Genomic DNA, 72089 nt, shown 5'->3' with positions numbered 1-72089 from the left:
TGTATTGAGTATTGCAGTCATTTGCACTGTTAGCTTTTAGAGTGCCTCATTGGGTAAGTAGTAATGTGAACAGCTTTAAAGCTTGCATGTAACTTCAAAGGTCTTCTAAACCTCAGCTGAATGGATTTGGTAGGCAATTTGGATACATTTGGTTACTATTCTGTTTGCTTACTTTCCATCCATTTTTTCCAAAAGCCGTGTTCCTATATGGGAAAAGAGACTGCTGTTGCCTAAAGTGTGCACCAAAATGCTCAGAGAAGCTATTAAGTTATCCTGGTTGCATCGAATTATCATTTAGTTTTATGACATCATATTTAAATTACTCCAATCTAAACCCAATAATGAAATTCCTGATGCCATTTCAGCGATATGCACCTTGTCTAGGAAATATAGTACATATTGGTCAAAGAAATGAAAAGAATGTAGGATGTATTCACGGAATCAAAATTTCACGTTGTTTTCGCATGTTGTAAAGGCACAGGAAAGGCAGATAAGCATTTTCTTTATCATGCATTCATCTCCTCTAACTCTTCCTTCCCACTTCTATTTTTGCCTATTGGCATATCTAACTTAGCTTCGATGAGGCCATAATTAAGTGTAATCTTGTTGTTGGTTTAAAAAGAAACCTGTATATCACAGTAATGCTGTGTTCACTGGGCTTTTAGTGTTACCATCTCAGCACAGACGCGTGACCCGAAACTACAGGCAATGGTTCACGTCTTTCTATGTGATATTGAGAAAATATATTTGTGTGCCTATAAGCTTATAGGTGAATGCATAAGCTGCTTGGTTCAGCAGTATTTTCTGAACTTGTAACCCTTACCTCTTAGCTGACCCACAGGAGGGAGTATGACTTTATAATTGCATGGACTCTAGACACATTTGAGAATTTATGCCCCGGTGGGAAGAACAGTAGGGAAGTAAGATTCAGTAATTCAGGCACAGGATGATAATTGACTGTATCAGAAGAATATCAGGTACCACATTAAAGTTCACATACACACCATGTTATCAGCCAGATTGTTTTTAATGCATAAGACAGTCCTAGTGAGAAAGCTGGATTCAGAAAAAAAACCATTTATATATATATATTTTAACACATTTAGCACTATGACTATGGACATCATTTTAAAGGCCTATTTCTGTATTTTTAGAACCAAATCTTTAAAATGTTATATTGTATATACATTCTAAAAGATAACTGTAAATTAACTAATGTTTTCGTAGAAATCAAATTTAAATGGAAACAAAGAATGCAGCAGAATTTTCAAAGAAATGATTCATAAGCCAAAACTTACCAAGAACATTATTAAAAGAGTAAGAGTTTTCCCCTAATATATTTACTACATATATCCATATATCCTTTAGTAACAGAAGTAAACTTCTTTAAAAATATTATATTCAAAAGTCATCCTTTGGACTAGTGAAAAAAATGCTCAATATTATTTTTGATGAGAATCGTGAGTTAAAAAACATTACCATTTAGTAACATAGTTTTTTTAGATTTTAATATGTAAATATATTCTCTTTAAACATGTCTACAATATGTATGTACTAGGCCTTTTATCTCACCATAAAAATGAATGTGTTTCAAAACAGATTTGTCATAAGGTTTTCATACATGACCAATTTTCACAATAAATGACATCTGTGAGCCAGATGGAATGAACAAAAAAGCCCCTTTACTTCCTGTGTTGCGCAAGAGGAAATAATACTGATCATTTTGACCTCAAAACAACCACAGTTTCATTGTCTGAAGATTACATCGTTTTTCACATTTGCTCCTAGAACAAAATGATTTCCACATTAACAGCTTTTTCAATACAATTTATCTTGTTCTTGAAGGATTAATGCTTTTTTTAAAAGTACATATTGAAAGTTAGAAAATTTCCATACTAACATGATAATAAACTATCTGGGCTTCCACGACAAACCTAGTTCCCTTACCACTATTTTATTATAACACTGGTAAATGACATAAAGATAAAGTAAATTTTAGGTCAAATTTTGAATTAAGTATTGATATTTTCATACAGTAGTTAAATTCAAAGCTTTAGAATTTATTCTTCAGAGTATCTAAAATTATGTAAGTCATACTAGAAAAACAAAATATAGAAATCTTCAATTTTCAGAACACTTCATTTGGTAAAATAAATTTCATGTAAATAACTTGACTAATACCTTTAGTATTTCATTTTGGTTGTCTTGTTCTAGACATAAACAAAGCAAACAGACAGTTGATATAAGAATGCATTTACTGGAGACATTGCAAAAGAAAGCAACAGTTAAGGACAGGAAGACAAAGACTTTGTAATACTAAAGAAGAAACATTAAAAAATTCCTTACACTTGTAAATGGAGAAAATGTATGAGAAAACAAATTTTTATGGGTTATGTGGCTCTTTGGATATGTCTTTATTTTTAGCACTTAATGCATAATGTAGAATATTTGCAAGTCACCATTTCCCATTAGACTGGAGTCTGCTAAGGTAGGGATAATGCTTCATTCATTTACGTGTTCTAAGTATTTAACAGACTGTTTGAAACTTAATATGGAGACAATGAAAATTTGATAAATGAATGAACTCCTTTTATCAGTTTTATCAATAGACACCTGTCAATATTACTTTGTGCTATTATTGAAAAATTAAATAAATTTCAAATAACAGAAATAATTTTGTCAAAAATATACTTAGTTGATGTTTGTCTTAACTAATCTATTAATTCTCAAAACAATAAAGAATTATTATTAAATGTTTTACTTTCATTTATAAACAAAATTACAATGGAATTGGTCTGGTTCTCCCACAATTCTTTGGTATTTTATTTATACATGTGTTAACTTCTTTTAACTGAATAAATTTTTCAATATATTATTAATGATATCAATATATGTACAAATACTATTATATAATCAATAGTCTTTGGGGTGAAGAAAAAATATGGGGGCTATATAATTAATCATGTTGCAGACTTTACAGAGATAAAATGGCATGTTGCTAAAACTTAGTTTAGTCATTTGGTCAGACTAAACTTTGATTTTCTTTGATTTGAAAGATAATAGAAATTGCTGTGTTATTAAAAGGAAGAATGTTAATGTCTTTACTGAGTACTTAAGTCATTCTCAATTTTGTTGAACAATATCAAATTAATAAAATAGAATTTTCAGAGGCCTTGTGCAAACATCCATTACTGACCATCACCATAAATTCCAAGTGGTCTCAAGTTGTGCAATAGTGTATATATATGTGCATGTTTGTGTGTGTGTGTGTGTATGTGGTAATATATATGTATGCAAGTATCTATCATCTACCTATCATCTATCACCTATCTATCTATCTATCCATCTATCCATCTATGCTATTCATTTTGATAGTACTTACAGCCATAACTATACACTGTTTTTCTTCATATGGACTTAAAGAAGACTACAGAAACTCTAAACAACTTAATCTGACATGAGATATCAAATTGTCAATATTTTTCACTAACTTGTTACTTTTTTCTCACTGGTTTCATAGAGAAAAAGAAACATATTCCAACAATGCTTGACACATTGCTTACTTTTTTTATAAAATTATAATTATAAATAATTATGTATAAACACACATACATATATACCAAGGATATATTATCACCACTAGACAAAAATGAGAAGCAATAAAATAAAAGAAATTGCTTATATCCAGAAATGTACCCATAACCTCATGTTTTTCAGATCTATTCTATCCTGATCAGTATGTTTGTCTAATGGTTAAACAAAAAAACTAACAAAATGCATAGTGGAATTAAAATAGATATATTAGATGTAAAATTTAGCAATATGAATCCCTAGGACAGTATTATTTATAATTATTACAGGATACTTGGAGCACAAAATATAGGTGTGATTAAACTGAAAAACAATCTATGGTTCCACATCTTGAAGGACAGGCACTAGGTGGCCTTAAAGTTTTAAAGATTCCCTTTAAATCACAGAGTTGTTATAATATCTGTCCTGGAATTGCTGCCAGTCTTTTATTTTCAAGGTATAATCACTACTCTTCGTAACAGGTCTTCCAATACCTGGCCATAAATGAAGACCATCCACACAGCATCAAACTATAGAGGCTGCATATATTTTGACTGCTTATCCTTTTGTTTTTCCTTTTTACTACTTTTTGTGTTGGTTCGGCTTTTCAGTAGAGTTACACCATGGTATTCTGGCAAAACAGCACGGACTCTCTGTCTGACTCACACAGCATGATTGTTTCCAGAAGGGTAGAGATGTGATTTCATTTCCTCTTTTTTCCCCCCCTTTCTTTTGTTACAACTATATGGTGGAGTGAGTCTGGGATGCATATGATATTCCTAAAGAAATTGAACAACAACAAAAAAGCACATGCTGAGGAAGACAGAAGACAGTTATAGATGATAAGGTGTCACTTTTCTATCTGCTTTAAAAATGTTATTTATCCAATTCATTGTGTGGTGGTCCTGAGAGTGTACTGAATATTTGTATTGAGATTTCAATAAATTCCCTTGTCCCCAAATTAACTCCAATTTGTGAAGAAGGATGTGATAAGTCTATACATTTACACAAATTTTTCGTACCATATTAAAATATTTGTAATATTAGTTCTCAATTATTAAAGTTCCCAGTACAGGTTCACAGGGCCTTACATACAGACATATAGCAATTTCTAATATGAAGGGTTCATACTTGAACAATCAGAACAATGCAACAATTGACCTTTTTGCAAATATTTAAACATAAATGAGTAATAGACTTAGGATAGCCATATGGTTTTAATTTCTTCAAATTACCCTCTGCTTGTTCAAACATGTAAATCAGGGATCAGGAACTGGCAAACTTTTTTTCTTAAAGGGCCAGAAAGTAAATTTTTCAGGCTCGTGGGCATTAAGGTCTTGTTCATATCTACTTCTATCTTCCTTTGCAGTGTGAAAGCCACTACAGTCACTATGTAAATAAAGAGGTATGGCTATGTCCTAATAAAACTTTATTTACAAAAACAGGATACCCACTGTAGTTTGCTAATCCCTGATACATATAACTGTTCAGTATTATTGGGAACACAGAAATTTATATGATTATTTATATGCACCACATCTTCTTTATCCATTCATCTGTTGATGGACATTTAGATTGTTTCCATGTCCTGGCTATTGTGAAGAGCGCTGCTATGAACATAGGGGTACATGTATCTTTTTAAATTAGAGTTTTGTCTAGACATGTGCCTAGGACTAGGATTGCTGGATCATATGGTAATTCTATATTTAGTTTTCTGAGGAACCTCCATACTGTTTTCCACAAAACGGCTGCACCAACTTACATTCCCACCTACAGTGTAGAAGCGTTCCCTTTTCTCCACACCCTTTCCAGCATTTGTTATCTGTAGACTTTTTAATGATGGCCATTCTGACTGGTGTGAGGTGGTACCTCATTTTAGTTTGATTTGCATTTCTCTAATAATTAGCGATGTTGAGCATCTTTTCATGTGCCTATTGGCCATCTGTATTTCTTCTGTGGAGAAATGTCTATTTAGGTCTTCTGCCCATGTTTTGATTGGGTTGTTTGTCTTTTTGTTGTTGAGTTGTATGAGCTGTTTGTATATTTTGGAAATTAAGCCCTTGTCGGTCAAATTGTTGGCAAATATTTTCTCCCATTCTGTGGGTTGTCTTTTCATTTTGTTTATGGTTTCTTTTGCTGTGCAAAAGCTTGTAAGTTTGATTAGGTCCCGTTTGTTTATTTTTGTTTTTATTTCTATTGCCTCAGGAAACTGACTAAGAAAACATTGGTACAATTTATGTCAGAGAATGTTTTGCCTATGATCTCCTCTAGGAGTTTTATGGGGTCATGTCTTATGTTTAAGTCTTTAAGCCACTTTGAGTTTATTTTTGTGTATGGTGAGAGTGTGTGGAATACAATGGACTACCACTCAGACAAAATAAGAACGAAATAATGCCATTTGCAGCAACATGGATGCAACTAGAGATTATCATACTAAGTGAAGGAAGTCAGAAAGAGAAAGTCAGAAAGACAAAAACAAATATCATGTGATTTCACTTATATGTGGAATCTAAAATACTACACAAATGAACCTATCTATGAAATAGAAACAGAATCCTGGACATAGAGAACAGACTGGTGGTTGCCAAGAGGGAGGGGGGTGGGGGAGGGATGAAGTAGGAGGTTGGGGTTAGCAGATGTAAGCTTTTATATATAGAATGGATAAACAACAAGATCCTACTGTATAGTACAGAGAACTATATTCAATACCTTATGATAAATCATAATGACAAAATGTAAAAAAAGAATATATACATATGTATAACTGAATCACTTTGCTGTACAGCAGAAATTAACACAACATTGTAAGTCAACTATATTTCAATAAAGATATTGATACAAAAGAAACTGATATGATTATTGACTTTAAAAATTTCTTTATGAAAATTAAAAAAGTTTTAAAAGATAGGTGAAAGAGTGTGAGGTAAGTTAAGACATGATTCTGATCTGGAGTCAAAATAATCAGAAAGCCAATATTTAAACAATGAAAGTTTGTGTCCATGTACCCTCAAGTAAGCAAATGTTGTTCCTGGTAAAATTCCGGTTTTAAGTCTGTAATTTATTAGAACAATATATTTTATTTACTACGTAGTTGTTTGAAATGGCCTCAGAAACCAAAAATAAGGAATCAAGAAGATAATCAACCACAAGCTTAAAATATTCGTTTCTCAAATGTAATTGGCTTTATGTAAATTGGAAGAGGAGATTGCTCTGGTAAATGTTCCTTTCTGCAATTGTTTGGTGCAAGGCTATGTATATATGTATATATCAAATTAGATCAATCAGATCAAACTTGTACGAATAATATTAAATCTCCTGTATTCTAATTAATATTTTGTCTGCATGTCCTATCAATAATAGAGGTATGTTAAAATTTCCCACTTTGATTTTAGAAATGTCTGTTTCTCCTACTAGTTCTATAAATTTTTGCTTTATATATTTTGAGGCTAGGTTACTAGGTACACACAAATTTGGAATTGTTATATATTCTTGGTGGACCGTCTCTTTCATTATCATGAAATACCACTCTTAAAACTTGGGGTTCACAGTGTTTCTTCCATCTGTTACTTAAATTCCATTGATAATAGAGAATTCTCTTAACACTTCAAATATTGATTCTGTACAATTGAGTTTCTCATATCCTTCCAGGACTGCAAATTAAATGTGTAGTGTTAACAGAAATAAGCAATAAACCAATCTATAATACGAACAGAAAAGCGTCTTATTTTGCCCAAACTGAGGACTATAGCCTGGGAGACACAGATTCAAGAAGCATTTGAATTCTGCCTGACTACAAAATGGGGGAGGCTTATAAAGGCAAAAAACACAAAATTATGTAAATTGTTTGTTAAGGATTATAACTGGAGCTGGCAAGAATTAAGGGTGCTTATTAAGCGAGGATTGGTTGGGGTCTGAAATGACTGCATAGTTACAAGGGGAGACCTTGAGACTATAAGGCTGCAGCCGGCAGCTAGCAGATATCGTTTTGAGAAAGGCTGGTGGTGTCCTTGAGTGTGATACAGTTCAGAAAATTCAAGTTCTCAGTAATACAGGAACATACCTGAAACCAGGTCCACAATGGCCAACCAGCTCCATTTGAATGCCTAAACCACAGTCACTCCATTTTGACTTTTAAAATGCATTCTTTTCTTTAATGGTTAAAGCAGATGGAGAAGGCATGTTTAATAGACCATAAACAGGCTGTTTTGGTTAGCCTAAAGTTTTAGTTAAATCACGTATAAGCCAGAATGTCTTCTCCATAGCTCAATATATGAAAATTTCTTCTATCAGTATTATACTTGTTAGTAAATACATGTCTTTTACTGTGTGTTTTTGATGTTTTTTTCATACATGCCGCCCTTCAGTCTCTATTCTTTAGTCTGTGTGCTATCTGTTGAATTATTAATTCCAGTTTTAGTATGCGATTCTTCAGTTCTAGAACTTCTGTATGATATATTTATAAATTCTAGTTCTCTGATGAAATTTCCTGGTTGTCATTTAATAATTTGAACATTTTAATCACAATTATTTTAAAGCCTCCTTCAAACAACTCCAATATATGGCTCTCTTGTGCCTCTGTTTCTATTGTCTAATTTTTATCTTGATTATTGTCAGCTATTGCATACTTTTATGCTAGGTTAATTTTGCTCAAATGCCAGATGGTGTAAATAAAAAAATTTAGACTTAATTTGATGCTCAGTATAATTTATATTCCTCCTGAGGACATGTGGTTTCATTTCTGGCAGATAGTTTAATTAAGAGCAGAAAAATTTAATCTAATAAATGACTAAGATGCTTTAAAACTGAGATTCAGTACCTGGAAGGAATTTTATTTCCTGTTAGCCCTACTTCCAGGGTGTGCATCTTTGGGGTTCTCAGATCTCAGAGGGAGAGCTGACCTGAAATAAGTTCCTTTGCTATAGCTGGAGAGGAACCTTAGACTCCTCTGTTCACTGAACTTTGGTCTATGTCACCCAGAGACGAAGAAACGCCATTTTGGCATTACAGTCATTTAAAATCCTTTCCAACACTTGGCAACGTTAAGTCTTTTTAATTTTCCCCATTACAGTTTGTGTGAAGTGGTATCTTATTGTGTTTGAACTCTGGATTTCCCTGGTAGTTAGTGATATAGTACATCTTCTCGTGTACTTATTGATCATTAGCATCCTTTGGTGAAGTGCCTGTTGAACTCTTTGCCTGTAGCACTGTTGATTTCGTATTATTGAGGTATGAGTGTTCTTTATATAATCTGAACACAAGTCTTTTATGAGAAATATATATTGCAAATATTAATTTGCATTCTGTAACTTGATTTTTTTTTTTTTTAGTTTTCATAATGGTGCTCTTTAAAGAGGTAAAGCTTTTAATTTTGAGAAAATTCTGTTCATTTTATACAGGCTCATGCTTTTGGTGTCCTGTTTAAGAAACCTTTCTCTACTCCAAAATGTTACACATTTTCTATGAAGTTTTCTTCTAGAAGTTCTACATTATTAACTTTCACATTTAGATCCATGATCCATTTTAATTTGATTTTTGTGTATTGTGTGAGATACGTGTTGATGTTTACTTTCTTCTTATACAGATATAGATATTTAGTTGTTCCAGCACTGTATGTTGGAAGACTTTTTCTCCCTCACTGAATTGCTTAGAACTTTTATTTAAAAGCAAGGAGGCTAGATGTATATTTTCTGACTCTATTCTATTCCATTGATCCATATGTTTATGCTTTCACTAATATCATCCTTTTGATTACTCTAGTTTCATGTCTTGAAATCAGATAATGTACATTCTCCAAATTAGTTCTTGTTTTGAAAATTACTTTTGTTACCCTAAATTGGTTTCAATCCTATATAAATGCTCAATCCTGCTTCCTTTCCTCTGCCACAGTTGTTGATTCTGAGTCTTTCCTCATTAACTCAAAGATTCAGAACCTTTTTCCCAGGCACCTTGACCTGCAACACTTATATTTTATATATGGTAAATTTGAGGCTCTTTAAGAATGATTGGAGATTAATGTCACAATATAGTACATGGCACAAATGTTGTTATATCCATGCATTTTTAACTGAGAGCCTCCTTGGCTATTAAACATTATTTGTTTAAAGGAAAAGAAATCTTAAACTCCTTATTGTTGATAAATAAGCACTGCATGATCTTTCCCCTTCCTACGTCTCCCGTCTCACATCCATCTACTCTCTTCCTTATTCTTTATGCTCCAGTCTTACTGGCTTTCTTTCAGTTACTGGAATTGAATAAATTCCCACAGAGGGCCCTTGCACATTGTGTTTTTCTCTGCCTGGGGTGTTCATCCCTCCAATCTTCTCATGGTTGATTCCTACTTATACTTCAAATTTCAGTTTAAATATTCTTTCCTGAACACAGTGTAGATGCTCTGTTATTATCCATCACAAAGCTTGTGTGTTTCTTTTACAATTTATATTTTTTAAATTATTTTACTATTTTGATGTTCTCCTGTACAAGGGAAGATGGTGTCTACCTTGTTCCGTTGTTTCTGAATCTGTAGTGATTTTCAGAACATCTTAAAGATAGTTGTGTTAACGCATGTTGAATTAAATAAAAACGTTTGATATCTTATGGAATCACTTTACCTCTCCCACTTTCTTTTAAGACAAACATTTTTCTAAGTTTATTTAGTTTTCTCAGCCTTCTTTGTACTTTACCTCTGAAATGGGATATGACACTATTGAGTCCATAGTTTCTAGTATTACTGTTTACCCAGTAAGTTTATCATTTTCCTCACTCTTTTGTTCTGTGATCCCTTAAATGTGGGTATCCCCTAAAATTTTATTCTTTGTCACATCCATGGATTTTTAGCTGTTGCTGATGCCTAGCCTTCTCAAACCCAGTGTTTTAGTCCACTTGGGCAGCTATAACAAAATACCATATATTGGGTGCTTAAACAATAGGCATTTATCTCTCACATTTCTAGAGGCTGGGAAGTCCTATATTCTAGTCCCAGCAGATTCAGTTCTTGGTGAGGGCCCTCTTCCTGGCTTGCAGACGGCTGCCTTCTAGCTATATCTCTTATGACAGAGAGAAGAAGCTCTGGTGTCTCTTCACCTACTTGTAAGGCCACTAATCCCATCATGGGGGTTCTACCCTCGTGACCTCATATAAACCTAATTACCTCCCAAAGGCCCCCACCTCCTAATTTGATTACATTAGGGGTTAGGGCTTCAATGTATGAATTTTGCGTGGACACAAATATTCAGTGTGTAATTTCCAGTTTCAAGGTCTTATTTCCACCTGCCATCTGGACATCTCTACCAGGGCCTGACATACAATTAAAATTCAATGTGATTATAAACCAAATCTTGTACTTTTTATATTTTCATTTTTAATCTCCAGCATTCCAGGATCCAGGGTAGCTGACATAAACTAGTAGCTGACACACAGTAGATTCGGTTACTGATTATTAAAACATGGATAAAATTATTTAAGGACGAATCAGCTCCTTCTCTTTCCTCCTCCACTTCTCTGCATGTCACTGGTTCACTTGGTTACAAACTTTTGGGTCAACTTTGTCTTTTTTTGTGTTTCTCTTTCTACACAATGTCCACTTAAGCAATATTTTGCTAAACTCTACATTTAACTTGAAAAGTGCTTTGCACAGTTAGAAATTTCTTTTCAATGTTGACTCCTCCTTATTTCAGACTAATCCAAGTCTATTTTAATAAATCTTTTTCTTCCTTCATACTACTCTCAACTCAGACACATCCTACATCATTGTGAGACTAGATGCAGTACAGCTCATATCAACATAGTCCCCGATTCACAATTGAGCAAGAGCTCTCAGCTGCCCTTCAGAGAATTAGGGCAACCGTTTGTCCTCCCATGTACCTCCTCCATCTCCAGTAGATTCCAGCAAATAACTTCCTCTTTCAATGTACATGCCTTCTGTTTTTCATATCTGAACTTTTGATCATGTTATTCCTTCTTTTGGAACATATTTCTTTTCTTTTCATATAAAAGTCTTGAAATTCCACCCATCACTGAAGGTTGTACTCAAAATACTCCACCACCTGGAGTCTGTTTTTTTGATACTCACAAACCTTAGAGGTGCATTTTGCTCTAATTGATCCTCCAGCATTTTGCTCATGTCTTGCTAATGGCACTAAGCACATACAAGGCTTAGTGTGCTCATTTAGCAAAGTTAAAAATGAAAATGTATTTCCTTTCCCATCCTTATTAAATCTTTTGAGGGCAAAGACTGAGACTAGTTCACCTTTTAAACTGACACATGCCACACAAACAGAAGCTCAATGCCAGGGACACTCCATGTGGTACTTGGTTGGTTGATGAAAATAGATGTATAAATAGACAATTTCTATTAAGTTGATTTGATTTTTTTCTTCAACCAATCAGATTTCTCCAAGCTTTGAAGAACTATATAGATAAAATTAACCCAGGAAATATCTACTCTGGGCAACTGAGGAATTTTTAATATGTGGATAAAACAAGAAAGTATTGCCTTAGTTATAGGTTTAAAAATGTTACTTCCATACAATATTATACAAAGACTCAAAACTACTTTTAGCAGAAGCACAATGACACTAGTCTACAGCCTATGAAATTCACCCGCCTTCAAACGACATAAGCTTCAAACAGATAAAGGGGAGGAGCATAAGATAACATTGCCAACATAGGGTTGCCTGATTTGTTTCTTGAGAGGAAGTAAATTTTTTGCCCATCATTTAACACATCACTAGGCTTGCCTATTCTTTTCTATACCTTTATTTACAATGTATCTGTTTAACTTTACCCTGTGGTTACTCCCCTGTCATGATTATTCACTGTCTAATCTGTTTTATTAAAAACAAACTCCATTCCCAATGACGTTTACTACCACTGAGCTTCTTAGTTTGACCATTTACACGTTTGGAAGACAATACAATGTCACACTCATGTACATAACATCCCTACATGGTGATGTCAAATATATTACCTATTAACCACAGATTTCTTCATGTATCTGGCCAACTGAACAATCTCCTTAAACAATACTTTACAACATGAAATAACACGTCGTAAGGAAATATTTCGTACTGAATATCTCAACAAGCCAACTTCCCTACTAAAGAAAGACCTCCCACAAATTAATTTAAAACACGTTTCCACATATAAAATGGCATTTCTTAAATAGATTAAAAATTTAAGAAAGCATGCAAAAATCTGTTTCATTAGAAACTGTCAAAAAGCAAATTTGATCATAGATTAAACTGACATTTATTGAATACTTGTTATGCGGTGATTACTATGCCGTGGATAATTTATTAAACAAAACAACAATGTTCCCGCCCTCGTGCATAGCACATTTGGTGAGCAGAAGAGAGAATTTTTAAAAATTAAATACTTGCAGAAGTTTGTAGCAACAAACTATAACACATGCTGTGGAATACAGCAAGCTGAGCCAGTTACAACGCGACATGAAATTCCCCAGGAGCACCAAAACGGATCACCTGCGTTACAAATTCCTCCCTATGCCTACAGTACAGAGCATGGTGACGCCGTCTGTCGCCTGTTGGTCCCTTGATGTAAGGATGTAGAATGCTCTATAGTTCATACTTCAACAGAACCCTTATTGTTTGCCTTTAGGGCACCCTCTTTGGGGACGAAACCCTCTAACCCTGCAAAGACCAGAGTTGTGTAGAGTGGAAGCAGAGCCCCTCCGTGGGTCTTTGGGAAAGATGGTGGATGAATCAGGGCTCCTCAGGGACACAGAACCAATAGGGTGTGAGCACATATACAGAGAGATTTATTTTAAAGACCTGGCTCACCTGATTCTGGAGGCTCGGCGAGTCCACAATCTCACGAGGTAGGCTAGCAGGCTGGAGACATACCCTGGGAAGAGTTGCTTTTTGCGTCCAAAGGGAGTTTGCTGCAGAATTCCTCCTTGCTCGGGGGGAACTCTTTTGTTTTTAAGGCCTTCAACTGATGGAATGAGGCCCATCCCCATCATGGAGGGTAAAAGAGGATAATCCACTCGAGGTCCATGAATGTAAAGGTTAATCTCACCTACAGACGCCGCGGGAGCGGGCGGCGTTCCTGCAGTCCCCGGCCTGAGGGCCATGGCGCCGGCCGCGCTCCTCCGCGAAGTGACCCCGGCGCTGTGCAAGGCCCGGGGCGCCCTGGCGCTGGAGGAGCTGCGGCGCCACCTGCGGGCAGGCGCCTGCGGGGACTTGCTGGCTGCGCAGCTGCCGGGGCGCCGGGGCTTCGCGCTGGGAGGCGGGGCGGGAGGCCGGCGAGCGAGCGCGTGCGGAAGGCCGCCCGGATGCAGCTCCTGCGCAGCCGCGCGCACCGGGACCGGAAGGCGAGCTGTGCGGGGCTCTGCGCGCCGCTGCACCTCTGCAAGTTCGTGGTCCAGGACGAGTGCAAGTTCCTGAGGGACCGGACGGACGGTAGGAACGGTTATAGAATTAATTTTAAGAAAAAAGAAAAAGAAAAACACCTTTGCAGAGATATCCTGAATAATGTTCGACAACATACCTGGACACTGTGGTGCAGCCAAGTTGACACGTGAAATTAACCACCACAGGTGGTAATTGGGCTGCTCCTGGTTTTACTACTTAGTTCCTGGGCCCACGTATTCTTCCCATTGAAGATAGAGCACCACCTCAAGATCTCTAATTTATTGCATATGCTGTATTTTAGGTCACTGGGTGTCACTGTCAACTCAGACCGGTGCTCGGTGATCCAGGAAATGTTTGGCTATCCCACTTTTCCCTGTGTACTCATCAGAATAAATGGCTGTAGGTCCTTCTGGGGAAGGACTGGGGCGATCATTGCCAGAGTATGGCAGAGTACTTCCTTTCAGACACCTGGCCACTTCTTCAGTTGGTGAGTTCTGGATCTGAAAATTGGTTCAAGTTTGAGAACGGAGCGAGTAATTATGACTTCCCAGTGGGACAATGCTCTCAGCCTCCTTTCCCTCCATTTTGGCCTTTTTCAGATTGTAAAATTTGACCAACACCCTTATTAGCCACTAGTCTGTTGGCCGCTAGGGATGCCGTTGTCTGTGAGCTACCTCCAAGCGCCCTGCCAGTCAACGTTTTGTCTGCTCCTCCAATCTTGTTGTTTATGTGATACTTTTGGCCTCTTGATTTCCAGCAGTGAAATACCGCCACCTGACCTCTATTACTTCACGGCACATCATTATTATGAATGTTAAAGAGGCAGTTCTGTGACCGCAGGGGAGGGCCTGGACTGAATTTTTTGTGTGGCACTGGTTCCCCTCTCGCCGGCACGTTCCTGATGGCCTTGAAACCATATTTTTGGAGCTTCGCATAGAGCATAACCTGGTGATTTTTTTGGCCTCACATAATCTATCCATTCCAGCACACCCTCTTTACCTGGTCCCGTTATTCCTTTCTCTGCCATCATTCACAGCAGCTTAAGCCTTTCCACTTTGTTCAGAATTGGTCAGAGCCCTTTTTTTAGGCCTGTCATAGTCACTCTAGTGGTGAGTAGAATGTCCCAGTCCCTGGGGTCCTTGCTAGGCTGATAAATCCCTGCAATCCTAGAATGTTCCCTGAGGTCAAAGAAATATTGCTTATCCAGTCATATATATTAGTCCCTTTGATCAAGTTCCCTGAAAATCCAATCCTAAGGGCAGTCTTCTGGCTCATGTTACTGGCATGTAAGTAATTGTTATGTTTCCTTCTAGGTATAATTCCTTTCCTTCCTTCTCAGCTGAGCGTTTCCCCAGCCCAGCTCTCCTGGGATTTAACCCTTGTAATTGGCTTAGTAGCCAAGAGAGGGATTTGAGGGCAACTCCGGAGAGAAGCCCTGTAATCTTGCAGGGGTTGGGCCTCTTCGGCATCTTCCAGCAAGACAGCTAACTCTTACTAAGAAGTAGTCAGCTGTGTGAACTCTAACGGTTTGACACACAAATGTCTGTAGAGACAGTTCCTTCACAGGAGTCCATTCAGAAGTCCTCATTCCAGGTTTTAGGGTCCCAATCCAGGCCCTGATTTTTTGCATGGCATACCCACCTTAATGGAGCATTTAAAGATGTCTGTAACTCTGCAGCTCTAATTATTGGAGTTGGATGCTCAGCTGTGTCCCCTCTTCCACTGCAGGATAAGGGGCTATCTGGAAACTTCCATAGAGGCCCTCTGGCTCTCAAACATAGTCTTTAAGTCCTGAACTTAACATTATGCTTCTGCAGGACAGTAATTCGACTTTGCAGTAATAAGCTCCAATGCCATCTAAGCAGTGTTGCCCTGATATTTTTCAAATGCCTGAATTATGAAATCTGTAAAGGAATTTCTCTCCACCGGGATAGTTTCCCAGGTCACGTCTGGTGAAATCATTAGTGATGAGAGTATACCACGTGCCAGGGATTACCGGTGCCCTGCATTCTTCAAAATAGCATCCTCTTTGCCTGCCAGTCAGTGAGTGACCTAGTCCCTGATCCCATTTTACTGCCTGCTTTCTGGCACCCCTTGCATTAGTTTGGGTTCTCTGAGAAAACAGATGTTAAACAGATTTACAAATGCAAGTCATTGTTTGTGGAAAATCATCTGTGAGGAAAGTGGGGAGTCAGAAGACGTCGGTAGAGTACTCAGACCTTGATGTAGGTCTGATTCCTATGAAGGAAAGGAGAAAGCAAAGAAAATTGTGTAGGAAAAGGCTTAGACTGTAGTGCGGTTCTAAGAAAGTTGCCTCAAGGCAGATGGGGAGACTTCAAGCCAAGCACATGGGAAGACTGCTTGTCTCCCAGGAACAGGCCTGCCTTAGTATTTTAGCTACACTCAGTCCCTGGCTACGGGAAGTGTGACTTGGGCACAAATGGCAGTGTTGGGTTTCAGAGCACAGCAGCTGGGACCATCTGTCAGTTTCACTCCCTGTAGTCAAAGATTGGGGAGGAGCATTTTCTTGACTGCTAGAGTCCAAAATGCTTTTCTCCTCTTTGGAAGGAAGATAAACCCTTTGGAAGGCACATGTTGAAAATGGCAGAAACTCTGTCAGCCTGAGTTCCTGAGTGAGTGCATGGAGGATGGCACCTCCCACTGCCATTATGTGAGAAAGAAACTTCTGTTGCGTTCGAGCAATCTACATTTTAGAGTCTGTTTGTAATAGAAGTTCATTTATTTTAGGTGATGCTTCTTCTCAGCCTGCAATTCTCTTTTGTAGTTGCAGTTATGTGCTTTTGCTGACATCTAACAAGTTCTGACCCATATTTTTCACTGCCCCCAGTGGTGCCCACTTACTAATCTCTACAATATGTTTTTCTGATCTAAAAAACAATGACCTAATAAATAAATAAATAAATAAATAAAAAATAAAAAACAGTGACCTATCTTCACCCAGAGACTGTCTCTTGCACCAGCAGGAATCGTATCTTTGAGATGGAGCTTATCTAACGTTCAAAGTCTAATTCTGCCCAGTGCTTTGGTGTCCTACCCTAATTGCTCATTAGATTTCTCTTTTTTCCTACCCTACTTCAACGCTACTTGTGTATTTCTGAATACTGTGTATTTGCCTGGTTCTTTTTTTTTTTTTTTTTTTTTCTCTTAAAGAAAGAAGGGAAGGGACAGGAGTCAGCATAGGTGAATTTTTTTTTTTAATTTACTTTATTTATGGCTGTGTCGGGTCTTCATTTCTGCGCGAGGGCCTTCCCCAGTTGTGGCAAGCGGGGGCCACTCTTCATCGCGGTGCGCGGGCCTCTCACTGTCGCGGCCTCTCTTGTTGCGGAGCACAGGCTCCAGACGCGCAGGCTCAGTAATTGTGGCTCACGGGCCCAGTCGCTCCGCGGCATGTGGGATCTTCCCAGACCAGGGCTCGAACCCGTGTGCCCTGCATTGGCAGGCAGACCCCCAACCACCGCGCCACCAGGGAAGCCCTGCCTGGTTCTTAAAGCGCTTTATCTTGACTTAATTGAAATTTCCACTTATTACTTGAGTCTTGCCTGTTGGCTGTTGTCACTTTTCCTTGCCTAAATTAGGTGTTAATGTTCTCCCTGGTTCCTTACCTCATGTCTTCTCTGAAATACTGTATTGGTTTCATATCTGGAAATTTTGAATCCTCTACTTCTGTGCTCTCTTAGTTTATGACCCCTTGGTTCTGGACTATCTTCCATGTACCTGGTCCATGGTTTTAATAGGGATCCGTTTGTTGTTTTCTGTTCCTGGTTCTGATTTCCAACTCTGTTTGCACAGCCTTTCATTACAGAAGACCTCACTTTAACAAAGCTGTTTTTCTCTCTGGAGTACCTTCCGATATCCCACTCCCAGGCTGATCTGTCCTTTAACAAACAACACAAAGCAGATGACTTTCATAGCTCCAGTGATTTCTTCCATTCCTGGCTTATTATTTTATGACTATTTTGTTTAATTGGCCATATATTGTATCTTTAAATATTTTTGCTACACGTTGCTAATTGGTTATTTTTATAGCCATTAAACTTTCTGAGAGTTAACATTTTTGCAGCTAATATAAAAGATTTGAACAGAAACTAAAAATACATATATGTATATAATTTTAAACTCCCCCTTTAATTTTTATAGAGCGTAAAAATATTTAATGTTCTAGAAAACAAACTTGCGGTTACCAAAGGGGAAAGGTGGTTGGGGAGGGATAAGTTAGGAGTTTGGGATTAGCAGATACACAAAACTATATATAAAATAGATAAACAATGAGGTCCTACTGTATATAGCACAGGGAACTATATTCAATTTCCTATAATAAACCATAATGGAAAAGAATATGAAAAATAATATATATGTATATCTGAATCACTTTCCTGTATACCAGAACCTAACACAATATTGCAAATCAACTATACTTCAATTAAAAGAAATTAAAAAAAAAAACCTCCTTCTTTACAGATATTGTTCTGAGGACTAAAAAAATAAAATAAAAATAAAAAATAAAGTTAATGTCCTAACATGTATTTTTCAAAACTCCCAGTTTGGAGACAGGAATTGTTCAGATTGATTTTCTAAATATCCCCATATTGTTCATTTTTATTTTAACTTCACGCAGTGTGGCGCTAATTCATATAAAATATTGCTGATTAATATAGCACAATTATTCTAAGCAAAGAGAGCACTTTTGATTAGTCTTTCAAACCACCATGGTTTTCATCTATCCTCTTACTATGTCAGTGGAAACGATTAAAACACAATTTTGAAGCCATCTGTAGAGTCAAAATAACATTTGCCTACTCAGATGCTAAAGTAGTATAGGGAATACCCTGTACTTTTTTCTCCTGTTACCTTGTAAAACCCTAGCCATGTGTACTATCAAACTCACGCTCTAATTTTCAGAGTTAAAACAAAAATCAACATTAGTTTATTCTGGCACACTATATGTATTGACCTCTGTGCAATCATTCACTCCAGTTGTGAAATATTGTAAGATAATATGTGGCATAAAGAGCACAGCAATGAAGTTAGCTCTCCAAACTCAGTCCCAATGTTTATAAACGCGAGTAATAAAAGTTACAGTATAGAATAGCTTTGGAGATGAGACCCGATAGCATATGTAAATACTCAGTACTGGAGAAGAACATTTGTAAGGCTACTAAGTACTAAATAAATGGTTTTTATTTAGCTGTTTTGAGGAGGAGGAGGAAGAGAAGATGGACGCAGCAAAAGGGGAAAAGGGGAAAGGGAAGAGGAAAGAGGAAATAGGAGAAAGGCACAAAAAGCCTCCAGAGACCTGGATATTCACTGCTCTGCAATCCTTACAAAGTTTATTATGAATGCTATAGTGAGTTATTTTGAATACATCCAGAAAGGGGTTTTTTTTTTTCAGGAATTGTTAAACATGTTAAAGAATTTGAGAAAATTGGTATCATTTCAATCAACAGAAACTTTAGATGTTAGACTATTATATAGTATAGGGTTTCTTTTCTTTCTTTCTTTTTTTTTTTTTTTTTAATTTGCCACAGACCTGGTTGTATCCCTTTCTGGCTCTATAGCCTTGGGCAGATCATTTAGATTCTTTATAAAGTGATAATTAATACCTCTCTCCAATTTAACTATCTTAAGGTTTAGATGTTCTTCACAAGGTTTTTTTCATTTAAATTAAGCTTTCACTTAAACTTTCTTTAAATTAACTTCCTTGACCAAATTAAGCTTTAAATATTTTCATCAAGCTATTGTAGATTGTCAAAGTACAATTCAAATGATTTTAGTTCCACTATTTCTTTCTTTCTCCCCTCTCTGCTGCTTTCTTTCTCCCTTTTTGTTTTCTTTATGTTCTCCCCTCTCTTTCCTCTTCTTTCTCAAATATGCATTCAGTAAAGTTGGTTTCTGTTTCTTTTCAATTTCAGTATCTTCAGTACCAGCCTTTGAGTATGTATAATTATTTATGAATGAGTATAACTGAGTGTAGAATTCAGCAGTTTATTTCTGAACCTGTTGTAAAGTAATAATGTAATAATTTCAAAATATTTACAAAAAGTCTTTGTTTACATTGTTTTATATGTTCAGTGAACAGTTGAAAGAGAGCCCTACCTTATCCCTTTATTTCTCTTAAAATACAAAAGCTGTCATTTTAAAGCATTACTGAAAATAAAGTAGAACAAAAGCTAATTCTAAGAGAAGAATTGAAAACAACACAAAACAAAAAACAATCCAAACCACCTTCCAAATGCCTTTCACCACACTCTGCAAGGTACTGAAATAGACTTTTCTATTCCTGTCACATCCAGTTGCAGGATTTACCAGAAGTGGACCTTGTTCCAGTTAGATGAAGTAAGATTATACTGAAAGCTGCTGATCTGTTTTCAGAAGAATTGTTACAATCCTTGGGAGAAATTGCTTAGAGTAATAGAATTTTAGCAGAAATGAATCTGTTACTAGCTGGGAAAAATTGTTACAGCCACAGAGACTTAAAATGCCAAACTTGCAGTTTTGATTATGGTCTATGAAATTAGGACATAGGAGAAGGGAAATACATTGAAAGAAAGTTTTATTATTATTTTTTAACAGAAACTTATACCCCTGTGAATTGTACCATCTCTTTTTTTCAGAAAATAGTTATTTTTAACCCTGGCAATGAACTTCACTTGCATGTCACTTCACAGTAATACCTTCCCCTTCCCTAGCTAATCCAAATGATGAAAGGAAGACAGACACATGGACCATTTTCTTTGATGAAATCTTTATCCTGAGAAACTAAATTTAAAAATTGATCTTTGGTTAAAAACACTAAATTGATCGGGTCTCAATTCAGAATAACTGACTGAGACCAATCACCAACTTAAAAGTCACTCTAGATCACTTATAATTTAGGAATTTATTTTTAAACTAAATCAGTTATAGTTTAAGTTATATATTCAGGTGAAACTGCTGTAGGCAAGAAAAATTTGGAGAACCAAAGGTAGCATTTGACCGTAAATGAGGAAGTGTGTCATTTACACACTAAAGCCAACAAAAAACATTAGGGAAAATAATGAGAAGTTGAAGTTCATGTTCACAGTTTCATATTAAAAAGTGCACAATTTTTTTTCATGTTTATAACTGTATTAGTCCATTCAGGCTGCTATAACAAAATACTACAGGCTAGGTAGCTTATAAACAGCAGAAATTTACTTCTCAAAGTTCTGGAGACTGGAAGTCTGAGATCAGAATGCCAGAATAGTCAAGTGAGGGCCCTCTTACGTGTTGCAGACTTCTCATTGTGATCTCGCATGGTGGAAGGGGCTAGGAAGTTCTGTAGTGTCTCTTATAAGGGTATTAATCCCATGCATGAGGGCTCTACCTTCATGGCCTAACCATCTACCAAAGGCCCCATCTCTTATTAACATCATATTGGGCATTTCAATGTACACATTTGAAGGGACACATCAGACCATAGTGATAACAGTGGGACAAAATGAACCACAAAATAATATAATTTTTTTGTAGATTTCAAGTGTAAACTCAGTCTAATCATCTCACTAAATTCTGTCCTTGCTGCTTGCTACTAAAGATGTCAACTAAGCAAAATCAAATCATAAGAAACGATTAGTAATTTCTAAAATTGAAGGTTTTTCAAACAACAAAAGATTGCTGAGGATCCAAAGTTGATCACCAGGCCTGTGATGTAGGAAACTTGTCTCTTCATTCCCACCCTTTCCATTGTGACCACTGTTTAACATGCCCTATTATTACATTGGAAACTGATTGTTTCTCCAGCCCCTAACTGGTACATTTTTGGCACAATTATTTTAGATTAACCAAAAATACATAATTTAGAAATACTGTACTCCAGGTTTTTTCCTTCTTTATCTGTTTTATTTTCCCTGAGTTCCTAGCTACATGATTTCCAAAATTGCTTTTACCATTTATTGCTGCAAATTCTAAATTATATGCATATTAGCAAGATCATAGCCAAAGTAGATATGTAATACACGCTTTAGTGGAAAAATAGAGTGTTCAGTGGGCACACATTTTTGTACCAAAGGACTCGATTCTAAATTTCTAAAACCATAGTAAATAGTAGTAGGAAATAAAAACTTCCTACTTCATGAAGAGGCAGCAAGCTGTCCCCTGAAACAATAAGCTTTGGATAAAACAGTTTTGCCCTGTTACTTAATAACTCATTCTGGGAATAAAAATCAGCTTTCCATGTGTCAATTTACTTCTTTGTAAAATAAGAAAAATATTAACTATCTCCTGCATTGGTATTAGGATGTAATTAAATACAATTAAATTGTGCTGATGTGCCTATCACGGGATTTGCCATATAATACATACTCAAGAAATATTACTTTCCCTGTCCAATGAATGTTACTCTGCCTTCCATATACAGATAAAAAACAGTTGTGTACTCAAGACTCAGCAAAATTCCTCTATTGTCAGTGTAGGAATATAATCTCATGTTCTGTTATTTTGGACAAGTCACTTTCGCTGAGTGGATTATCTAGAACTCCTAATTTATATCAGAGCATACATAGGGTGTTTGTAATTATGCGACAAGATTATAAATACAATTTTTTACTTTCAGCTTCAGCTGAAGTGTCTAGATAATACTAAGTTGAATAAAGTGGCTTTTATCTTTAACAGCTTATAGAAGAGATTATGAGGCAGAAAGAAGTCTTGCTAAATGTGAGAAAGAGATTTTACATGAGGAAGTCTTTGTGTCCTGAGCTCCCCTCCCCCATTCCCACTCCTGCATTAGGGGCTGGGACAGGCAAGCCCTTGCCCCTCACTTCAAGGAAAGAGAGGAAGTCTTCAAAGTGACCAGGAAGAGAGCTTGATGTATGTCCCCTGGGATTCACTCAAAAGCAGAATTGAGACCTCACAATAGAAGGGAAGAAGTGACGGCTGCCTGGGAGGTAAGCATGCACTCCAGTGTCGGCAGAGAAAAAAACAGTGTGTGAGTCCACATCCTCCAAATGGGTTCACTCACGAAAGATAACCATAAAAGGATCATCTTTGATTCTATCACAGTCAACTGAAAGGGTGAAAATACCTTGGGCCAAAGAACTGGTTGAACTACAAGATGCCCAAGGGATTACCAAGGGGTTGCAAATGACCAGCCATGAAATTTCTTGCACCCTTAACAAGGGAATTGTAGGCCAGATATCCCCAGAGTTAGAGAGTTTCCAAAGAACACACAAAAACTGTCCAGAAGCAGAATTGCTTCATCTTGTTACATTCTTCGGTTTATGTAGACATGCTGTTTGTAGTGCTCTCAAGTGAAGAGGAGTTCATCTCTCTAGGATACATTATTAGTTTAAGACAGTTTATTTTTGCATTCAGATTGCACAAAATATCTCTACCTCAAGAATGCAGTGATGTTGTCTTGCTAATTTTTTTTTTTTTTTTTTTTTTTGGTGTAGATACCTTTGAAAACCAGATATTGCTAATGCTCTAACACCATAGCAGTATAAGTGAAGTAAGTACTTTCCAGTTCTTTCCTGCTTCCTTTCTTTTATAGCCATCAACTTTGGAAAGGTCAAACTCTGAATTTGCAAAGTAGGAGGAGTGGTAGATATCGAGGAAACAGAAAAATCAACTACATCTCCCTCTTTTTTTAACCTACTTTATTAGTTGACACTCCATTCTTCTGTTTATGTAGTTATGGTTATTGTTGCACAACCTTCGAGTAAAGAGAAATATACCTACCTAGTAAGTTATTATCTTATGATCTGTTTTCTCTATCCATTTGAATTTTATGTAGATCTATACACGAGTGGATGTAACAATGCTAATGTTTCTGATAAGGTATTTTCCTTTACGTTTTATGTTAACGCTAAATAGAACAAATAGTGGTTTTTTTAAAATGTTTTCATAAAGATTGGTTTTGAATCTATGTCTTCTGGTTAACTATTTACTACTAGAAAGAGTTCAAAGCAAAGAGAGTTAGACCACATCCTGCAATTTATGAAAGTATTGAAGCATGACTTGAATAGCGATTACTAGGTACAAAAGCTGTATACCATCTTGTCATTGTTTTCAGTAAATGATAACATGCTCATATTCATTCACATATAAACCATGTAAATAGATGTTTTTACACGGAAAAGGAAACCCTGAATTGTTGAATTGTTCTAGTATAACTGGGCTCGAACAGACACTTAAGGGTTTAAGAGGGAATGCCATGACCAACAGATCCAGACGCTCTTTGAGCTCAACTAAATCCAACAGAAACATTCAGCTTTATGCTTTTACCCTTGAGACAGCTTGAATTCAATAGCTATTTGCAGAGTTATGTGAGGGTGAGACAAAAATGAACATACCATGTAAAATAGTGTTTCAAATAACATATTGGTTTGAAGACATTTATTCCAATTTTTATAAGGCTTTATTTCTTTCCTATGGGCTGGCTTAGCTTGTTAAAAGAATATTGCCCACTAAAATAATATAAACTTTCTTCTCCTTAAGGACAACATAAACGTAGTTAACCTATACCGTCACATTCTTCTGAGGCTCATACTGAATAAAAGAGGGTATTGTCTGGGCAGTCAGCAATTCTTTCTTTGCTCAAAACTGTGTAATTACCTGAGGTGTTGCTATAAATCCAGTATTTACAACATACATTCCTTAGAGCGTGAGGTAATCACATATGTCACAGGGGAAGAAAAGAAGTTTCCATTTTTTCTGTGAGACACTTTTTTCCCCAGTCATTGAATTTAAGCTTTGGAAGAAGCATGAATATAAATATTATGCAGACCAATGCACGAAATCGTACAGGACTACTTTAAATAATACATTTAATAATTGTGGTAACAGTGTCTTATTTCTAGTGAACGTAGAATGACTAATGACCTTACTGCTACTATTTCTTTTCATGCTTTCTGTGTGTATTATTTCAGAGGTTTGACATTGTTTTTTATGCTCTCTCGTGTAAAATTCAAACATTTTCATGCCATACTTCTTGAATTAGAAACATTCTCACCTCTTCCAATTTGTTGTACTGTATAAGTTCAAGGTTACTTAAAAATTGCTTCTATTAGAAAATTTTAGAGCAGACCTTGCTTGCCAATAAAATGTCCTTAGAAAGGTATTGCCAAGGAACTCTGTTCATTTTTCTGTTGTTTGTTTTCAGGGTCTTTGCTCACACACACACACACACACACACACACACACACACACACACACACACACACACATACACATACACACACACACACAAATTACTTGGAATTCCTGAACATTCTAAGAGCAAAGCTCACCCTCGAGGCTCAAGAGTAGATAGGGTCCATGAGGCTTCGTCCTGAAGCCACTGTGAGTCAGAGTGTAGCACAACATAGAACTTCATACTCAACCTCAGTGAAAAACATTTAACTCCCAAAGCTCTCGGCCTTCTCTTTATTGCCTCAGTGTAATCCATTTATTCATCTCAACAAATGATTATTAAAATTAACAGCCAGTGTGAACAGAACAGGGAACACAATAGAAATAATCTCTGCTCTTCTGGAATTTATAGTCTAGTAGGAGAAACATATTAAACGTGGAACAAAAACATATACAATATGCATCCATAACAATGTATGCATGTTACAAGAATTTGACTTTACTGGCTTAATCAAATAGGGATTTATTGTCTCACATTAAGGAAGTTCTGTTGTGACAGACTGTAATTTTCAAAGAAGGTCACACCAATATATTCTATCTTCAGTGCTCTTCCTACAATTTAGAGGTAGATCTTATATTTTCTCCTTTTGAATTTGGTAGGTTTCTACTATGGTAAATATGACACCATGGGACTTCCATGACTAAATTTGAAAAGGAAATAAAACTTTTGCCTCATCCTATGGTTACACTTGCTTTTGTAAAACCGCTACCGTGCTATGTAGAACCATGTGTAGGCGCCCCAGCCCCAGGTCCAGCTGAAGTCTCAGTCAACAGTAGGTATCAACATCTGGTATTTGAGTGAGTCTTCAGATGATTCCAATACTGTCTTCAAACTCTCCAGCTGACACTGAATGGATCAGAGATGAGCCATCCCTGGCAGACCCTGGCCAAACTACAGATTTGTGAGTGAAATTAGAATTAATATTGTGTAAACCACTAAGTTTTGGAATTGTTTGAACAGACTTTGATACCTTTAAGTGGGGAGCTAGCAAAATTTATATATATAAATGTACACATATATATGTATACATTTATATATACACACACACACGTATTTATATATCTTTGGGAATTAGTGGAAAGTGGACAAAAGGAAGCTTGAAAAATCTTGAAGTGAGAGTTAATAAAAGACAAAAAGGGAGGGACTATTAATAGAAGCCTCATGGCCCTTAAAAGGCTGTCAGTAGGAACTTTAAGGAAAGTAAGAAAAATATCATTGTAAGTGGGGGGAAAGGGGGAAACTTTCTACTACCACTTGTTATGTAGTAGTAGAAAGTTTAGATATTCTGTCACCTACAGTAACATGAAAAATAGCATATTTGTTGAATGAACTTAGCCAGGCAAAATGTTGAAGATGCCACCTACCTCCTTCAAGCTGCCTGTAATAAAATGAGAAAGTAAAATTTTAGGCTAAAGAAAGAACCATTAGATAAAAGTGAACCAGGACTTGCTGGGTTCAAAAAATGTAGTTGTTTCTCATTTCCTGCCTGATTAGATAGAAAAAAAGATGCTAACATTAAGACATGATTTTCGACCAAATATCAAATCTGGAGGACTGTACCTGGCATAGATAACCAAAAAAAACAAAAACAAAAAACAATTAAAAAAAACCCACTAACTCTCTAGAGCTGCTTGTCTTTTTGCTTTGCCACTTTAAGCATGTTGATTCTATGCTCATATTCATAAGGTGGCTGTTGTATTTCTAGAATGCATCCCACTCTACAAAGGAGGGAGGATAAAATCAAGGGCAAATGTTGCATGAGTTATTTAGACTGTCTTGTTTCAGTTTCAAAATTAGTTAAATGAGGTTAATGATAGTAGCTACCTCATAGAGTTCTTATAGGTATGAAATATATGAATAAGGACAAAGCATTTGGAATCATGCCAGAAACATGAATACTATAAAAGTGTTTATTTAAAAGAAGAAGAAAAAAAGTGTATGCCTGATGCATCTATTCTTCTGATCAGAAAAACAATATGAAAGCTTTTTTATGAAAGCCCTAATTTGTAGCATTCCTCTCACCTCCCCTTTGCCAAAACTGAATCACATATTTGTAAACGGGTGAAATTCCATATTAAAGAGTGTCGGAGACTTAGTAGTAAAAGAGAAAAAGGGACGCTGAACGGGCAGCTGTCATCAGTGTCCTGAAAAAAAAAACTGTAAAATCCCATGTGAGCATGTACTAGGGATTCTGAACCTGGTCTGAGGACCTACGACATTTCAAGTAGGACAGAATGTACTGTATATATTTGTGGCACAATTTATTGATAGGATATTTGCGGGTAATATTGGGGAAAATACATTGGGGAGAATCATAATGAACTTTGAAGACCAGAGCAACAATAAACTTTGTCATTTAAGCAATTATGTGTATACATACACATTTTTCTTTGACATATATTCATATATCTACAGTTTTCTTCCATTATATCTGTTACACTTTATGTTTTAAGTGTGTCTTAGATGCAGTTTATTTTCACTGTTTTTCATTTTTTTAAGCTTTATGTATTTTTATTTGCCTTTTTTCAATGTATTCTTCTGTCATATTAAATATTCTGTTGAATCCTCTAGTAAATTTTTCAGTTATTCAATTTTAAGCTCTGGATTTTTCTATTATTTAACAGTTTTTATTTGTTGTTGTTGAGTTTCTGTTCACTCATTGATCTCACACTGTCCTATAATTTTTTTTTAATGTGATTTTCTACAATTTGGGGGCATATTTTTACTAGTTAATTTGAAGTCCTGTTGACTAAATGTAATATCTAACCCAGTTGGAGTCAGTTTCTATTAACTTCTTTTTTCCTCCCTAAAGTATGAGTTATATTTGTCTGTTCCTTTACATGTCTATTAGTTTTTTGTTGAAAATTGGACATTTTACAACATATGTTTTTTGACTGTGGATTTTCACTTTTTCTTCTGAGACTGTTTAACTTTTATTCTAGTAGGCAGATGACTGAATTTATTTATTTTTAATTAATTAATTAATTAATCTTTTCATTTTTGGCTGTGTTGGGTTTTCGTTGATGCACGCGGGCTTTCTTTAGTTGTGGCGAGCAGGGGCCACTCTTCGCTGCAGTGCGCAGGCTTCTCATTGCGGTGGCTTCTCTTGTTGCGGAGCACAGGCTCTAGGCATGCGGGCTTCAGTAGTTACGGCAGGCAAGCTTCAGTAGTTGTGGCTCGCGGGCTCCAGAGAGCAGGCTCAGTAGTTGTGGCTCACGGGCTTAGTTACCCCGCAGCATGTGGGATCTTCCCGGACAAAGGCTCGAACCCGTGTCCCCTGCATTGGCAGGCGGATTCTTAACCACTGCATGACCAGGAAACTCCCAGATGACTGAATTTAAAATGTGAAATTTGTTTACCCACAGTGGTCCATAATGATACCTCTGCCCACTTTTTTTTAGATTTTTGCATCTTAATTTTTAGCCTGGCTACTTGGTGGCATCCCTCTGCTTGCATAGTTCAGAGATCAGGCATGGATTTGGGTAGAATTTATACTCAGATTTTGAGGATGACTTTTCCTGTGATTCTCTTTCTTCTATAGTTCCCCTTTAAATTCCTGGTTGCTCAGTCATCCCAGAGTTCAGCTTCTTAACCTCAAGCCAGAAAGCCTTTAGCTTGGTGATGTCTATGCTGTGTTCGGGTAAGGAACATGCTCAAAGTTGCAGCAAACTCTGAAATCTCACCGGGACCAAGTATGTCTTTCAAGGGTAGAACTCTCCCTAGTTTCTGTAGGCTTGTACCTCATGCTGTCAAGGACTTACCACATACCTGTGTAGTCATTAGTCAGCCAGAGATGTGAAAATAGTTTATATTCAATTTTTGATTTTAGCCATTCTGTGGCTTTTCTTTGCCTTCCCTGAATTTATCTGTCACCTTGAACTGGCAAAGCAGTGGCTTTCCTTCACCAGCACTGGAGTTGGAAAATGAACCCTGGCTAAAAGCTACATGCTCACATCTCTTACCCAATAGGGTAGTATTTTTTCAATAAAAGTTTTCTCAATTTGTTGCCTGATTTTGGTTGTTTGCAGTGATTTGGTGAAGTTTGTATAATTATTACCTTTAGGTGGAATTGCCAGCCCTCTTCACACTGTCAGTATCAGAAGCCTCCAATACATTTTTCATCACTCTAATTTCCATTTCTTTGCAAGTTATACTAGCATTGTTACCTATGTTTGTACATTTTTCTTTTAGGATGATTTCATAATCTCACTTGTGTATTTGGTGTAGCACAATATACTTGTCCACCTGTCCCAAACTATCTAAGGTGGAGTACCACTTTGAAGCACTTATCCCGAGCCATTTTATTTACATTATCATTATCATTATCATTGCTCAAGTTCCAGGACCGGTAGTTTTCTCTGCCCTCAGCCATCATATATTTTCTAGTGGTAGATAATTAATTATCCATTAACCTCTCCCTCCATATGTCTAATTTTTTATGACCTAAATATCTCAATGTGTATTACTTCTTTAAATAATAATTCTAATATCCAATTACTGAGTAAAGAATTCAGAGAGGCTGGGCAGAATTAGAAGCAGTTTCAGTTGTACATTCCAATTTGTCTGGTTGTGGTCTTAAAATGACAGAAATGAGGACTTCCCTGGCGGTCCAGTGGTTAAGACGCTGCCGTTCCACTGCAGGGGGTGTGGGTTTGATCCCTGGTCAGGGAACTAAGATCCCACATGCCAAGCAGCGTGGCCAAAAAAATTGAAAAAAAAAAAAATAGTAAGTTAACTGTACTTCAATAAAAAAATTAAAAACAAAAAAATAAAATGACAGAAATGAAAGGAATACTACCCATGGGTAGAAGCTATTCTTCTTCTCTTCCTTTCCTCTCTTACAATGTTCTCACTTTAGAAAGGATAAGTATTATGCATACCCAATTTTTCTCTGTCTTATTAACCACCTGCTGATACGAATGTAAAGTTCTGTATAAGGGACTGGTGTGAGAGGGAACAACATATATATTTATTTACTCCTTTGAAAATGTTCGTTCATTGTCTTATGTGCATAATGACTTGTTATTCTAAATGGTAACCAATGAAATTGTCTAAAAAAGTTTGAAGTTAACTGTTTAAAAAGTTTGTAGCTTTAATATTTACATATGTATATATATGTACACACAAATATATAGTCTAAAACTACAAAAGCATAGATGTATGAGTAAGCAAGTGAGTGAGGGTATATGTGTAGGTACTCAGTGAGATCAGGAATTTCTAATATCCTATATCAAAACTTATGACTTAAAGCTTTAAGCCTAAAAACGTGCTATATTATTTCAGTGTTTAGAGGTCTGCCTAATCTTTTCTATCACGAGAGAACAGAAGAGTTCAACTGGAGTAGATGAGAGACAAGTCAGTGCTTTACGGGCTCTTTTCTGTAGTGCATTCTGAGCTCTTAAGTACTTGATGGGTACAATCTTTGTTGGGATTCTTGCACCTTGTGATACAAATATCAGAAATAAATAGAAAGAATGTTCAACTTGTGCCTTTCTTGTCCAGCCACACACTTCTTCCCCCAACCATATGTCATTAATATAGCTAATGGGATTTTGGCACCAGACTGCCTGGGAAGGGATGTGGTAAAGGTGCGGGTAGATGAAAGCAGATGACATGAGCAAGGAAAGCACTCACTCTTTCTCTGTTTAAGCAGTGGCAGCTCCATCAGCCTTTCCTTTAGTCCTCACTGACAGGGCCGGAGGCCCTTCACGGCTGTGTCTCATGCATTCATGGGTCGCTCTGACACCACAGATCCTTTGTTCAGGTCTGAAAATACAGCTCATTGCTTTCCTTCTCTCAGCTGCCATATGGCTTTGTGGAAACTGGCCTAAAAGGAAGCAGGAAAAAAAAAAAAAGCCTAGAAATAAAACAACCAACAGATGAAATTGATTTATTTTCGGCATTAAGAGATGGGGGTAGAGGCCTTTCAGAAACATAAAACCTTGCACTGAGCAGGCAAACCGGCTGCTCATATGACAGCTCTTGTATATGTTTTTTAAAAAAATAACATGTGGCAGAAAATAGAAGGCCCATTGTTTTACTTAACTACTGTATCCAATTTGAATGACATGGAATTTTCAAGCTTAAGTAAACTGACTGTCCAGTTTGCTAGTGTACTTTAGTTTTAATTGGACAAAATACTTCAGAACCTTAAAATGTGTATGGGACATCAGCTTTCTAGAAGTTTATCTTACTCTGAAACTTTGCAAATAATTCTTGTCTGTAAATCACTTTATTTTAGTTCTTCTGCTTTAAGCTTCTCAATTGAGGCAGTTATAGCACTCTTCTAAATTGCTTTAAATGCCTAGTTAGAATATATCTAAAGGACGGGTTTTGAAATGACATTTTGTCATGCTGTAAAGACGTGACAAGAGTGCTAAAAAACCACAAATTAATGGAGGAAATATATTTGAAGACAGTCATATCTCTGAACAATTTGTTAAATTGAAATATTTAAACTTTAAGAACAAGATATATTTGAACTCTAAAATATTATTCTATAAGACTATATCTTTTTATTTGGATGTTTAAAATGTAGATAAAAGTCAGAAAGATGGACACATGTGAGTGGTCTACATGACAGTGGGGTAGAGTTGTAAGTTTAGCTCTATCACTAATACATTGTTTGACTTTGGCAAGTCATTTAATGTCCTCTGACTGTGTTTGTTGTTTTGTTGTTTTTTATGTCTCAGCATTTTCCAAAATTTAAGAAATATATATATTCCTGTATTTTAAAAAAATCTTGCTGCAAAGCTTTGCATTTAAATAGATAAAATTAGTGCTGCTTGGGACTTCCCTGGTGTCTCAGTGGTTAAGAATCCGCCTGCCAACGCAGGGGACACGGGTTCGAGTCCTGGTCCAGGAAGATCCTACATGCCACGGAGCAACTAAGCCCGTGCACCACAACTACTGAGCCTGTGCTCTAGAGCCCACGAGCCACAACTACTGAGCCCACGTGCCACAACTACTGAAGCCCGCGGGCCTAGAGCCCATGCTCTGCAGCAAGAGAAGCCACCGCAATGAGAGACCCGCGTACCGCAACGAAGAGTAGCTCCCGCTCGCCGCAACTAGAGAGAGCCCGTGAGCAGCAACAAAGACCCAAGGCAGCCAAAAATAAATAAATAAATAAAATTAAAAAAAAAGAATTAGTGCTGCTCTAAAAATCTTCTGATGTCCAAAGGAAATTACTCCAAGAGATTCTGTGCTGCTCTGTCTTTTTGGTAATTCCTTGGTAACTTTTTTTTGAGAAACCAGTTGTATGATTTGTAAAAATATTTGTCAGTTTCAAGTTGCATTATTTCAGGAGGAAAGAAATTGAGTGTGTAAATTCATCTTGGCATCTGGATGTTGGAAGAAGATCCAGTCCTCACTTGTTACACGGGTCTATGGGCGAGGTGTTTTGTTGACTACAGCCAGCAGGCAGGTTAGTTTTGAGCCTGTATGAAGTTTTCAGAGGAGACAGTATTTAAGAATTTTAAATGGCTACCTAAGAGTTCTATTTATATAATATATATAATATTATTAACATAATATTATATTATATATTTTAAGCAACAGATACTTATAACTATAAATATTTAGGAGAGAAAGATATTGGAAAGGAATTTAAAAGCAAACAGTCTTCTCTGGTTTTTCTGCTTAAGGTCAGATTAATTTTTATTAAGACCACATGGCATTTGGCCCTGTGGTTTACAATTATGAAGCTCAAGAAAGGATTATACTACCTGAAATAAAAATACAGGGGTGTAGAAAGAGTGATTGTTCTCAAACAATGCAAATATATTAAAAAGAATTTCACGTTTGAAATGTGCAATTGCTATTAGCAATTCTTTGTGACTTTATTCTCTGTAGGTCCTTCTCTATGGTTCGCACTCTGCAGTTGTACTTAGGGTTCGGCTGTGTTCCCCTGAATCATAAAGAATTCGTTTCTTCTTTAGCAGGAATCTGGGGAGCATACGGTCTTATGCAGATGTGCGCATGTGTAATGCTTCTTTTTCTCAGAGTTCAGACAACGGCATGTGCCTCATGGCTCACTTTGTGTCTGTCCAATTTTTGTTCCATGTTTTCCAACTTGGAGGAAGCAGAAATGAAGCTGCTTCTCACCTCATTACTTGATCTGTGGAGAATGTACTATAATGACTTGATGGTTTGTATGGTCCCAACAGGAGTCATAAAAATCTTAACTTGTATGATGTTTTGAGACTTAAAATTTTTTCTGCCTCATTTTCAATGAGATGACAAGAAGATGTAAAGAAGGAAACAAGCTTCTCAACAGCTAAACTAGTGAAAATCCTAGGCTTGTCACTGAAAGTTTCTAGAGTTCTGAAAATCTGCTTCCATTCCTTAGTGATGCAAACTTCGTGGTTTATTTATTTTACTATGATTTCATCTGAATATTATTAAACACTGCATTTTTATTTGAAAAGTTATGATTGTAATGACTTCCAAGTGAAAAATATGGAATTATCTTTAATAATTACATATTATTAGAAAAAGATTAAAAATTTTAGTAAAATATCTGATTGTGAATATCTCACTTTTGAATTTATACTTTGGTTATCTGGTAACCATTTTGAAATGGTTAAATGCTATTATTCTCATAACCTTTTCAGAAAATCTCTTTATGTATCTATACTCTCTGTTTAAAAGTCTGGGCTTTTATCTACATCACCACAAATTTAAATATACATTATGATAGATGAGATGATCCTTTGGGACATAACTACTTGAGATGATAAATCTGGTGTTTACCAGAACATTCTTTAAAAGCATCCTTCATATTCTTTTATAAAAAGAGTTGCATAGAAAGTTGTTTTGAGGTGTAGAGTATTGATTGACTTCAAGGTTGCTGCAGCAGTTTGAGTCTAAGAGTTTTCTGGCTGCCTTCATGACAAAAAAAATTTTCTTTAATTGAAGTATAGTTGATTTACAATGTTGTGTTAGTTTTTGGTATAGAGCAAAGTGATTCAGTTCTATATATATATATACGTGTGTGTGTGTGTGTGTGTGTGTGTGTGTGTATAAACTTTTTCACATTCTTTTCCATTATGGTTTATTACAAGATATTGAATATAGTTCTCTGTGCTATACAGTAGGACCTTGTTGTTTATCTATTTTATGTATAGTAGTTTGTATCTGCAAATCCCACAATACTAATTTATCCCTCCCCTACCCCCTAGACAAATTTTTAAATAGTTCATGTTCAGGAAGCAGAGACTCAACAGGGATTTGGAGTAATACAGAATTGCTTTAAAAAGACAAGCCAGATATTGAATATCATTTTAAAACTAGAAATTTATCTTTGGTGATGTAAGTTGTTTTCATTTTCACTGTTTTAGGCACCCAATATGGTTTCCATTGCTGTAAATCTTCTCTGGAAATTATGAAAACAAGGAAAAAAATTCTTAAACAAACAAACAAACAGAAAATACAGACACTAAGATCTCTTAATTTCTTATAGCTCTTATCTCTCCTTGGGAATATTTGTATTTTAAAAGAGAAACACATTTGTAGAACACGTGTTTAACTTAGAGGAATCACATTTTCTGATGCAAAAGTTATTGTGTCTTGTAAATAGGAATAATATTTGGAAGCAAGAGGCAGATGTCCTTTCCACATCTGGTACCTTTAGGAGGTACCAGATCCACAACTAGGTTCCAACTAGGTCTGAAAAGGCCACATTCTATTGAGGTCACATACAATTGAGATGTATTTTACTATCAGAACTCTTGCTTCCAATTACACCTGTGGAACAAAAAATAATTGGACAGATATAGGTCCGATTGTCATGAAACTACTTAATAATCATTTAAATTTGTGCAATAAAACCCTTTCTGGACCTCAAAATCCACATCTATATAATGGGGCTAATTATATCAAACTATAGGACTGTTTTAATGATTTGGAATAATTCAAGAACAAAATAGTTTGTCTGGAATATATTAGGTACGCACTAAATGATAAAATATAACAGATATAGAGCATAGTCTATTTTTTGGCATGATACTATAATACACCAGGCATTGTGCTGCATGTTAAGCTCACAGGAACTTATTTAATATTCTCAACAATCCTCTGAGGCAGAGGATATTTAAAATTATTTAAATATTATTTTAAATTATTTAAATATTTTAAATTAACCTAATTTTAAATATGAGGAATTTAAAGCTTAGAGATATTAACTTGTCCATGGTCTCATGGTTAATGCTAACTATGGAACTGGGTGTAAAACCAGGATTAAGAGTTCTTACCCACTAGAATAAACGGTCCCCATTTTGGCATCCATCTACCTGTGCTACCAATAGAATTCATTTCCATGTCAGCATTATTCTGTTTTTGTAATGATATATAAGGATACACCTTATAAATGTATACTTACTCATTCTAGATTAGATAGGTGGTTATTATTTACTCTACTTATCAGATCACAGGTGGCAGCTTTGCAGTTCACTATCTAAATCTACTACCCGATGTGGAATGGCACAAGCTGCAGGACCCTGCAATACAGCATTTTAGTCAACTGAGAATCTAAACTCCTAAGTTGTTGATTTTCTCTTTGAAAAACATAAACGTGAAGGATAAAGAAAATTCCAAAATAAAGGCATTGAATAACTGGAACATTTGCTTTCTGTGAGATGATGGCAAAATGCTGTTTGACAAACTGGTAAAATATTTTAGTATATCTCTTTTAGAGACCTAAGATTTTGACTGGAATTGTTAGAATACATTTTAAAATATTGAAGTCTAGACAAGGAGCATTAAAGATAGAGATTCCATCAACCCTGAAGCAGGTGAACCCAACAATAAAGTTGTATCAACCATGCCGCCTAAGATTTCTCTGACTATGTGATGACACCAGCTGCTCTGCTTAAAAGCCTTTGAAAGCGTTCTTCTTTTAACCTCCTGGGATATTTCGAATTTCAGCTCTGGATATTTCTTGGCATAGAAATTTTGGACTACAATTTATCTTTGTACTGGCAGGACAATTCTAACTCATGATCCTGGGCTTGGATAATAGAGGATTATTGGCAGGGAGAGTTGTGTGGTTGGCCTTTAAAAGCTCTTTATTTTCCTGTTTCATCAATCCCTTGATTGTTTATCTTTCAGGCATAAGATAATATTTTTGCCATTCTCCTTTTGACCTAATTTATTTGGAAAAATTATTTGTATTTTTATTCATGTGTGGAAGAAGCATAACAATTTTTGTCACTAATGCATATGCATTATGTAGTATGCCAGAAATAATGGTGTGAGAATAACTTCATTTTTCACCTCTTGATGCACTTTTTTTATGACTAAGAGGCCCCGTTGGACTTTATATTCTGTTCATCTTGTTATGAAGAAAATTCCAGGAACAACTTTTTTTAAAACTATGAACAGATTATTTTGAGTCTTAATATATCCTCAGCATACTAGCACTTTTTTGCCATTTCTTTCAAAACACTTTTATTTGGGGGAGTCAAGCATTTAATTTCTATCAAAAGGTAAAATTTTATTTTGTAGATTTATCGTATTGATTTCTGAAATTATGAAACACAAAGATGCAAGATGAAGCAAATTCTGTGAAAACAAGGGCTAGCATAAAATAGTCAATAAATTTTTATTAATGACATCTTAAGTGATTGTGTTGAATCTCTATATTTAGCTGTTACTTATTTGGGACCAAGATTAACAATATATTTAAAATGTATTGTTTAGTTTCCATAGTTGCATAAAGATTTCAAGGGAAAAACAGGAATCGTATACAATTTATCCTTTTTTTGTTATATGAACACAACTATTATGTTATCAGCATGTTAAGTAGAGATATACATGAAAATACAATAATATATATATGAAAATTGATGCTTTCAATGAAACAAATACTTTAGGTAAGAAAGTGTAATACTTAGGCTGATTTTTTGCGTGTGCTTTATTTTTTGTTTTTGTGTTTGTTTTGGTTGTATGGTTGGCTTTTGTGCCTAATTTCTCCAGATGGCCAGTTTTCTTTATATCAGAAGATAATTGTTGTATTATCCAGCTCACCTGGCTGGTATCGCATTTTACAATTTGTAATGAAATAGGTCAATTCTTGAGTAGAGGCAGAGCAACTGACTGGATGAGAATTCTGTCACTTTCACGTTCTTAGACTATTGGTCTGCCTAAGCCTCTGTGTAACTTCTGTAGATAGGCTAAGAAATGTATTGGTTTTCCTCAGCTATTAAAGTAGGAAAAACATTAGGGATATTCCACTCATCTGAACAGTGGATGAACATTACATAAGTGGATATGAGTGATAAAGTAGTCAAAGATACTAAACTCCTAAAAACAGCAAATGAAATATTGATTCTTCTAGAAATTTTCTCAAAACTGAAATTGGACAATAGAAGTCAACCATTGTATTGACACAAAACAACATTTCTGAAATACTTAATTCTATACAACCTTCAGAATACATCTTTTCTTTTAATAATATGCCTACATAATTTTTTAAATTAATTAATTAATTTATTTTGGCTGTGTTGGGTCTTCGTTGCTGCGCACGGGCTTTCTCTAGTTGCGCCGAGTGGGGGCTACTCTTCGTTTCACTGCGCAGGCTTCTCATTGCGGTGGCTCCTCTTGTTGCAGAGCACAGGCTCTGGGGGTGCGCGGGCTTCTGTAGTTGTGGCAGGCAGGCTCAGAGTTGTGGCTCGCGGGCTCTAGAGTGCAGGCTCAGTAGTTGTGGTGCACGGGCTTAGCTGCCCTGCAGCATGTGGGATCTTCACGGACCAGGGCTTGAACCCGTGTCCCCTGCGTTGGTAGGTGGATTCTTAACCACTGCGCACCAGGGAAGTCCCTGCCTACATATTTTAGAATGAAAATGGATTAATCTATAAGTAATGACTTCATAGAGTTGTAACAGGTAATATTCCATGATTGGTGTCGTCATTTTGTAACTATCAATACTATGTTTCTTTTAGATTTTGCTTAATGCAATCTTGAGGCCTCTAATCTCCTACACATAAGACACATAATCTTTAGTAAATAGTTATCACATTTAAAGGAAAAAGTAAATCAACCCCCACTTTACATTGTTCCTCTGAAATATTAGCAAGCTTCTTGCAGCACAGATATTTAGTTTATAGGGATGTAGAGGAAACAAAAAACGTAAAAAGTACTCTCACATTTCTTCCTTGATTTATTTACACAGATGTACTAGAAGATCCAATTAAAGAAGAACAACTAAAACGTAATTATTCTATTTTATAAAAGTGGTTATTAAAAATATCTAAAAGATAAATGAAACCTATTTTGTAGCTCTATAATTAAAAATATATAAGCTACAGTAATAAAATTTACTTAACTTTCATTAGTTTAAGGAAGAAAACTGTACTTTACTTTTCACTGATTAGATTACAATTGCTATAATCTAATTTTGGAAAAATTTGGAGTAAATAGTAGACTCAGGCCAAGCTGAAAGTGATAAATGCATACCATACAATGCATGTTACAGAACAGCCTAAGAATATGAGAGAAGAAAAATCACCAGTAATTCCTAGGCACTGTGGTAGAATTTTGCCTGAAAATCAGAGACTCATTTTGTTGGTTATTATGGCACCTCACCTAGGCAGACTGGATGGGAAATAATGATATTTTGGTTTACATCTGGGGAAGAGATGTAAACACAATTCACAATCATCTGAAGCATCGGGAGCAAGGAATACTTGATTGCATAAAAGGAGACTGAGTAGGAAAATATGCAGGAATGAAAACTTCAGATTTATAATCAGGAAAATTGAAACTCCTAGATCTGCCCAGATCGCCTTCACTAGTGATAAACCCATTCCACAGCTGCTGTGAGTATTGGCAGATAACTCCCAGCTGCTGCCTACCCCACCTTACTACTCCCATCTCCAGGCTTTGGCCAGTGGCTGACTGAAATGCTTTGACTGAGTTAACATATAATTTTATGCAAAAGTAATTTTCATTGTATCCTCATTGCTGTGTGAATACTTTAGCCATTTGTTGCTTAAGTATCATTAAGAAACAAGTACAGCCACTAGATTTCACAAAAATCTTTGATTTTTTCTTTAATAAATATAATTCAAACCATCTGAAAGATAAAAGATTAATTAGCAAAAGTACAATCTAAATAATAGACTTTCCAATTAAGAATTATGAGACCCCCTAACAAGAAATGCATTTAAATAGCAAAACTTCCCTCTGTCCTTCCTTTCGTAGAAGTATCTAGTCATACAACTACCTCATTTCCAATTTTAACAAATTTCTTGCTGTATCTACGTTATATATCTGTAATTTTTAGCAACTCTTACCCAATAGTTAGGTAAGCAATCTTATCTGACCTTCTGAACCCAGAGGTAGGGATCCTCTAACTAGAAGAAAATAAAGAACGCTTACCCCAGTTCCTACAGAGATTCAAAGACTTTTGAGAACAGTTTTATCATATCTGTAAACTAATTCTCTTTTTATTCCTATTATTGAGATTTATAACTAAGATTTTAAGTATAGAGGACACTTTTTGTTCATTTTCAAGTTTAAGCAGTATAAAAATTATTCAAGTTATGAATGAACCTCAAAGGAAACTGAGTGTACTTGAACAGTTATACTTCCGACTGCTGTAGCAGTTATCTATTATCCCAATAATGTTGCAAAAAAGCAACCACAAAACCTCTGTGACATGCAACAATATTGTAATAAATATTTTTGCTCATGGTTCTGTGTGTCAGCTGGACAGTCCCGCTGAACCTAACCTGGGATCATGGGGTTCACTCCTGTCTGTAGTCAGCTGTTCATCAGCTACAAGTTGGCTTTTCTGATCTTGGCTAAGCCTTCTGTCATGTCTAGGCCTCGACTGGTACAACTATGCCTACTGGGCTCTGTTCCTTGTTCTAATAATGAAGGCAAAGAGTAAGAAGGAAATGGAAGTGCACAAGCTCTGCTCACATCAAATGTGTCCTTGTTCCATTAGCTAAAGCAATCACGTGCTCAAGCTCAGAGTCAGTATGGGAGGGCATGACCAAATGCTATAAAATTGAAGGCCAGTAATGCAATTCATCTCCTGCAATGGGCTGCACCTCAGCTTGGACTCTTACTAATATATTTCCTTACCACTGCTTTCTATTTCAGGGTTAACTGGTGAGCTTAGAGGAAATAGGGAAAATTTTTCCGGGGTTTGAAGGAAGAGATGTAGCCAAATATTAAATCTGTAGTCTGAGAATATGACATAACCACAGGATCTTTATTTTCTTAGGAGGCAAAACACCTCCTAGGAAGAGTGAGGATTTTTTACTGAGGCTCAAAAAAAAAATCATGATGTAAATAAACTTATTTCAATTAAATCCAAAATGTATACATAATTTACTATATACCAAGTATAAGTACCAATTTGGTAGATGCTTGGTTTTAACATTCAAGGAATATGTCATAAATCAGTGTTCCTCAAAATTTAAAGAACATTTGAATTGCTTGAGCGTTTTGTTAAAATTCATATTCTGATTCAATAAGCTTAGGATGAGGCACAAAATTCTTCATTTCTAAACAGCTCCTAGGTTGAACCCAATATTCCTGGTCCACAGAATACCACTTTGAATAGCAAGGTCATAGATTACACCTACAAGAAACAGAGACCAATATGGGTAATGAAAGTGAGGCATGTAGACAGATGTTACTCTGTGTAAATGCAATGATAGAAATATATATAGGAAAGTGGAACTGAAGGGAGAGGTATTAACTATGTTTGCATTGGAGCAATCACTACATGGAGTTACCTAATACCATAGCATACTGAGGGAAATACAAGTACTTCTATACCACTGGAGTGTGATAACAACAGGTTAGGGAAGTTACTGCAATTGAGTATCTGCCAAATCATGAATGTAGTTGATGGGAGCTACCTATCCATCTACAGACTTAAGGCAGGCCAGTCACTTGATTAGATATGCTTTAGGTATGCTTTTTAGCACCCTCACCCTGTGACCATATGTAAGAAGGGAAAACATGAAGGCATTGAGAATACTTTAGAGATAATTTTAATAGTGGAGGTTCTCTACAGCCTTAATTAGTGTCATGACACGTAGAGTGATGATAATGTACTCAAGACACATTTAAAAGATAAGATAGTGATAGATTAGTTAAGTAAAGAAAGGTAGGTGGAAAAGATACAGAAAGCCCCTCCAGTTAGCTATTACTGTAGACACAAGTGTAAACACATGTGAAGACTGTTATTTCTCAAAAGAGAAGGGAGTATTAGAAGAAAAGAATATGAACTATATCCTGGTCAAAAAGACATTATGCAAGGAAGTTGATGTTTCATCTCAGAGAAGAAAAGAAATTAGGACTTACTGGCAAAATCTAATTCTCAATGTCTCTAGTCTTTCCAATAAGACTTCGTTCTATTTTAGAGTATTCAGAGTATTTTAGCAGGTGGTCCATTTTTGGTGACTCTTTCCTCAGATGTTTACCTATTATTGCACCTTTAGAGTTGCTGATTGACACCTACCTATCGTCAGTATTAGATGCTTGTTGTCATCCCTGCATGGTTTTATTCTTGGAAACTTACCCTCCCACTTGGTAAATCTACCAATCATGCTGTCCATGCTGTCAACATTTTGCTGAACCAGAGCTGTACCTGGGTTACTGGTGCTATCAGAAAATACCACTATGTTTTCTAGGATCACAAATCATAAAGAGAATGTGAGCTACAGCTACATTTCTGAAGGAAACTTAGTCATAGGAAAGAGAAAATGAAAGGACCTGGCATCCTAATGGCATCCTTTGTGTCCTGGAATCCAGCCCAATTTAAAGCCACGTCTATCCTAGAGTGTAGCTATATAATCCGATAACTTCCTTTTATGGTGTTTAATCTATTTTGAGATAGATTTTTGTTTCTTGTAAACAAAAGGATCTCAGCTAACTTGATGCCTACAAAAAAATGAATAAAATTACCTGTCTTTCCAGTTTCAGTGGATTAAATTCTTGCTTGCTCCTAGGCACATGAAAACTATCACCCTATATAGTCAGGTAGTTCATGCTAGGTAACTGCACATCAAATAGGTAGAATGTCAGAAAAAAAAACAAATAAAAGCATAACACTTTATTTTTTTACTAAGGACTGATGTCTTTATTACATATCTTCTTTTTATAGTTATGGAAACATTTTTAAATGGAGGGAAAAGAAGCACCACAGAATGAGTTTATTTTGTGACATGGAGGGGACTAACTTTAGTAGCATGATAAAGAAGCCAGACCTTTCACAGCAATCAATAGTTGTTTTTTTAAGGGATATTATAATGTCTTCAAAACCAAACAAATAAACTAATAACACCAAGGGAACAACATCTAGGGATCAAAAAAGAATGAGCATAGTCCATTAGCAGTTTCTGGCAGCCTGAGGAGGAATGATAGTAACCGGAGTTGTTATTAAGAGAGCATGAGCAGAAAGGAATGAAACATAAGGGAAAATCTAAGATTGTAATCATTTGCCTCAAGTTACTTTAACATGAATTCTATGAAGACCCTCAGAGGTCATTTATTTATTTAAACTAATATTCAAAAATATTTCCTTAAAATCTAAACCATGAACAATGAATTGCATTTTTTAGAATAGATTTCCTATTATCTGAAGGTCTATTGCAGAGCACTTGTATAATAATTGTTATTCACTGCTGATAAACATAAACTCTTGACAATATGCAGACCAAATTGTTTGTATTTAAATAGCATGTATATATTACTACCTCTAAAGAATGAAACGTCTTTAGTATCATAGTCTAAGATAGGTAAAACCAAACTCCATAAGAGGCAAGTTTTTCCTCAATAAATGACAACTACTTTGAAGAGCAAGTTACTGGTGGTCTAATATAATAAATGCAGAGATAAGTACTTATTTTTGCCTGAAACTGTCACAAATGTATTGGGTAATTTGCTTTCAGAAATGTTGATAAATATTTACTCCTAATCTTAAAAATAGTTATTTTTTCCAGATAAGAATTATTTAAAAATAGAAACGAAAAATATCTTGCCTGAGTCTATGTAATATTTTATACCTGAAATTCATTTACCTAAATATTATGATGGAAATAAGTTCATTTTAAATAATCACTAAGTAGAGCTTTCTACATACTCTGTCACCATACGTTCAGGCAGAGATAATCACTTATTCATCTCATTAAAGGGAAATAATTCTTAGAAAATATTAATGTTCATTGCTCTATTACTCTCAATTTCTCCCATTAGAATCTTGTAAGCAGATTTTAGTGATGCCTGGATAGTCATTTTACTGCTATTTTGTGATTCTCAGTATAGCCATTTATTCATGCACCCACCACTTTATTCCATAAATTACTGAGCCCTAATTGTGGGCACGGCATTGTGCCAGGCATTCTAGAGCAGAGAAAGTTGAATAGTCTACAGTTTCAACTTTCAGTGAGCTTACAAACAATGAAGGCAGAAAACCTCCATGCAAAATATGGTAACATAAGGAAATAAGATTGTGAAGATAAATGGATCACTGCAATCATGTGAAATCAAGTAAGATTTGAAGAAGAAGATGGCATTTGAACTTTCGCTTGATATATAAATTATATTTGAACAGATAGGGAAGGAGGAAGGACAAATCAGATGAACGGGTTACTAAACCAGGTAAAAGCAAACAGGTAAAGCTGAAAAGTATAGAGCAGGTTTGGGAGAAAGAGACAAACAAGTAGCTGCATAAAGGGGAAAAAGGGAGACAAAGTAAAATGGTATATATAGTGACCAGGTAATAGTAGGTATTGAATGCCAGCCTATGAATATGCACTTTACATGGTAGAAAATGAAGAGCTATGAAAAATGTTTGAAAAAGTCACATCAAGGTCAAGCTATGGTCTTTGAGACTAGGGTGTAGGATGGATTATGTGGCATTGATCTTGGAGTCAGGGAGAATAGGCTCTCTAAAAAGTCTTAGCAAGAGAAATGGGAGTTGAATTAGAGTAGTTGCACTGGAAATGTAAACGAGAAAACAGATGAGACAAATATTGTGGAAATAAAATCAATATGTCTTGGAGACTGGATGAAAATTGGAGAGGCAAAAGCAGGAGAGAAACAAAAGTCAATGATAGGCTTGTTATTACAGTCCTAGGTGGCTAGGAATGGTAAAATAATTAGTAAAAATATGGATTTAAGTAGAGACATACCAGGATGTGGCAAGAGATAAGTGAAGACTGAAGTGTTAAGTTTTTTGGCAGGAGATTTGATTTGAGAGGTATAAGCAGTCTAATGCAGCAGATCCCAATCCTGGCTGATTATCACAGTTATCAAAGGAGGGTTTTGACCCAAACAAAACAAAATTATAACAATAAGTTGTCAGGTTCTATCCTCAGGAGTTCTCTTTCAGTAGGCCTAGGTTGCATCATGGAGTTCAGTATTCTTAAAAAACTATTCCAAAAATCAATCAGATTTGGAAATTATAGATCTATATAACACTGTGCATGGAATGATTAAATAATAATGGTACTTAGACTATTACTTTCTCTTTGTGGGAGGAGGTAATGCAGAAAATATGACAAAGTCATTTATAGCTTAGAATCCATCAGAAAGTAACTCTTACCTCCAAAAAGGGATCTAAAAGTCTTTTTTTCCCTATTACAACAGAACACTCAAGAGTCGTATTTGACAGTAAACATAAATGCCATTATGTTGGAGAGGCATAGCTGAAGAGTGCTATGCAGGTGTTTCATTGATAATTGTCATAGGAAAACAACATTTTGCAGGGCATTATGGAGGGAATCAGACTTCTTCCAAAATCAACTAATAATAATTTTGTACTTCAAAACTACAAAGAAAGACACATAATGGGACCATAAATAAAGCTTTAGAAAACACAGCAAGAGAAAAAGAATTGAGGAAGTAAGAAGATTAAACAAAGGATAATTACTCATATACTGCAAATTAAATTGAAAAGAGTTACCCAAATGGTCAAAACTATAGATAATTCAAAAGGTAGGACTGAGCAGGTTTTACTGGAGTTCCATGTTTTTAATGGGTTTTGAATTACCAATTAGGTGTAGAAATTCAATTATCTACAAGAGATCAATTAATGTGTAGTGGCTAAGTATTAGGTACTCAATAAAATACTTGTTGAATGTATACAGATCAAAACCAATACCATCATGCAATTTTGGTTGAGAAAGATTTCTGAGACAAATATATATAAAGCACTAAACATAAAGGAAATGATTAATGAATTGAACCATATAAAATTTAAGGACTTCTTTTCATCAAAAGGCATTATTAAGGGAGTAAAAATGAAGAAAATTAAGAGAGTGGAAAAAGATTTCTCTGGCCCAAATCCAAATAAAAATTTAAAGGTTTTAATAAATTAAAAGTTCTCAGGAGCAGCGGATTACCCTGTGCCTGGCAAAACAGAGCTTGAGGCCATAAGAAGATACACCAGCCCAGTGAACCCGGCTGTCTTTCCACGTCTGACCGTGGGGCTGTTGGCCACTGGCATGTTCTTCACTGCCTGGTTCTTCGTTTATGAGGTCACCTCCACCAAACACACTCGGGATATCTACAAGGAGCTCCTCATCTCTTTGGTGGCCTCACTCTTCGTGGGAAGAGTCCTCTTCCTGCTGCTCTGGGTTGGCATCTACAATATGAACTCCCAAGGGTTCCAACCAGGCAGCTTAACTGAATCCCTGCTTTTGTAAATTCATTTTTTTTTTTGCTATGCTGGAAGTGTCCCACCTGCTGCTCACAATAAAGGCAGATATGTGACCAAAAAAAAAAAATTCTCACATCCAAAATGCATATAGATAACTCGTACAAGTCAATAAAAGCATAGAAAAATAGACAAATAAACTGAACATTTATTTTAAGAAAAGAGAATATTCAACTGGTCAATACATTTATAGAAATATATTTAATCTCATCTGGTAAATGAACATTAAAATCACAAATAGATACCCCCACGTTCCAATAAGAATAGCTAAAATGAATAAACTGATTATACCAAGTGTTGATGAGGACGTGAAGCACATGAAACACTTATGCAATGCTGAAGCAAATGTATATTTGTACAATCATTTGGGGAATCTGATTGGCATTTTCAGCAAAAGTTAGAATATGTGTACCTTAGGACCTGGCAAATTCTACTCCTAAGTGTATATCCAACAGAATTTTGTGTGTATGTGATGTATGTAAATAATGAATGCTCATAGCAGTGTTATTTAGAATATCCCCTGTTGAAAATGAGACAACAGGTCCAAAATGGAGTCACTTGTGCAAAGCCCCATGTCAGCAAACCAAGACTTAATACCTAAGCTATTGCAGTTTCAGCCTCTCCTAGGAACATAATCTTAACCTGTCAGTCTGGAATTTCCTGGTCAGCATTAGGGAGGTAAGCTGCCTGATAGACCCCTGCTTTTCTGCAATGAAAGGTGACCTTGCCTGCAATACTCTTTTCTTTGTTAATGACTTTTTTGTTCTACTCCTTTTCTGCTATTTAAAAACCTCTCCTTTTCTCCAGCTCTTTGGTGTGTTTTTCTATTTTCTACTTAGGATGCCTCCATTCATGAATTCATGAATCACTGAAAGAAAAGCCAATTAGATCTTCACATTTACTCAGTTGAATTTTGATTTTTAACACCTGAAACTGGAAACAACTTAAGTGTAATGCAAGATTAGAAAGAGTAAATAAAGCATGACACATTCATACAAAGAAACACTATACAGCAACAAAAATAAGGCGCTATGTTACATGTATTAAAATGGATGAATCTGACAAATATAAAATTGAGAGAAAAAGAAAAACACATAGGAATGATTCTATGTAAATGAAATGCAAAAACCCCCAAAACTAGACTTTGGTTTAGAACTCAGAGCAGAAATGATCTCTAGAGGAAGTAAGGCTAGTAATTAGGAGAGAACAAGGGAGGCTTCTGGATTGCTAATAATATTTATTTCTTCACCGTGAAATTGATAACACAATTGTTTAATCAATGAACTTTGATGATTTGTTTGTGTTAATGTGTCTATGCTTAACTTAAAAATATTTATATTTAAATATTGTGTTTCGTAGAGAGTGACTAGTTTCTGTGGTTTCATGTTTTAGTTAATTGGTGCTTAAAATATTTCACACTTCCCTTGGGTGTACACTACTCTTAATCTAAGCCATTCATCTTTATCAAAGTTGGTTAGTAAAACACTAAAATGACCATTAAAAGAATGTAAAGGAAGCTGCAGGTGGGATTAAAATATTTGTAACACATATAACTAACAAAATGATCAATACAGAATATACCAGGAACTCCAAACGGTCAATAAGAAAAAAACAGACAACCCCATACGGGGATTGCCAAATGCCCAATAAATATAAAGTTTTCAACCTGGATGAAAGTCAAGGCAATGCAATTTGAAACCACAGTGTAATACCACTAGACAACCACCAGAATGGATAAATTTTAAAAAGACTGACAATGCCAGTGATAAGATGTGTGGTAACAGAAACTCTAATACCCTGCAGGTGGGAATGAAAACTGTTACACCACTTCGGAAAACGATTTTGCATTGTCTAGTAGGGTTGAAGATAGGCCTGGCCATTTCATTCCTAGGCTTCTGTCCCACAGAAATGCACATACATGTGCACTAAGGGATATTTATAAGAATGTGTCATTGGTCCTTGGCATCACCCATGGCTTACTATACAAAAGTTAAATGAAAGTAAATTAATTACAGATACTTGCAACCACGTGGATGCATCTAAAAAAGAAGATGTTGAGAAGTTGAGAGGTCCAGGTCAAGACGGTGGAATAGGAAGATGCTGTCCACACCTCCTCCCATCAAAACTATCGCTAATATAGAACAACTATCTATGAGAACACCCTGAAGAATAGCAGAATAGATTTCCTACAACTAAGGATATAAAGAAAAGGCCATGTTGAGATGGTAAGAGGATCAGAGACATGGTCTGGTTAGAAGCCACACCCTCAATCCAGCAACCCACAAATGGGATATCACAATTGTGGAGTTCCTCCCCTGAAGAGTCAGGGGTCTGAGACCCACAACAGGCTCCACAGCCTGGGGGACATGTACCAAGGAAGGTGAGCCCCCAAAATGCCCGACTTTGAAAACCAGCGGGGTTTACATTGGGAGAGCCATAGGGCTATGGGAAAACAAGACTTTGCTCTTGAAGAGCCTGAACATGAACTCACTCACTTCAAGTCCCAGAGCAGAGGCAGCAGCTTTAAAAGTACTTGGGCTGTATGAGGAGATTCATTGACTAATTTTAGAGTATGTGCCAGAGGGGCAGGAATTTGGTGGAACTTCCTCCAAGGATGGAAGCACTGGAAAGTGCCATCATTTTTTATTCTTCTTCTACCTAGCTGGCCCCATTGTGATGGGCACTATTTCTGTCACTATCTATTAAACTAGATAATACCATGTACCCCCTCACAGCATTCCCCTGAGGACTAGCACTGCCCAACCCAGTGGTCCTAGCCAATCACTCCAAAGTGGCTGCCTTTCCACCCCACGACACCCTGGCTGGCAGTGGCACCCCTCAAAGTGGCTTCTACCTTACCCCACCTGGTGGGTGGCCCTGGCCAGCACTGGCACTCATCCAAATCAGTTCCTGTTCCAGGGGACCAGCCACACACATTGTACAACCACAGCAGTTGCAGCTGGGCCTCAAAGACAGGCAGGGCAAAGCCAGTCCCTCCACCAGCATGCCGACAGCAAACACAGCCCAACCACAAAAGGAGGGTGCATGCAACCCCCACAGAGGACACCCCTGGAGCACATGGCTCTGGTGACCAGGGGGGATTGTGCCACTGAGCCCCAAAGGACATCTTCTACATAAGGCCACTCTTTCAAAACCAGGAAAAGTAACTCATATGCCTGAAACAAACACAGAGAGTTAGACAAAATGAAGAGACAAAGGAATACTTTCTAAATGACAGAGCAAGACAAAAGTGCCGTAAAATAACTAGATGAAATGGAGATAAGCAATTTACCAGGTAAAGAGTTCAAAGTAATAGTCCCAAAGATGCTCACCAAACTCGGAAGAAGAATGGATGAACTCAGTGAGCCCTTCAACAGCGATAGAAAATATAAAAAGAACAATCAGAACTGAAGAATACAATAACTGAAATAAAAAATACACCAGAGGGAATCAACAACAGATTAGAGGATGCAGAAGAACAGATCAGTGATCTGGAAAACAGGGTAGTGGAAATCATGAGTCAGAACAGCAAAAAGAAAAAAAAATTTTTTTTAAATGAAGATAATTTGTGATACCTCTGGGACAACATCAAATGGACTAACGTTCATATTATAAGGGTACCAGAAAGAGAAGAGAGAGAGAGAGAGAAAGAGACAGAAAACCTGTCTTTGAAGAAATAATGGCGAAGAATTTTCCTAACCTGGCAAAGGAAAGAGATACCTATGTCCAGGAAGCACAGAGATCCCAAACAAGATGAACCCAAAGAGAAACACACCAAGACACATTCTAATGGAAATGTCAGAAGTTAAAGAGAGCATCTTAAAAGCAGCAAGAGAAAAACACCTAGTTACATGCAAAGGAACCCCCATAAGACTACCAGCTGATTCTTCAGCAGAAACTTTACATACCAGAAGAGACTGGCACACTATAGGCACAATAATAGTCACAGTAGTGGAAAGGAAAAAATCAAAACCAAGAATGTTCTACCCAGCAAGTTTATTTTTCAGAATTGAAGGATAGATAAAGGGTTTCCCAGACAAGCAAAACCTAAAGGAGTTCATCACCTCTAAGCCAGCCTTACAAGAAATGTTATAGAGTCTTCTATAAGTGGAAAATAAATTGCCATCACCAGACACAAGGAAATTATGAAGAAAATATTTCACTGGTAAAGGCAAACATATAGTAAAAGTAGTGGATCAACCACCTATACAACTAGTATGATGTTTAGAAGACAAAAGTAGTAAAATCATTTGTATCTAAAATAATTTGTATGCAATACAAAAAAAATTAAATGATGTTGAAACATAATAAATGGGGATCAGTATATAAAAAATGCAGTGCTTTTAAAATGTGCTCAAACTTAAGTGACCATTAACTTAAAATAGACTGCTATATATGTAGGTTGTTATACATGAACCTCATGGTAACCACAAACCAAAATCTATAATAGATACACAAAAAATAAATAGGAAGAAATAAAAACATTACACTTAAGAAATTTAACAAATCACAAGGGAAGAGAACAAGACAAGAAGAAAGGAACAGAGATGAACTACAAAACAACCAGAAAACAATTAACAAAATGGCAATAAGTATGTATCTGTGAATAATTACTTTAAATGTAAATGGACTAAATGCTAAAATAGAAAGTCATAGGGTAGGGACTTCCCTGGTGGCACAGTGGTTAAGAATCTGCCTGCCAATGCAGGGGGCACGGTTCGAGCCCTGGTCTGGGAAGATCCCACATACCGCGGAGCAACTAAGCCCGTGTGCCACAACTACTGAAGCCCGCGTGCCTAGAGCCTGTGCTCTGCAACAAGAGAAGCCACCACAATGAGAAGCCTGCACACCACAACGAAGAGTAGCCCCCACTAGCCACAACTAGAAAAAGCCCGCGCACAGCAGTGAAGACCCAACACAGCCAAAAATTTAAAAAAATTAAAAATTAAAAAAAGAATCCACCTGCCAACACAGGGGACACAGGTTCAAGCCCTGGTCCGGGAAGATCCCACATGCCACAGGACAATAAAGCCCATGCTCCACAACTACCGAGCCTGTGTACCACAACTACTGAAGCCCACGAGCCTAGATCCTGTGCTCTGCAACAAGAGAAGCCACCACAGTGAGAAGCCCTTGCACTTCAACAAAGAGTAGCCCCCGTTTGCTGCAACTAGAGAAAGCCCACGCAAAGCAACGAAGACCCAACACAGCCAAAAATAAATAAATTAATTAATTAATTAAAAACTAAAAAAAAAGGAAGTCATAGTGTAGCTGAATAGATTAAAAAAAAAATAAGACCCATCTAAATGATGCCTACAAGAGACTCACTTTAGATCTAAAGAAACACACAGACTGAAAATGAAAGGAAGGAAAATGGTATATCATGCAGATGGAAATGAAAAGAAAGCTGGGGTAGCAATATTTATATCAGACAAAACAGATAGAAGTTAAGGTCTTTAAAACAAAGACCATAACGAGAAAAAAACATTACATAAGAAAAAAGGGATTGATCCAAAAAGAAGATGTAACTATAAATATCTATTTATATAACTATAAATATTATAAATAACTATGCACCCAACATAGGAGCACCTAAACACATAAAGCAAATATTAATGAACATAAAGGGAGAAATTGACACAGAACACAATAATAGTAGGGGATTTTAACACACACTTACATTAATAAACAAATCATCCAGACTGAAAATCTGTAAGATTTTGATTTTAATCCTAAATGACACTACAACAAAGGACTTAATAGATAGATATAAGCAGAACATCCCACCCCAAAATAGCAGAATACACAACCTTTTCAAGTGCACATGGAACATTCTCCAGGATAGATCACATATTAGGCCACAAAACAAATTTCAATAAATATAAAAATATTGAAGTCATATCAATTACCTTTTCCAGTCGTAACAGTATGAAATTAGAAATCAATTACAATTCCATTACCAAACTTGGAAGCCTTGATCTTGAGCTGACTTCACATTATTACTTCCACAGCAGGCATTGATAAGACTACATATATATATTCCTTAGGTAAATACACAGTTTACATAAGAGGAGTCCACGCTACTTTCCCAAAACAAACAATAATATAATAATCTTAATTTATCAGCAAACTGAGGTAGTTTCTATGTAATGCTCTCATTTGTCGAATTTTAAAAATTACCACATTCTTTCAACCATTTTTATGAATTAAATTATTTTGCCATCTTGTCTTGCTATATATTTTTGGAATAATTTGATGATTAATTTTAGGTCTATTATCTATGAATTCCTTGGTTGTTTATATAGATTATAAGGACTCAGAAAGTAGTTTCCAGGTATCGTGTAATTTTTTACTTAGTGTAGATCCTAAAAATGGGTTAGGAGCATCTTGTTCTACTCATATAAATGTATTACAAGTGGTAACATGTGTGTATGTTAGAGAATATTTGGCAAAAGATAAGTAGATAATGCAGTAAATTATCTGAGAAAAAAACTGTTTTTGAGTGTTGGTAAATGACTCTTCAGAAACCTCTGACTTTGAAAAAGCAATAATGAATGTGTCTACAGAAAAGTGACATTTGTAACTGTGTATCAGTTTTCTGTGTATCAGAAATTAGAGTGACCATTCATGTGGTATAGAAATTCAGATCAAATAAATGTTTTTTACAAAATAAAAGTTTAAAAGCATGAAAAAAAAGAAAATTGGAAAAAATAACCACAAACTATGGAGGCTAACCAACATGCTACTAAACAACCTGAAGGTCACTGAAGAAATCAAACAGGAAATAAAAAATACTTGGGGACAAATGAAATAGAAACACAACATTCCAAAATCTATGGCATGCAACAAAAGCAGTTCAAAGAAAGAAGTTTATAGAGATATAGGCCTACCTCAGAAAATAAGAAAAATCTCAAATCTAATCTTACGATTAAAGGAACTAGAAAAGGAAGGACAAAGCTCAAAGGTAGTAGAAGGAAGGAAATGATAAAGATCAGAGCAGAAATAAATAATATAGAGACTAAAAATCAAAAGAAAATATCAAGGAAACTAAAAGCTGATTCCTTGGAAAGATAAACAAAATTGATGATCCTTTAGCCAGACTATTTAAGAAAAAAGGGAGGGGGAGGGGCAAGTAAATAAAATCAGAAATGGAAGAGAAGTTACAAGAGGACACCACAGGAAAAGTAAACATAAGAGACTACTATGAACACTTATACACCAACAAATTGGACAACCTAGAAGAAATGGATAAATTCCTAGAAAAATATTATCTCCCAAGACTGAATTGGGGAGAAATAGAAAGTCTGAACTGGCTGATTACTAGTAATATAATTGATTAATTAATCAAAAAACTCCCAACAGGGACTTCCCTGGTGGCGCAGTGGTTAAGAATCCTCCTGCCAATGCAGGGGACACAGGTTCGAGCCCTGTTCTGGGAAGATCCCACATGCTGCAGAGCAACTAAGCTCGTGTGCCACAACTACTGAGCCTGCGCTCTAGAGCCCACGAGACACAACTACTGAGCCTGAGTGCCACAACTACTGAAGCCTGTGCACCTAGAGCCTGTGCTCCACAACAAGAGAAGCCACCGCAGTGAGAAGCCCATGCACTGCAAAAAAGAGTAGCCCCCTCTTGCCACAACTAGAGAAAGCCCGTGCACAGCAATGAAGACACAACACAGCCAAAAATGAATAAATAAATAAATTTTAAAAAATAACAAAACAAAACACCCAACAAACAAAAGTCCAGGACCAAAGGGCTTCACAAGTGAATTCTACCAAACATTTAAAGAAGACCTAATACCTACCTTTCTCAAGCTATTTCAAACCTTTAAAGGAGAAGGAACATTTCTGAACTCATTCTATAAGGCCAGTATTACCCTAATACCAAAACAAGATAAAGATATCACACACACACACATAAAAATTCAGGCCGGTATCTTTGATAAACATAGATGCAAAAATCTTCAACAAAATATTAGCAAACCCAATTCAACAATACATTAAAAGGATCATATACCATCATCAAGTGGGATTTATTCCAGGGATGCAAAGATGGTTCAACATCTGCAAATCAATAAATGTGATATATCATTTTAACAAAATAAAGAATAAACATCATATAATCACCTGAATAAATGCAGAAAAAGCATGTGACAAAATTCAACATCCATGCATAATAAAAATTCTCAACAAGGTGGGTAGAGGGAACATAACTCAACAGAATAAAGGCCATATATGATAAGCCCACAGCCAATACCATACTCAATTGTAAACAGCTGAAAGCTGTTCCTCTAAGATCAGGAATAAGACAAGGATGCCCACTCTCACCACTTTCATTCAACATAGTATTGGAAGTCCTAGCCATGGCAATCAGACAAGAAAAAGAGATAAAATGCATCCTAATTGGAAAGGAAGAAGTAAAACTGTCACTATTTGCAGATTACATGCTACTATCTATAGAAAACCCTAAAGAATCCACCAAAAAACTATTAGAACTAATAAATGAATTCACTAAATTTGCAGGATACAAGATCAATGCACAGAAATATATTTCTTTTTTATACGTTAATAACAAACTATCAGAAAGAGAAATAAGGAAAACAATCCCAATTACAATGCATCAAAAAGAATAAAATACCTAGTAATAAATTTAACCAAGGAGGGATAGACCTGTACTTTGAAAAATAAGGCATTGTTAAAGAAATTAAAGATGACACAAATAAATGGAAAGATACACCGTGCTCATGTGTTAAAAAATTAATATTGATAGAATGTCCATCAATAGTATCCAAAGTAATCTACAGATTCAATGCAATCCCTATCAAAATACCAATGGCATTTTACATGGAACTAGGACAAATAATCCTAAAATTTGTATAGAAACTCAAAAAACCCCAAATAGCCAAAGCAATCTTAAGGGAGAAGAAGAAAGAGGTATCATGCTCCCTGATTTCAAACTATACTACAAAGCTACAGCCATCACACAGTGTGTTACTGCCACAGAAAGAGACATATAGATTAATCAAACAGAATAGAGAGCCCAGAAATAAACCCAGGCTTATATGGGCAATTAATCTATGACAAACAAGCCAAGAATATACAGTAGGGAAGAGACAGTCTCTTAAATAAATGGTGTTGGGAAAAGTGGACAGCTACATGCAAAAGAATGAAAGTGGACTACTTTCCCACACTGTATGAAAAGTAAACTCAAAAATGGATTAAAGACTTAAATGTAAGACCTGAAACCATAAAACTCCTAGAAGAAAACCTAAGCAGTATGCTCCTTGACATTACTCTTAACATTATTTTTTTTTGGATCTGTCTCCTCAGACAAAGGCAACAAGCAAAAATAAACAAGTGGGACTATATCAAACTGAAAACATTTGCACAGTGAAAGAAAATTATCGACAAAATAAAAAGGCAACCTACTGAATGGGAAAAGATATTTGCAAATGATATGTCTGATAAGGGGTTAATATCCAAAATATATAAAGAACCCACAGAACTCAATATGAAAAAAACAATCTTACAAGATGGGCAGAGAACCTGAAGAGAAGAAGACATTCAGATGGCCAACAGGAACATGAAAAGATGCTCAACATTGCTAATTATTAGAGAAATGCAAATCAAAACTACAATGAGGTACCACCTCACTCTGGTCAGAATGTCCATCATTAAAAAGTCTACAAATAACAAATGCTGGAGAGGGTGTGAAATAAAGGGAACCCTAGTACACTTCTGGTGGGAATGTAAGTTGATGCAGCCACTATGGAAAACAGTGTAAGGGTTTCTCAAAAATTACACATGGAATGACCATACAACCCAGCCATTCCATTTCTGGATATTTACCTGGAGAAAATGAAAACAGTAATTTGAAAAGATATATGCATCCTAATGTTCATAGCAGCACTTACAATAGCTGAGATATGGAAGCAACCTAACTGTCCATTGACAGATGAATGGATTAAGAAGATGTAGATATATATGTGTATGTATATATATATATCTGGGACAACATGGATGGACCTAGAGAGTATTATGCTAAGTAAAATAAGTCAAAACAAAGAAAGATAAATACTGTATGGTTTTACTTTTTTGTGGAAACTAAAAAACAGAACAAACAAACAAAAAGAAACTGACTCAGATACTGAGAACAAAGTGGTGGTCACCAGAGTGGAGGGGGCTGGGAAGGCTGGGCAAAATAGGTGAAGGTGATTATTAGGTACAAACTTGAAGTTATAAAATAAATAGTAAGTCCCAGGTACATAATGTAAAGCATGGGGAATATAGTAAATAATATTGCAATAAGTTTGTATGGTGACAGATGGTTATTAGACTTATCATGGTGATCAATTCACAGTGTATATAAATGTATAATCACTATGTCGTACACCTGAAACTGACATAATATTATATGAAACTATATTTCAATAAATAAAAAGGAAAAAATTAATAAAAATTTTTTTAAATAAAAAAATAAGATGTTGAGAAAAAAATAACAAAGCCTCAAAGAAATATTTTACCATTGAGTTTTTATAAGAACAGCAAAATCATCAAAATAATAACAGACCTAAACACTATGTTTAATTTTAAGCTGTTATTTTATTGTTATTATTTATTCTTAACAAAGAAACATACAAATAAACAAGGAAATGATTACTGTAAAAGGGAAGAAGTTTTCCAGTGTGGAGTGGTGGGGCAGTCCGATGATTGGGGAAAGGAATTGGGGGTGCTTTTAGATTTACTGCAATGTTATATTTTTTGACCTTGGTTTTAGTTATTTGGGTTTTTACACTGGCTAATTCATAGCATTGTTTAAGTTTTGTGCCTTTTTTCTGAGTGTTATAATAATAATAATAATAATATATGTTGTAAACATAAACCAAAAAATTAAATTTGTAGAAAGTTTTTTTGTTGTAGCAAATATGTGATCAAGAACGTAGATGTGAGATTAAGCATGGAAAGCAAAAAGGAGATTTCTTCATCTAAGATCTTGGAAAATCAGCCAAACGTGAGTAAATTTAGGAAATTTTAGAATACACAAGGAAGTGAATGATTAAGCTTTATAAAATATTCTTTTGCTCCATAATCAAGGATACATTTGGGTAAGTAATTGTTCTAAAGAAAAACAATGACTTTGATGTGAAATAGATATTCTGCCATTGGACAAAGTCAAATGCAGGACCACACACATAGGTTTGCAGGAGCATAGTTTCTCAAGGAAGACAGCATGGAGTTTAGAAACTGGGGTGTGGGTCCTTCACTGCCTGTTGTCCATTCTAGGCCTGTGCACAGAGGTCCAGCAGATTCAGGCTCAGACTCTGGGAGAGGAAACATGACCATGGGTTCTGGATTTTGTAAATTGCATGATTGAAAAACACTGGCTCCTCCCATGGCTTGATCACCAGTCAGGTACAGGAGCAACAGGCCTTGACAGAACCTTTTCTCCAGCCCTCTCCTGCCCATTCAGGATTTGTGGTTATGAATTGTGAGAGAATCAGCTCATTCCTTGGTGTGATTAGGGAGCTTATTCCAAGTCTTGTAATTGCAGCTTTATGATGTGGCAAGGTAGTGACAGAATGCCTCATAGGCCAGCATCTCCCCAGGCATGATCGTGGATTTGGGGACCCGGAACGACTGCCTTAGGCACTACAACCTAGTGGGTTTCCATGGAGATTTACATAAGGCTAAAACGTTTTATGACAGACTGACAGAACTTAGGTTGTCAAGTTAATCTTTGCTGGGTATACCTGATTCAAACCTGTGAGTTTCCCAATATACTATACTGGAGAAATGAAGAAATCAGTTTTAGGTATTGAAAAGGCAAGTAGGAAAGTACGGTTAGTGTTTTGCTGTGGACATTAGCTTTATTTAGCTTTATTTTCCAGGTGGTATCCCTCCATCTTTTTTTTAAAGTTTCTCTTTCCTTCAGACGCCACTTTTCCCCATTCTCATCCTATGTGCATTACAGGGACTGATCCTATTCCCTAACTTTAAGGATAGGCTAGTGGGCCCATCAGAATCATAATAAAAAGTCCCCGACCCACCTGAGCTGCAAGCTACAATTCTGATCACAATTCCACTGTGTGTGGAGGTTTTTCCCCACACCACCAAGCAATTCTCTGCAACACCAGATTGGTGTCCTACAACTTAATTCCACTCTGACACCATCTACTGGGAGACAGCATCAGATCACAGGTTAAGGGTTCAGTCCTACAAAACTGTACCACCCCCCAACCCCCAGCTTCAGACCCAATCACAAGCACAGGTGTGTGCTTCTGACTGACTGGCTATAGATTGGAGGTTCTAATAACCCCCTCCTCAGGTTCGACTAATTTGCTAGAGTGGCTCACAGAACTCAGAGAAACATTTTACTTACTAGACTATTGGCTTATAATAATAGGATATAACTAAGGAATAGCCAGATTGAAGAGATGCATAGGGCAAGGTATGGGGAAAGGGCATGGGGCTTCCATGCCCTGTCTGAACACACCAGCCTCCCTGAATCTCCATGTGTTTGCCAACGCAGGGGCTCTCCAAACCCTGTCCTTTTGCGTTTTTAATGCAGGCTTCCTTACATAGGCAGGACTGATAAAATTATTGGCCATTAATGATTGAATTCAACCTCCAGCACCTCTGTCCTCCTTGGAGGTCAGAGGGTGGGACTGCAAGTTCCAACCCTCTAATCACAGGGTTGGTTCTCCTAGTAACCATGCTCTGTCCTTAGGGTCTTTCCAAAAGTCACCTCATTAACATAACAGAAGATATCTTTATTGCTCTCCTTCTTCTCACTTTGAAAACTCCAAGGGTTTGCTGACCTCTAAAAAACAAAAGAGCCGGTTATTTTACCAGCAAAATGAGTTTATTTGGTAATGGCAGAGAATTGCGATTCAGGACAAGCAAACTATGAGGAACCATAGCCAAGTCCAGAGAACGGAGGAGAAGGGCTTGCTCTTCTAGAGGAAAGGAGGAAATTAGGGAGGACTGTGGTGGTTCTTCACCGGCTGCAGAAGGAGGGCAGCCTATTGTTGTTGGATCAGAAGATCTGTCCTCCTGCTGGGGTCTGTAAGCTGCGGTGAGTGTCATGTGGGTGAGAGCTCCCCCTTCAGGGCTTCCTGACTCCGTGTTAAGTGAGGTTTCCTTTACTCATTTTCACAGGTTTTAGGAGCTCTGTGCCAGGAATAGTGGATGAAGACCAGATATATATTTCTTTTGATGTCACAATATCACACAAGCCATGACAAGTATATAGGTCTGGCGCTTCTGAGAATCCTTCTCCTCACCAACATATTAAGAACATCCATCTGAGAATTATTGCAACACGGAAGAAAGCAGAGCCAAGAAATGGAGAGATGTATTCATGATTGTATGGGTTGATCACCTGAGTCCAGCTGTGCCTAAAGCTGGTGTACCCATAGGCTTTTCAGTTACATGGGCCAGTAAATTTTCTTTTATGCTGAATCCAGTTTGAGTTGGATTTTGGTCACTTGCAACCCCAAGAGCCTGACTAATGCACAGAAAAATGAATCCTATGGTACTTAAGGGAGTATCACTGAATAGCCTGATCACGTTAAGCTATACAGCGAGACTATGAATTGACAGAGAAAGGTCATTACAGAGTTGAGAAGCAGTGAGGGCAGGAGTGGAAGCCTGGACATAGTGTGTGGGAGAGCTTGTGGATAGTACACTGTGGTTGGGGGGTGAAGAAATTTCCCTTAATGGTAAGCCTCAGCTGTGGCCAGAAGACTTTGGGGAAGAATGAACGTGAAGGGAGGAGGAGCTTTATTGGAGTGAGGAAGCCGAGGAACTGTGTGGCTAAGGCTTTCTGGAAAAGTATGACATACTTGCTTTTGTCTCCTCTTCTTTACTTATTCAGTATTCACATCGCTACAATATCTATCACTCCGACCAGCCACCAAAACTATTTTTGCTTCTGTTGCTTATTACATCTTTGTTGCCAAATTTACTTAGTCCATTCTTATTATTGCTGTATCATTTGAAAGCTTTTTAGCTCTCCATACTTCAAACAATCTCTGTCATCTTGGTTTCCATGGCCCTGTCTGTTCTCATTTCCCTCTTACCTACCCAATCTTTCTCAATCTTCTTCCTGAGTTTCTCACCTGAAGCCCACTCTTTAAATATTAGGGCATTCTGCAGTTCGATCTTTAGCCCTTTTTTCTTTCCATTAGATGCAATCTTTCTGAGAATTCTTACCATTTCTAGTGACTTCAACTCTCCTCCATAAGCTGGAGACTCCAAGAGGTCTACCTTGAGTCTAGGGCTTTCTTTAATTGCTATTTTAATATCACTCTACATCACTGCCTGAATGCCCGATAGTTACCTCAAAAAATAAACATCCTAAACTATACTTGTCACCAATTTTTTGGTGTTTTCTACATATGGTTCCTCTTCATTTTCCTGCTCTGGTCAAGTTGTCTGCATTAGGAATTTCACATGTGAATGATTAAATGTATCCTCATGTTTAACTGGTGAATTTTCTAGGATGATCTTATTACTACACAGAATTTAGATCCTTCCCTAATTGAAATTCTTCAATATCTTGTGCAATCTGGAGAATAAAATCTTACCTTCTCAACTTGTGTCTTAATGCTCTAATTCCCGCTTAACTTTCTGATTCTATAATATACTACTTGCAGTTCCCAGAACTGTTCATGTTCTCTCGTCTTTGTATCATTTGCTCTTTGCTATCCAGCCCCCTGCTGTTTATTTTATCACCACTTTTTTACAAAGCCCCTTTTAGTTTTCACTTTCAGGAAATCTAGTAAGGTCCTACATCCAGGGCAGTAAGGTTTTTCATCCTGTGTGCCTCTTAATATGATGTGAGCACCTATGTACAGATCACACTAGTCTACGTGCCTATCTGTGCATTGTATTTGTTTTAAGCATTTTGAGAGCTTGTTGTTTTTGTATCCTCAGAGCCTTGGCAAAATGCCTGATGCTCATTCAGCATTGAAAGAATAAAGAAGGAAGAGAAAAAGGTGATGAGTGGAAGAGGGAGGAAGGAAGAAAAGCAGATGATGGGCACCTTGATGAGAATGTTTAATTATCCAAGATGGATAAATGTGGATAATATGTAGAGAACTGTGGCCCTAAATTTGCTTTCTTTTAGCAGTAGCTGACATAGCCACTGCTAAAGGAAATACATAGAGTTCTTGGATCTGAATCCCATCTTAGAAGCTGTTTACAATCTGGCTCTGACACTTAGTACCTTTAGCAATTTACTCACCCCTTTGTGCTTCAGTTTCCTCATACGTAAAATTGTGGCACTAACAGTGTATAACTTTAGGATTTTTATGAACAGTAAATAACTTTGTACAGGTATACCTCATTTTATTGCACTTTATAGCATCTTGCTGATACTATGTTTTTTAAAAATTGAAGGTTCGTGGCAGCCCTGCCTGCATTGTCAGATGTTGGTTAGCAATTTTTAGCAATAAAGTATTTTTTAGTTAAGGTATATACATTGTTTTTTCAGACATAATGCTATTGCACACTTAATAGACTACAGTGTAGTGTAAGCATAAATTTTACATTCACTGGGAAACTAAAAAATTCATGTGACTCACTTTATTGCAATATTTGGTTTATTGTGGTGGTCTGGAATTGAACAGGCAATATCCCTGAGGCCTGCCTGTATTCATAAAGTGCTTAAAAGAGTGCTTGGCACATGGAAACCAGATAAGGGTTTAATAAATAAATAAAGGAGTTGATGTTGGGGAATTCACTATATAATTTGTAGGGTACTTCTCTAAAACTACTCATTTGTTCTGTGTTTGTGTGTTTGTGTTAAAGAGTCCATAATTAACTGCAGTATTATTGGCCACTGAGAAATACAGTTTTATATAAAAGTGTTATCTTCCATGGTAGGCAAAATGAACACGTCAGATTTTCTACATTAAACAATTTATCAATCTTTGTACATTTCTAGTTCTTATATTTTGAACATGGAGGAATACTTGATTCCAAAGATTATGATTTGACCTTGAGTAATAAATGTCTTCTTCACAACATAGAATTATGAAGAAAATGATATTTATTACTGTTTTCTTGTGTGCCCTTCAGATCCTTTGCCTTTTAATTGGAGATGACATTTTTGTAATCGTCTCTGCTACTAACAGAATTGGCTATACAATTTATAAATTAAAATGTTATATTTGCACCTTCATTTCAATTGAACTTGAGTGCAAGTCCAAGAGTTTCAGCAAGGTTTTATAAGCCTGAGCCCTCATTTCTGTGAAAAATATGTCTCACAGGCTATGCTTTTCAGCTTTGTTTGATGTCATTTCTAGTTATAATTGTTCCATAACAGCTTAGGCATGCTAGTGGGTTTAGTACTACCACAATTACTGAGGAAACTAGAAAGAAACTTTGTACAATTTTCCTATAGGCCTCAGGAAGTGATTGCCCTTGATGTTTGAAGCATGTATTTAAATCAAAACAGCGAAAATGGAATAAACTATTCTAAGCATGTTTTTGAACTGTCTACCAGTGCAGCTACATAAATCAGTTTGGGCTCACAGGCAGAGGATACAAAGGGATTTTACTTCAGATATAAAGGAAAACAATCTAAAGATAGGGAAGAATTTTAATTAAATTGAAAATGTGAATCAAAGTATTAACATTGTTCTGATACGGATTCTTATTACCATCAGATTCATCACGCCTTCGACAAAGGTAAAATTCTGAAAATCTAGTACAACTTTGTGGCACAAGAAATTATCTCTGCTCATATGCAAGGCTGAATTTGTCATTTTTGTTAACTGCATTGCTACCAATATTTATGATTAAAAATTAAAACTTCAAGTAAAGTTAAAAAAACAAAAAAACTTCAAGTAAAGTGCTTTCCTCTTTTCCTTGAAAAGTTCTAGATTTAATGGATGTGGATAAAAATGATAAAAATGATACGTCAAGTAATAATCAAATATGGAGAAAAGGACACTTATTACTATTGATTATTTTGATAAACTTGTCCTGCTCTCACGATTTCGGCTTTTTTTATTAGATTTTACAGAAAATCTGTGTATGGGTTAAAAATTAATATTGTATAATTAGATTGCTATAATATTAAAGAGTATTGCTTAATTTTTTAAATCATAGCTTTATAAGTATTTCTTTTCTTAGAGCGTTCAACTTTTTAAAGTGTGGAGAAAATACCGACATTTAAATAAGCTAAAATATAGATTTCTAGGAGAGTTAGATGGAGGAATGAGGAGAGAGAGAATTATAAATAAAATTTATAATTTTATTATAAATCTATAATAAAAAGAAAGGAAAGTGGTGGAATAAAGAGACAGGTAAAACTACGGGAGAGAAAAAGAAATAAAGAAGTCCAGAAAAATACAGGAGAGAAATAAAAATAACTGAAAATAACTGAGCTAAGATGGCAGATTATAATACAAGTGAAAGTATTAAAAGTATTTTTTGCATTATGTTAGATTTTCAGAAATAGTAAATGTCTCCTATTACCTTCATAACTCAATTATTGTCATAGAAAGGTTGTAAATTTCAGGTACCCATTAATTGACATCCAAAGTCCATCTCCTTGTCAGGTTCCAATCCTTTTCCTCTTATACCATAAAAGTGGGGGAGATGTTTTACCACTAGATTTTGGAGAAATTATTTAGTCATGCTTCCTTGTTTCATTAAAATTCATTGCATCTAACTTCAGTTGGGTCTTCTGTGCTAAACAGTGTTCTTTTTATTCATACATAAATAAATCCTTATACATGTCCTAATTCTAGATATTGCAGCATTTTCACCACTCTGAAGGCCATAAGGCCATTCTGACCCTCCCACTAAAAGAGTGAGTTAACTTCGCCTCTTTACAAATAACAACACTCTAATATGAACTTAAGGTTGCTATCCATCTCTGTAAAAATCTCTCTACATTTTCCATGATTTGCTAATAATTTCTCTTTTCAAAGGATGAATTGCCATTCCTCTTTTCCAAATTAACCTCTTCCTGCCCTCCCCAACCATGACACCTCCAGCCTATTCTGGTGACCCATCACACCTACATTCCCTTAATCTTGTTCTATTGATCATTTCCTCTTCTATTCTTTCATCTTCTAATTATTCGTCTTCTATTTACTCCTTCCCTGTGGCTCTTTGCTAAGACCTTCAATCACGGTCAGTTGTAAAATATACTAAAACATCTTTCTTTCATCCTGCACCCGATCAAGATCCCACTCACTCCTCAAGAGAGTCAACAAAGTTATTTCCATATCTTTATCTCTTACTCACCATTCAGATAATTGAAATCTCACTTTTACACCACCTTGATTTTATCATTGTATTAAAAATCAGGAATGACTCCCTAATTGTTACACTTAATCCACTGCTTTTGATATTCCTGCTGGATATTTGCAGTATGAACATCACTGACCAGCATATTTCTCTTGAAAATTCTCCCTAAAATCCAAAGAAAGTTATCTCTCTCTTTTTTTTTTTCTTTCCTATCTCATAACTCCTTAGTCTTTCACTGATTTACCCCATTTCTAAATGTAGGTATATGCTAAAGGTCTGTTTTCAATTTCATTGATTTCGGCTCTTTATTAGTTCTTTCCTTCTGCTTGGTTTAGGTTTATTTAGATTTTTAAATTTTACTTTCTTAAGGTGGAAATTTAAACTATTAACTTGAGACTTCTTCTGCTCTAATATGAGAGTTCTTTCTCTCTAAGAACTGCTGTGGTCACAAATTTTGATATATTATTGTTTTCATTCAGTTCTCAGTATTTTCTGTTTTTTTCTTGAGACTTCCTTTTTGACCCATGAATTATTTAGAAATGTACTGTTTAATTTTCAGATGTTGGAAGATTTTTCTGTTATCTTTTTGTTATTAGTCTACTTTAATTCCATTGTATTTAAAGGACATACTTGGTATTATTTCTTTTCAATTTGTTGAAGTGGTTTTTATAACTCCCCAAATGGTCTACCTTGGTGAATGTTCCACCTGCACTTGAAAAGTCTGTATATCCCGCTGTAGTGTTCTATAGATATTAATTAGTTCCAGTTGGTTGATGGTGTTGTTTATTCTTCTATATCCTTGTTGATTTCTATTAGTTCTATCTCTTACAGAAAAAGGAATGTCCTCTACTTCAAATTATTGACCAAATAGTTTACTAAAACTCTGCTCCTGGCCTTAGTTTTGAAATCTGTTACTTCTGTTGCCACCTCATGATTGCGGTTTCCTGAGGCTTCTATTTCCTCCCCCTCTGTCCCTGAAGCTTCAGTTTTGTCCCCCCTGTCCCATGAGGCCTCAATACCCTTCCAGTGCTGCTTCCAGCTCTGGCTGCTCCATGGTCACAGAAAGCTGCCCGCAGCAGCAATAACACCATGAAAATATATAGAACACATACAACTTTATAGCAAAAAACCTAAAAGACAAGAAATGGGCAGAGGAACTGAATAGACAGTTTCCAAAGAAGACATATAAACGGCCAACAGGTATATGAAAAGGTGCTCAACATCACTAATCATCTCTCAACGTTACTAATAATCAAGGAAATGCAAATCATAACCACAATGAGATATCCCTTTATACCAGTTAGAATGGCTATCATCAAACAGGCAAGAGATACCAAGTGCTGACTGAAAGTGGAGAAAAGGAAACCCTAGTGCACTGTTGGTGGGCATGTAAATTGGTACAATTGCTACAAAAACAGTATGGAAGTTCCTAAAAAATTAAAAATAGAACTACCATATGATCCAGCAAGCCCCATTCTGGGTATATATCCAAAAGAATTGAAATAAGGATCTGGTAGAACTTTCTCATGTTCATTGCAGCATTACTCACAATAGCCAAGATGTGGAAATAAACTAATTGTCTATCAATAGATGAATGAATAAAGATTATATATATATATATATATATATATATATATATATATATATATATATATATATATGAGTGAAATATTATTCAGCCATGATAAAGAAGGAAATCTTGCCATTGTGACAATTTGGATGGACCTTGAGGGCATTGGGCTAAGTGAAATAAGTCAGACAGAGAAAGACAAGTACTGTATGTTATCACCTATATGTGGAATCTAAAAATGATAAACTCAGAGAAACAGAGAGTAGAGTGATGGTTACCAGGGGCTAGGAGTGGGGGAAATGGGGAGATACTGGTCAAAGGGTACAAATTTCTAGTTATAAGATTAATAAGTTTGGGAAATCTAGTGTACAGCATGGTGATTATAGCTAATAATACTGTATCATAGATTTGAATGTTGCTAAAAGAATAGATCATTAATGTTCTCATTACAAAAAAGAAATGGTAGCTATCTGATGGGATGGAAGTGGTAGCTAATACTATGGTGGTAATCATTTTACAATTTATAACTGTATCAAATGAACACTTTGTATATCTTAAACTTACACAAGGTTATGTGTCAGTTGTATCTCAATAAAGCTAGAAAAAATAAAAAATAAAACTCCACAGAGGGAAAAACAGACTAATGAAGGAATTCTCATGATCATATCAATTGCAGGAAAAGCTTCACTAATTCATTTATTTCTTTACTTACTTCTTTGGTTGACTTTCTTTTCTTAGTGGAAAATGGTAATTCAGAAAGTTTGGAAGGCATTTTGTTGGACATTGGTACAAATTGGTAAAAAAAATGTCTTAGATGATTCAACAGTGAATGACTCATCAACAAATGGTTTCAGTTAAACTTTTCTCAAAACACTCCGCCAGGGTACACCAACCAGTTCAGGTGTCTGGTTTTTATAAATTTGTTATTTTTTTAAAAACATAAATCAGTTAATTTAAGATATTTCAATATTTGGGTGCAACATAACATAAAACATTGTTTTGTAATGTGACATGTTTTAGCCAAACAATAGAGAAGTAGGTGATTACATTCAAGGAATTAAATACAAAGCAGGTCACAAAGTAGGAATATTTAAACTGCATTTGTTTATAGAAGATCCTAATATCTTCGTGAAAATCATGACCTCACAGAAAGCCCTGGCTGAGAGTCTGAATGCTTTGTTCAGGAAAGAGAAAATAAATAAATGAGATACACATTTTTGGCCAGCTAATCAGCAAAATATTAAATTATTTTCTGGATTTTGATCGTGTATTGGTAAACAGTTTAAATACTCTAATATTAAGAATGACAGTAATTTTCTAACAAAACTGGTAACAGGAGGTGCTAAATATTTTCCAAGTTGAATTGATAATTCTAGTGTATCAGTTGGAATTCTCCAGAGAAACTGAACCAATAATATATAGATATAGATATATAGATATTCTAGATACTCTCTCTCCCTCGTGTGTGTGTGTGTGTGTGTGTGTGTGTGTGTGTGTGTGTGTGTGTGTGTGTTTATTATCATATTAAGTACTAGGCTCATGTGGCTGTGAGGGCTGGCAAATCTGAAATCTGTAGGGCAGGCTGACAGGCTGGAAACTCAGACAGGGTTTCCATGGTACAGTCTTGAGGCAGAATTCCTTCTTCAAGAAACCTCAATTTTTGCTCTTAATGTCTTCAGCTGATGGAATGAGGCCCATTCATATTATCCAGGGTAATTTCCTTTACTTAAAGTCACTGATTGTAGATGTGAGCTACATCTACAAAATACCTTCATGGCACCACCTAGATTAGTATTTGATTAAATAATTGGAAACTACAGTCTTGCCAAGTTGATACATAAAACTAACCATAACATCTGGTTATCTGTTTTTATAGTTTGCTTTCATTTAAAGTGAGATATATTTTAGATATATTAGATATAATATATGTTTATATTCATTAATTCAACTATTGATATTAATAGTAATTAATCAGTATTAATACAACCAATAAATAAAATATTATATTTTACATTCACTAACTCTTTTTTATTAAACATTTACTATGCCCTAGGTACTGTGCTTTGTTCTGAGACATATACAGTAAATGTGATATTACCTCTATCTATATACTTGAGAAGTTTAAATTTTGGTGAGATGAAATGTTCAGTCTTGACTTTGTAGACATACATAGATCATCCCCAGTTTTCAACTTGAAGAAGGCTCTAAAGTATATTTCATTATTAAATATTACCTTGTGGTTATATGTGCAAGGCTCTGTACTATGTGCTCTGCATACTTTAAAGGGTAAAAAAAAGTGCCCTTCCCTCAAAGAGTTTATAACCTGCTAGAAATCCACTTGGCTCTTAATTCTGTCACTATGTGATCTGGGCAAATTACTGTAATTTGAAGTTCAGTTTCCTTATCTGTGCATGGGAATTACACTAGACAATATTTCAGTAAGATTTCTTTATGGTCCTAAAATATTATCATTTTAAAGATTCTCTGTGTTGAAAATTAGTCTCCAGAGAATAATTCTCCAATGGTTACATTATTTATAATGATTTGATTCAAAGTAGGAAATTAGTAATTGATGGCTTACATTCAAGTACTGAGGTCTATACATGATTTGTTTTAGATTCTCAGATAAATTGCCTTCATAAAACAATGAAAGTTAACCTCAAAGACTGATGTAGAAAATTACCAATAAATAGGAAATGCAGTGGCCAATAGCAAATTACAGGCTTTAACATTATGTAAACATTAAACGAACATTACTATTTTGAGATAGTCAACTGGTTATGAACTACATTTAGAAAAAAAGTGTTACGTGAGGTTTGAAGATTTGAAAAGCTACAATATACATTAAAGATTATTCTTTGGAAGTTGCATTACATTTGATCGCCAAATTAAAACTTATTTTCAAACTTTGGCCATTCAAGATTAAAGGAACTTCTGCCTTGTAAAATACATATTACAAGGAAGTAACGTTTTTAATATTGTAATTCACTCTGTTTGTATTCATTTCCGTAAAAAAACGATTGCACAGGGCAAGGATATTATCATGATGTTATTAGTAGCATTCACGTTTTAGGAATTTGAAGAAAAATATACACTGTTTTATATATCCTTTCTTGGTGAGAAAAGAGCAAACCTTCTGTTCTGTGACTGAACTGCCTGCCATTCTCTGTGAACACCAAAGCTTCATTCTTCATATTTGCTTTCTATTTTCATAGCGATGGGAATGGAATGTGACCCTCAGCACTCAGCCATTATCCTGCCCTCTGTGGCTATAGCCTTTGACTCAGGCCTGAGTTCACCATAACTTATTTTTACAACGATCCTGAGATGCAGCCAGCCCACTTGGCAATATTTTCACTCCTACTCAGCTCATTTCAAAATGGGGACTCTCACTGTTTCTCTTTTCAGAGCTTTTCTAGTTTCAGCATGAAACCTTTTAAAATAAAACTGCTGTTATGTGAATGACTGAAGACAACATGCATTTTTTTCCAACTCCCTGATTTGGTCTTGACTATTAAGTTCCATAGAGCCCTCTACTTTCCAGTCTTATTCATAAAGCTATTACCCTGTCTAGCAATATTTTCTCAAGAAATTTCTGGATAGTACACACCTTTTTTTTTTTTTTTAATGGCAGCAAATGGGTTCACTGTTTTCATAGAGTAAATCCCCAACATGTCAACATGTGTGTCTGGAATGCTTGCCTTGTTTGGTAACAGATCATTGGAATTGTTTGTGACTATCAGTGACTCCAGAGGATTATTGCAAGATTTGAGACTGGGGTTCTTTCCTTTCTGACTTTGCTGTTCTCCTTCTACAGTTTTGTTTTGCTGTTTAGTATATGCATTTTTTCACCTCAGTAACCCTTCCCCCACCCTTGGTGTTTTTTTATTAGTGTGAATTGATGGGCTGCAAATTTGTAAGCTTTCATTTTCTAGTTTTCTCCCAAGAACTGCTTTTAGTGACAATTAATTAATTAATTAATTTTTCACATGATGAATTTCATAACCAGGGAAGTTGTAGAAATAAATGGCAGTTAAAACACATGAACTTATTTCACTTGTAATTATGGCTTACAGCTTGCTTAGTGTAGTGGTTCTCAAACTTGACTGAGCTTCAGAATCATCAGGAGGGCTGTTTAAAGCCAACTGGACTCTGGGCACCACCCCAGTTTCTGACCCTATAGTTCTGGGAGGTGGGGCCTGAGAATCTGAACTTCTAATAAGTTCCCTGGCGGTGCTGCTGCGGCTGGTCAGGGGGCCACACTATGGAAATCATCTCTGTAGAACAGGACAGAATACTTGACTTTAGTCACTGTGTACAAATAAAATACCAGGCTGTCATTTACTGAATAGGGCACAATGGCATGGTATTTAAGAAATAGTTTTGCTCTTCTCTTCGTAGAACAGTCCACTTTCCTTAAGCTTAGCTCTTGCATTCTGTAAATACAACTCGAATTGAAGAAATGGTCGTATTTCTGACAAGCCGTGAGGCTTACCAAGGTCAATTTTGTTTGTTGTATCACTTAAAATACAATTCTACTTACAATTGCCTGGCATGGATGAGTGAACATTTTTTTTTTAATGTACATAATACTTTTTGACACTGGGAAATAAGAAGCTATGAAAATAAGGTTGGTAAACCAGTAAAGAAGTCTTTCCTTAGATGGTCACAATCTGCCAAGAGCAGATAAGGAAAAGGATCCTGTGGGGATAATGACAAGAAGCTTACAGCCATCAACCCCATGTCAGCACTGGGCTGGAAAACAAATAGAATGCCAGACAATGCAGAACAAATACTACAAATCACAGGCAATCCCCAAACCTCCTGTCAATCTTATACTTTTGAAAGACAACTAAGGAGCGCAAAGAACATTGGACAATTCCACACTAATGGTTACATTGTGACTTTCTTTTGTCTTTCTTCCCTTGATCTCAAATTAAATTTGTCTTCAGTAAAAAGTTTTCTCTACGGAGCATATAATTTCGTCTCCAACATAAAATACTCAAGAAGAGACTGAGGCAGAGCAATGGTAAGTTAAATATTGAAATTATGTGTTAATTATGATGAATTATTTTAGATTAATGAAGTAGTGTTTAGCAGATTTCTGTTGTGTCTGTATATACTCTTTTTCAAAGGGTTTTGAAGCTATAAAGTGTTATTGGAAAAAGATATTGTCAGATGAAGTTAAAATAAGTGATCATAGACTCAGCTCCACAGAAATTACAATATGGTTAATTATTCCTCATATGATAGCGAAATATTTTTTACAAACTACTGCTTAATGAGTAGTTTTCTGATTTTTTAATTGTGACATTATAATAGATTTCAGGACACATTTTAATGCTACTTCTGACACAGAGTAGTTAAAATGAATGGCAGAGCAGATAATGGATTAGATGAAGTTTGTGAAATATAGGATACTATAGTTTAAAATACTTGATAAGTAGTTGTGCAACAAAGGTAGATGAGGGATAAAAACTATTAACACTAATATCCCTTAATCATTGGGAAAGTGCTGTGTTCAAGACACTCTTCTAAATACCTTACATAGATTATATAATTTAACCTTCCTCCCCCCACCTAAAAAAAGACACAATAACAAAGTCTGTATTACCATTCACATTCAATTGATAAAAAAAAAAATTTCTTGGGCTGCCCAACATTACTTCCAAGGCTGCACAACTGTTAGCATCCCATGAAGTTTGTGGAATCTTAGGTTTAGAGAATTCAAATAATTTGGTAAACTTATGCAAGTACTAAATGCTGAGGCTAGAATTTGAACTCATGCTTATTCTTTTAATTCTTTTAATGTACATTAATGTAAGTTTATATTAGTGTTTTCAGGACCATTTATATGGCTAAACAAACTTCTCTTGTTGATAAAATAACTTAGTTGGAATGAATCTGCCAAGATGGAATTTTACCAAAGTTGGCTTAGAAAGTAAATGCTGTTAAAACGTGTCTACCGTGAGGTAGACAATTTGTAAAATACAGACGTAGCATGTTTAATTACGTGCAAAAATGATCAAGAAAAAATGCGGCATTTTATGGAATTATAAGTGAGTAGGAAATCCAGGGTGAAATAGCTAAGTGACAGTAATTTTTTCTAAATGTCTGTGACTCCATAAAATAGAGATATTAATATTGATTTGTAATATGTTTTTCTTTGTATTATGTATTTCCTCTTCTTGTTCCAAATTGTGAAATAATATTTGCATTTGTATTCTTCTAACTGATTGTCATCCTGAATTCACTACTTTACTTGTCAATAATAAAAAGAGTTTCTCAGAAGACTTGGTCAAGGCAGTTGACGCTATGAAGACCAATGCTTCCTGAGGGGAAGCTTCTCTCCTGGGGTTGCTGTGTTGCCTGGACTCATCTTTACTCAATGTTTTGCAGAAGCTCTGAACCAAATCTTCAGCCTCCAGACACCCTCTAGACTGCTTAAAGAGAGAACATTTAAAAG

At 35.9% G+C, this 72089-nt stretch overlaps 1 pseudogene across 1 annotated transcript; it reads left to right on the top strand.

The window, feature by feature from the left end:
* The first annotated feature begins 39844 nt into the window (after positions 1-39844).
* LOC309628497 (dolichyl-diphosphooligosaccharide--protein glycosyltransferase subunit TMEM258 pseudogene) lies at positions 39845-51729 on the top strand (annotated as a pseudogene). The gene is made up of 2 exons: positions 39845-39940; positions 45450-51729. The product of its transcript is annotated as a dolichyl-diphosphooligosaccharide--protein glycosyltransferase subunit TMEM258 pseudogene (transcript).
* Positions 51730-72089: the final 20360 nt, after the last annotated feature.

The sequence above is a fragment of the Balaenoptera borealis genome (genome assembly GCF_965194805.1).
Source record: "Balaenoptera borealis genome assembly, chromosome: 4".
NCBI classification, from domain to species: Eukaryota; Metazoa; Chordata; class Mammalia; order Artiodactyla; family Balaenopteridae; genus Balaenoptera; species Balaenoptera borealis.
Note: the sequence above shows the minus strand (reverse complement) of the source record. Positions and strands in the feature narration are given on the sequence as shown.